Source organism: Muntiacus reevesi, chromosome 9, assembly GCF_963930625.1.
Source record: "Muntiacus reevesi chromosome 9, mMunRee1.1, whole genome shotgun sequence".
Classification (NCBI taxonomy): Eukaryota; Metazoa; Chordata; class Mammalia; order Artiodactyla; family Cervidae; genus Muntiacus; species Muntiacus reevesi.
The window spans coordinates 89,339,689-89,411,777 of record NC_089257.1 but is presented as its reverse complement, the minus strand read 5'-3'; positions in this window follow the sequence as shown (position 1 = coordinate 89,411,777).

Here is a 72,089-nt window from a genome sequence, read left to right as displayed (position 1 = left end):
GTGATTCCCAAGTGATTCACACATGATTCTCACATGATTTCCATGTGAGTCACACGTGATTCCCCCGTGATTCCTACCAGATTGACATGTGATTACCACGTGATTCCCATGAGATTCTCACGTGATTGAGACGTGATTCGCACGTGATTTCCACGTGATTCCCACATGATTGACACGTGATTCCCTTGTGATTCCCACGTGATTCACACGTGATGCCCACGTGTTTCCAACGTGATTGACACTTGATTCCCACGTGATTCCATGTGATTCCCACATGATTGACATGTGATTCCCACGTGATTCCCACGTTATTCCCACGTGATTCCCACGCGATGGACACGTGATTCCCACGTGATTCCCCCTTGATTCCCACGTAATTGACACGTGATTCCCACGTGATTCACACGTCATTCCATCGTGATTGACACTCGATTCCCACATGATTCCCACGATATTGACACATGATTCCAGCGTGATTCCCACGTGATTAGCACGTGATTCCCATGTGATTGCCACGTGGTTAACGCATGATTACCACTTGATTCCCACGTGATTCCATCATGATTGACACGTGATTCCCACATGACTCCCACGTGATTGTCACGTGATCCCCACGTGATTCCCACGTGATTCTCACGTGACTCCCACGTGATTCCCACATGATTGGCGCATGATTCCCACGTGATTCCCACGTGATTGACACGTGATTCCCACGTGATTCCCACGTGATTTACACGTGATTCCTACGTGATTGACATGTGATTCCTACGTGAATCCCACGTGATTCCTATGGGATTGACACGTGATTCCCACGTGATTCCCACGTGATTCCCACGTGATTGACACGTCATTCCCACCTGATTCCCACGTGATTCATACGTGATTCCCACGTGATTCCCACGTGATTAACACATGATTCCCAGGTGATTCCCAAATGATTGTCACGTGATTCCCACGTGATTCCCACGTGATTCCCACATGATTCCCACGTGATTGACACGTGATTCCCACGTGATTCCCACGTGATTCCTACGTGATTGACACGTGATTCCCACGTGATTCCCACGGGATTCCTATAGGATTGACACGTGATTCCCACGTTATTCCCACGTGACTCCCACGTGATTGACACGTGATTGCCACGTGATTCCCACGTAATTCCCATATGATTCCAACGTGAATGACACGTGATTCCCAAATGATTCCCACGTGATGCCAACGTGATTGACACGTCATTCCCACGTGATTCCAACTTGATTGACACGAGATTCCCATGTGATTTCCACATGATTAAATGTGATTCCCACGATATTCCCACGTGATTGATACGTGATTCCCAAGTGATTCCCACGTGATTAACACGTGATTCCCACGTGATTCCCTCGTGATTGACACGTGATTCCAACGTGATAAACGCATGATCATCACTTGATTACCAAGTGATTCCATCGTGATTGACACGTGACTCCCAAATGACTCCCACGTGATTGACACGATATACCCACGTGATTCCCACTTGATTCCCACGTGATTCCCACGTGACTCCCACATGATTCCTACGTGATTGATGCATGATTCCCACGTGATTCCCACGTGATTGACACGTGATTCCCACGTGATTCCCACGTGATTCTCAGGTAATTCCCACGTGATTGACATGTGATTACCACGTGATTATCACGTGATTCCCATGTTATTCCCAAGTGATTGACACGTGATTCCCACGTGATTGACACGTGATTCCCACGTGATTCCCACGTGATTCCCACATGACTCCCACGTGATTCCCACCTGATTCCCACGGGATTTAAACGTGTTTCCCACGTGAATGACACGTTATTCCCACGTGATTCCTACGTGATTACCACGTGATTCCCACGTTATTCCCACGTGACTCCCATGTAATTCCCACGTGATTGATGCATGATTCCCACGTGATTCCCACGTGATTCCCACGTGATTCATACGGGATTGACACGTGATTCCCACGTGATTGACACGTGATTCCCATATGATTCCCACGTGATTTCAAGGTGATTGACACGTGATCCCCACGTGATTCCCATGTGATTGACACGTGATTTCCACGTGATTCCCACTAGATTCTCACATGACTGACACGTGATTGACACGTGATTCCCACGTGATTCCCACGTGATTGATATGTCATTCCCACGTGATTACCACGTGATTCCCACCTGATTGACAAATGATTTCCATGTGATTCCCACGTGATTCCCACGTGATTCCCAAATGATTCCCACGTGATGCCCACGTGATGCCCACATGATTGACACGTGATTCCCACATGATTCCCACGTGATTGACACGTGATTCCCACGTGATTCACAAGTAATTCCATCGTAATTGACACTCGATTCCCACATGATTCCCACGATATTGACACGTGTTTCCAGCGTGATTCCCACGTGATTAGCACTTGATTCCAATGTGATTCCCACGTGACTCCCATGTGATTCCCACGTGATTGACGCATGATTACCCCTTGATTCCCATGTGTTTCCATCATGATTGACACGTGATTCCCACATGACTCCCACGTGAATGACACGTGATTCCCACGTGATTGACACGATATTCCCACTTGATTCCCACGTGATTCCCACGTGATTGACATGTGATTCCCACGTTATTCCCACGTGATTCCCATGTGATTGACACGTCATTCCCACGTGATTCCTACGTGATTCCCACGTGACTCCCACGTGAATAACACGTGATTCCCAGGTGATTCCCAAATGATTGTCTCGTAATTCGCACGTGATTCCCACGTGATTCCCACATGATTCTCAGGTGATTGACACGTGATTCCCACGTGATTCCCACGTGATTTACACGTGATTCCTACGTGATTGACACGTGATTCCCACGTGATTCCCACGTGATTCCTATGGGATTGACACGTGATTCCCACGTGATTCCCACGTGATTGACGCGTTATTCCCACGTGATTCCCACGTGATTCCCATATGATTCCAAGTGAATGACACGTGATTCCCAAATGATTCCCACGTGATGCCCACGTGATTGACACGTCATTCCCACGTGGTTCCAACTTGATTGACACGAGATTCCCATGTGATTTCCACGTGATTAAATGTGATTCCCACGTGATTCCAACGTGATTGATACGTGATTCCCAAGTGATTCCCACGTGATTGACACATGATTCCCACGTGATTCACATGTGATTGACACGTGATTCCCAAGTGATTCCCACGTGATAGACACGTGATTCCCACGGGATTCCCACGTGATTCCCATGTGATTACCACCTGATTTCCACGAGATTCCCACGTGACTGCAACGTGATTCCCACATGATTGACGCATGATTCCCACGTGATTCCCACGTGGTTGACACGTGATTCCCACGTGATTCCCACGTGATTGACACGTGATTCCCACGTATTTCTCACGTGATTCCCACGTGATTTCCACGTGATTGACACGTGATTCCCAAGTGTTTCCCACGAGATTCCCACGTGATTGACACGTGATTCCCACGTGATTGACACGTGATTCCCACGTGATTGACATGTAATTCCCACGTGATTCCCACGTGATTCCAACGTGATTGATACGTGATTCCCACGTGAATGATACTTGATTCCTATGTGATTCCCAACTGATTTCCAAGTGATTGACACGTGATTCAAACGTGATTAGCACGTGATTGACATGTGATTCCCACGTGATTCCCACGTGATTGACACGTGATTCCCACGTGATTCCCACCTAATTCCCACGTGATTCCCACCTGATTCCCACGGGATTGAAACGTGTTTCCCACGTGATTGACACCTGATTCCCACGTGATTCAAAAGTGATTCCCACGTGATTCCAACGTCATTGACACATGATTCCCAAATGATTCCCGTGTGATACCCATGTGATGTCCACGTGATTGACACGTGATTACTACGTGTTTCCCTAGTGATTGACACGTGATTCCCACATGATTCCCACGTGATTGACACGTTATTCCCACGTGATTCCTACGTGATTACCACGTGATTCCCACGTTATTCCCATGTGACTCCCATGTGATTCCCACGTGATTGACGCATGATTCCCACGTGATTCCCACGTGATTCCCACCTGATTCACACGTGATTCATACGGGATTGACACGTGATTCCCACGTGATTCCCACGTGATTGACACGTGACTCCCAAGTGATTCCCACGTGACTCTAACGTGATTCCCACGTAATTGACATGTGATTCCCACGTGATTCCCACGTGATTGACACGTGATTCCCATATGATTACCACGTGATTCTAACGTGATTGACACATGATGCCCATGTTATTCCCACGTGATTGACACGTGATTTCCACGTGATTCCCACTTGATTCTCACATGATTGACACGTGATTGACACGTGATTCCCACGTGAATCCCACGTGATTCCCACGTGATTCCCACGTGACTGACACGTGATTCCCACGTGATTCACACGTCATTCCATCGTGATTGACACTCGATTCCCACATGATTCCCACTATATTGACACGTGATTCCAGCGTGATTCCCACGTGATTAGCACGTGATTCCCATGTGATTCCCACGTGGTTAACGCATGATTACCACTTGATTCCCACGTGATTCCATCATGATTGACACGTGATTCCCACATGACTCCCACGTGATTGTCACGTGATCCCCACGTGATTACCACGTGATTCTCACGTGACTCCCACGTGATTCCCACGTGATTGGCGCATGATTCCCACGTGATTCCCACGTGATTGACACGTGATTCCCACGTGATTTACACGTGATTCCTACGTGATTGACATGTGATTCCCACGTGATTCCTATGGGATTGACACGTGATTCCCACGTGATTCCCACGTGATTCCCACGTGATTGACACGTCATTCCCACCTGATTCCCACGTTATTCATACGTGATTCCCACGTGATTCCCACGTGATTAACACATGATTCCCAGGTGATTCCCAAATGATTGTCACGTGATTCCCACGTGATTCCCACGTGATTCCCACGTGATTCCCACGTGATTCCCAAGTGATTGACACGTGATTCCCACGTGATTCCCACGTGATTTACACGTGATTCCTACGTGATTGACACGTGATTCCCACGTGATTCCCACGGGATTCCTATAGGATTGACACGTGATTCCCACGTTATTCCCACGTGATTCCCACGTGATTGACACGTGATTCCCACGTGATTCCCACGTGATTCCCATATGATTCCAACGTAAATGACACGTGATTCCCAAATGATTCCCACGTGATGCCAACGTGATTGACACGTCATTCCCACGTGATTCCAACTTGATTGACACGAGATTCCCATGTGATTTCCACGTGATTAAATGTGATTCCCACGAAATTCCCACGTGATTGATACGTGATTCCCAAGTGATTCCGACGTGATTTACACGTGATTCCCACGTGATTCCCTCGTGATTGACACTTGATTCCCACGTGATAAACACATGATCATCACTTGATTACCAAGTGATTCCATCGTGATTGACACGTGACTCCCAAATGACTCCCACGTGATTGACACGATATACCCACGTGATTCCCACTTGATTCCCACGTGACTCCCACATGATTCCCACGTGATTGACGCATGATTCCCATGTGATTCTCACGTGATTGATACGTTATTCCCACGTGATTCCCACGTGATTCTCACGTAATTCCACGTGATTGACACGTTATTCCCATGTGATTCCTACGTGATTACCACGTGATTCCCACGTTATTCCCATGTGACTCCCATGTGATTCCCACGTGATTGACGCATGATTCCCACGTGATTCCCACATGATTCCCACCTGATTCACACGTGATTCATACGGGAATGACACGTGATTCCCACGTGATTCCCACGTGATTGACACGTGACTCCCACGTGATTCCCACGTGACTCTAACGTGATTCCCACGTAATTGACATGTGATTCCCACGTGATTCCCACGTGATTGACACGTGATTCCCATATGATTATCACGTGATTCTAACGTGATTGACACATGATGTCCATGTTATTCCCACGTGATTGACACGTGATTTCCACGTGATTCCCACTTGATTCTCACATGATTGACACGTGATTGACACGTGATTCCCACGTGAATCCCACGTGATTCCCACGTGATTGACACGTGATTCCCACGTGATACACACGTCATTCCATCGTGATTGACACTCGATTCCCACATGATTTCCACGATATTGACACGTGATTCCAGCGTGATTCCCACGTGATTAGCACGTGATTCCCATGTGATTCCCACGTGGTTAACGCATGATTACCACTTGATTCCCACGTGATTCCATCATGATTGACACGTGATTCCCACATGACTCCCACGTGATTGTCACGTGATCCCCACGTGATTACCACGTGATTCTCACGTGACTCCCACGTGATTCCCACGTGATTGGCGCATGATTCCCACGTGATTCCCACGTGATTGACACGTGATTCCCACGTGATTCCCACGTGATTTACACGTGATTCCTACGTGATTGACATGTGATTCCCACGTGAATCCCACGTGATTCCTATGGGATTGACACGTGATTCCCACGTGATTCCCAAGTGATTCCCACGTGATTGACACGTCATTCCCACCTGATTCCCACGTGATTCATACGTGATTCCCACGTGATTAACACATGATTCCCAGGTGATTCCCAAATGATTGTCACGTGATTCCCACGTGATTCCCACGTGATTCCCACATGATTCCCACGTGATTGACACGTGATTCCCACGTGATTCCCACGTGATTCCTACGTGATTGACACGTGATTCCCACGTGATTCCCACGGGATTCCTATAGGATTGACACGTGATTCCCACGTTATTCCCACGTGATTCCCACGTGATTGACACGTGATTCCCACGTGATTCCCACGTAATTCCCATATGATTCCAACGTGAACGACACGTGATTCCCAAATGATTCCCACGTGATGCCAACATGATTGACACGTCATTCCCACGTGATTCCAACTTGATTGACACGAGATTCCCATGTGATTTCCACGTGATTAAATGTGATTCCCACGATATTCCCACGTGATTGATACGTGATTCCCAAGTGATTCCCACGTGATTAACACGTGATTCCCACGTGATTCCCTCGTGATTGACACGTGATTCCCACGTGATAAACGCATGATCATCACTTGATTACCAAGTGATTCCATCGTGATTGACACGTGACTCCCAAATGACTCCCACGTGATTGACACGTCATTCCCACCTGATTCCCACGTGATTCATACGTGATTCCCACGTGATTAACACATGATTCCCAGGTGATTCCCAAATGATTGTCACGTGATTCCCACGTGATTCCCACGTGATTCCCACATGATTCCCACGTGATTGACACGTGATTCCCACGTGATTCCCACGTGATTCCCACGTGATTCCCACGTGACTCCCACATGATTCCTACGTGATTGACGCATGATTCCCACGTGATTCCCACGTGATTGACACGTGATTCCCACGTGATTCCCACGTGATTCTCACGTAATTCCCACGTGATTGACACGTGATTACCACGTGATTATCACGTGATTCCCACGTTATTCCCAAGTGATTGACACGTGATTCCCACGTGATTGACACGTGATTCCCACGTGATTCCCACGTGATTCCCACATGACTCCCACGTGATTCCCACCTGATTCCCACGGGATTGAAACGTGTTTCCCACGTGATTGACACGTTATTCCCACGTGATTCCTACGTGATTACCACGTGATTCCAACGTTATTCCCACGTGACTCCCATGTGATTCCCACGTGATTGATGCATGATTCCCACGTGATTCCCACGTGATTCCCACGTGATTCATACGGGATTGACACGTGATTCCCACGTGATTGACACGTGATTCCCATATGATTCCCACGTGATTTCAAAGTGATTGACACGTGATGCCCACGTGATTCCCATGTGATTGACACGTGATTTCCACGTGATTCCCACTTGATTCTCACATGACTGACACGTGATTGACACGTGATTCCCACGTGATTCCCACGTGATTGATATGTCATTCCCACGTGATTACCACGTGATTCCCACGTGATTGACAAGTGATTTCCATGTGATTACCACGTGATTCCCACGTGATTCCCAAATGATTCCCACGTGATGCCCACGTGATGCCCACATGATTGACACGTGATTCCCACATGATTCCCACGTGATTGACACATGATTCCCACGTGATTCACAAGTAATTCCATCGTAATTGACACTCGATTCCCACATGATTCCCACGATATTGACACGTGATTCCAGCGTGATTCCCACGTGATTAGCACGTGATTCCCATGTGATTCCCACGTGACTCCCATGTGATTCCCACGTGATTGACGCATGATTACCCCTTGATTTCCATGTGTTTCCATCATGATTGACACGTGATTCCCACATGACTCCCACGTGAATGACACGTGATTCCCACGTGATTGACACGATATTCCCACTTGATTCCCACGTGATTCCCACGTGATTGACACGTGATTCCCACGTTACTCCCACGTGATTCCCACGTGATTGACACGTCATTCCCACGTGATTCCTACGTGATTCCCACGTGATTCCCACGTGAATAACACGTGATTCCCAGGTGATTCCCAAATGATTGTCTCGTAATTCGCACGTGATTCCCACGTGATTCCCACATGATTCTCACGTGATTGACACGTGATTCCCACGTGATTCCCACGTGATTTACACGTGATTCCTACGTGATTGACACGTGATTCCCACGTGATTCCCACGTGATTCCTATGGGATTGACACGTGATTCCCACGTGATTCCCACGTGATTGACACGTTATTCCCACGTGATTCCCACGTGATTCCCATATGATTCCAACGTGATTGACACATGATTCCCAAATGATTCCCACGTGATGCCCACGTGATTGACACGTCATTCCCACGTGGTTCCAACTTGATTGACACGAGATTCCCATGTGATTTCCACGTGATTATATGTGATTCCCACGTGATTCCCACGTGATTGACACGTGATTCCCAAGTGATGCCCACGTGATTGACACGTGATTCCCACGTGATTCACATGTGATTGACACGTGATTCCCACGTGATTCCCACGTGATTGACACGTGATTCCCACGTGATTCCCAAGTGATTGACACGTGATTCCCACGTGATTCCCACGTGATTGATACGTGGTTCCCAAGTGATTCCCACGTGATTGACACGTGATTCCCACGTGATTCACATGTGATTGACACGTGATTCCCACGTGATTCCCTCGTGATTGACCCGTGATACCCACGTGATTCCCAAGTGATTTCAACGTGATTGACACGTGATTCCCACGTCATTCCCACGTGATTCCCATGTGTTTCCACGTGATTGACCCGTGATACCCACGTGATTCCCAAGTGATTTCAACGTGATTGACACGTGAATCTCACGTCAATGACACGAGATTCTCACGTGATTCCCACGTGATTCCCCCGTGATTGACACGTGATTCCCACGTGATTCCCACGTGATTGACACGTGATTCCCACGTATTTCTCACATGATTCCCACATGATTTCCACGTGATTGACACGTGATTCCCAAGTGTTTCCCACGTGATTCCCACATGATTGACACGTGATTCCAACGTGATTGACACGTCATTCCCACGTGATTGACAGGTAATTCCCACGTGATTCCAACGTGATTGATACGTGATTCCCACGTGATTCCCACGTGAATGATACTTGATTCCTACGAGATTCCCAACTGATTCCCAACTGATTGACACGTGATTCAAATGTGATTAGCACGTGATTCCCTCGTGATTGACACGTGATTCCCACATGATTCCCACGTGATTGACAAGTGATTCCCACGTGACTCCCACGTGATTCCCACATGATTGACGCATGATTCACACGTGATTCTCACGTGATTGACACGTCATTCCCACGTGATTATCACGTGATTCCCATGTGATTCCCAAGTGATTGACACGTGATTCCCACGTGATTGACACGTGATTCCCACGTGATTGACAAGTGATTCCCAAATGATTCCCGTGTGATACCCATGTGATGCCCACGTGATTGACACATGATTCCTTCGTGATTCCCTCGAGATTGACACGTTATTCCCACGTGATTCCTACGTGATTACCACGTGATTCCCAACTTATTCCCACGTGACTCCCATGTGATTCCCACGTGATTGACGCATGATTCCCACGTGATTCCCCCGGGATTGACACGTGATTCCCACGTGATTCCAACGTGATTGACGCATGATTCCCACGTGACGCCCACGTTATTGACGCATGATTCCCACGTGATTGCCAAGTGATTCCCACGTGATTCCCATGAGATTCCCACGTGATTGAGACGTGATTCGCACGTGATTCCCACGTGATTCCCACATGATTGACACGTGATTCCCTTGTGATTCCCACGTGATTCACACGAGATGCCCACATGTTTCCAACGTGATTGACACTTGATTCCCACGTGATTCCATGTGATTCCCACGTGACTGACATGTGATTCCCACGTGATTCCCACGTTATTCCCATGTGATTCCCACGTGATGGACACGTGATTCCCAAGTGATTACCACGTGATTCCCACGTGATTCCCACATGATTGACAGGTGATTCCCACGTGATTCCCACTTGATTCCCACGTGATTGACACGTGATTCCCACTTGATTCCCACATGATTCCCACGTGAATCCCACGTGAATCCCACGTGATTGACACGTGATTCCCACGTGATTGACACGTGATTACCACGTGATTGACACGATATTGCCACATTATTCCCAAATTATTGTCACGTGATTCCCACGGGAATCCCACGTGATTGCCACTTGATTAACATGTGATTCCCACGTGACTCCCACCTGATTCCCACGTGATTGACACATGATTACCACGTGATTCCCACGTGATTGACACGTGATTCCACGTGATTCCCATCTGATTCCCACGTGATTGACACGTGATTCCCACGGGATTCCCAAGTGAATCCCACGTGATTGACACGTGATTCCCACGGGATTCCCAAGTGAATCCCACGTGATTGACACGTGACTCCCAGATGATTCCCACGTGATTTCAAGTGATTCCCACGTGATTCCCACGTAATTCCTACGTGATTGACAGGTGATTCCCAAGTGATTCCCACCTGATACCCACGTGATTCCCACGTGATTCCTAAATGATACCCACGTGATGCCCACATGATGCCCACGTGATTGACACGTGATTCCATGTGATTCCCAAGTGATTCCCACGTGAATCCCACGTGATTGACACGTGATTTCCACGTGATTTCCAAATGATTCCCACGTGATGCCCACGTGATTCCCACATGATTTACACGTGATTCCGACGTGATTACCACCTGATTCCTATGTGATTCCCACGTGACTCCCACGTGATTCCCACGTGATTGACGAATGATTCCCACGTGATTGACACGTGATTCCCACGTGACTGACACGTGATTCCCAAGTGATTCACACATGATTCTCACATGATTTCCATGTGAGTCACACGTGATTCCCCCGTGATTCCTACCAGATTGACATGTGATTACCACGTGATTCCCATGAGATTCTCACGTGATTGAGACGTGATTCGCACGTGATTTCCACGTGATTCCCACATGATTGACACGTGATTCCCTTGTGATTCCCACGTGATTCACACGTGATGCCCACGTGTTTCCAACGTGATTGACACTTGATTCCCACGTGATTCCATGTGATTCCCACATGATTGACATGTGATTCCCACGTGATTCCCACGTTATTCCCACGTGATTCCCACGCGATGGACACGTGATTCCCACGTGATTCCCCCTTGATTCCCACGTAATTGACACGTGATTCCCACGTGATTCCCTCGTGATTCCACGTGATTCCCAAATGATTCCCACGTGATTCCCCCGTGAATGACACGTGATTCCCACGTGATTCCCACGTGATTCCCACGTGATTCCACAGGAGATTTCCTCGTGATTGACACAGGATTCACCCTTGATTCCCACGTGATTGACATGTGATTCCCATGTGATTCCCTCGTGAATGACACGTGATTCCCACGTGATTCCCACATGATTACCACCTGATTGACCCGTGATTCCCACGTGATTCCCACGTGATACCCACGTGATTCCCACGTGATTGACACGTGATTCCCACGTGATTCCCACGTGATACCCAAGTGATTCCCACGTGATTCCCAAATGAAACCCACGTGATGCCCACGGGATGCCCACGTGATTGACACGTGATTCCACGTGATTTCCAAATGATTCCCACGTGATGCCCACGTGATTTCCACGTGATTTACACGTGATTCCGACCTGATTTCCACATGATTCCCACGTGATTGTCTCGTGATTCCCGCGTGATTCCCATGTGATTGACACGTGATTCCCACGTGACTCCCACGTGATTCCCTCGTGATTGACACGCGATTACATGATTCCTACGTGATTGAATCGTGATTCCCACGTGATTCCCACATGATTACCACGTGATTCCAATGTGATTCCCACATGACTCCCAAGTGATTCCCACGTGATTGACGAATGATTCCCACGTGATTGACACGTGAATTCCACGTGATTTCCAAATGATTCCCACGTGATTCCCAAGTGATTCCCACGTGAATTCCACGTGATAGACACGTGATTCCTACGTGATTCCCACGTGATTCCCACGTGATTGACACATGATTACCACGTGATTCACACGTGATTCCCACGTGATTACCACGTGATTGACACATGATTCCCACGTGATTCCCTCGTGATTACCACGTAATTCCACGTGATTCCCACGTGATTGCCACGTGATTAACACGTGATTGACAAATGAATCCCTCGTAATTCCCAAGTGATTGACACGTGACTCCCACGTGATTTCCACGTGATTTCCACGTGATACCCACGTGACTGACACGTGATTCCCACGTGATTCTCACATGATTCCCACGTGATTCGCAAGTGATTGACAGGTGATTACAATGTGATTCCAAGGTGATTCCCAGATGATGCCCACGTGATTGACAAGTGATTTCCACGTGATTCCAACGTGATTCCCACGTGATTGACACGTGATTCCCACGTGATACCTAGGTGACTGACTGGTGATTCACATGTGATTCTCACGTGATTCCCACCTAATTTCCACATGATTTACACGTGATTCCCACGTGATTCCCACGTGGTTGACACGTGGTTCCCACATGATTCCCATGTGATTGACACGTGGTTCCCACATGATTCCCACGTGATTGACACGTGATTCCCACGTGATTCCCACGTGATTGACAGGTGGTTCCCACATGATTCCCACGTGATTGACAAGTGATTACCACGTGATTCCCACGTGATTACCACGTCAATCCCATGTGATTGACACGTGGTTCCCACATGATTCCCACGTGACTGACACGTGATTCCCAAGTGATTCCCACGTGTTTCCCACGTGATTCCCACGTGAATGACACCTGATTCCCACGTGATTCACACGTAGTTGACAAGTGATTCGCACGTGATTCCCCCGTGATTCCCACGTGATTGACATGTGATTCCGACGTGATTCCCACTTGATTCCCTCCTGATTGACACGTGATGCCCACGTGATTCCCACATTATTGACAAGTGATTCCCACGTGATTCCCAAGTGATTGACACGTGATTGACACGTGATTACCAAGGGACTTCCACGTGATTCCCTCGTGATTGACACGCGATTCCAACATGATTCCCACGTGATTGAATCGTGATTCCCACGTGATTCCCACATGATTACCAAGTGATTCTCACGTGATTCCCATCTGATTCCCACGTGATTGACACGTGATTGACATGTGATTCCCATGTGACTCCCACCTGATTCCCACGTGATTGACACGTGATTCCACGTGATTCCATTCTGATTCCCACGTGATTGACACGTGATTCCCACGGGATTCCCAAGTGAATCCCACATGATTGACACGTGATTCCCACGTGATTCCCACGTGATTGACGCGTGATTCCACGTGATTCCCATCTGATTCCCACGTGATTGACACGTGATTCCCACGGGATTCCCATCTTATTCCTACGTGATTGACACGTGATTCCCACGGGATTCCCAAGTGAATCCCATGTGATTGACACGTGATTCCCACGTGATTCCCAAGTGACTCGCACGTGTTTCCCACGTGATTGACACGTGACTACCAGATGATTCCCACGTGATTTCAAGTGATTCCCACGTGATTCCCATGTGACTGACACGTGATTCTCACATGATTCCTACGTGATTCCCACGTGATTGACATGTGATTCCAATGTGATTCCCAGGTGATTCCCACGTGATGCCCACGTGATTGACACGTTATTCCCACGTGGTTCCAACTTGATTGACACGAGATTCCCATGTGATTTCCACGTGATTAAATGTGATTCCCACGTGATTCCCAAGTGTTTGATATGTGATTCCCAAGTGATTCCCAAGTGATTGACACGTGATTCCCACGTGTTTCCACGTGATTGACCCATGATACCCACGTGATTCCCAACTGATTTCAACGTGATTGACACGTGAATCTCACGTGAATGACACGAGATTCTCACGTGATTCCCACGTGATTCCCATGTGATTACCACCTGATTTCCACGAGATTCCCACGTGACTGCAACGTGATTCCCACATGATTGACGCATGATTCCCACGTGATTCCCACGTGGTTGACACGTGATTCCCACGTGTTTCCCACATGATTTCCACGTGATTGACACGTGATTCCCAAGTGTTTCCCACGTGATTCCCACGTGATTGACACGTGATTCCCACGTGATTGACATGTAATTCCCACGTGATTCCCACGTGAATGATATTTGATTCCTACGTGATTCCCAACTGATTCCCAAGTGATTGACACGTGATTCAAACGTGATTATCACGTGATTCCCTCGTGATTGACACGTGATTCCCACATGATTCCCACATGATTGACACGTGATTCCCACTTGATTCCCACGTGATTACCACGTTATTCCCACGTGACTCCCATGTGATTCACACGTGATTGATGCATGATTCCCACGTGATTCCCACGTGATTCCCACGTGATTGACACGTGATTCCCACGTGATTCCCACGTGACTCCCACGGGACTGACACGTGATTCCCACGTGATTCCCACATGATTCCCACGTGATTCCCATGTGATTCCCAGGTGATTCCCACGTGAATGACTCGTGATTCCCACATGATTCCCATGTGATTCCCACGTGACTCCCACGTACTGACACGTGATTCCCACGTGATTCCCACGTGATTCCCTCGTGATTGGCACGTGATTCCCATGTGATTCCCACGTAATTGACACGTGATTCCCTCGTGATTGGCACGTGATTCCCACGTGATTCCCAGGTGATTCCCACGTGATTCCCTCGTGATTGACACGTTATTCCCACGTGATTCCCACGTGATTCCCACGTGACTCCCATGTGATGCCCACGTGAACGACACTTCATTCCCACGTGATTCCCACATGATTCCCACCTGATTGACACGTGATTCCCACGTGATTCCCACGTGATTCCCTCGTGATTGACACCTGATTCCCACGTGATTTGCATGTGATTGACACGTGATTTCCACGTGATTCCCACGTGATTCCCATGTGATTGACACGTGATTCCTACGTGATTCCCACGTGATTGACACGAGATTCCCAGGTGATTCTCACGTGATTGACACGTCATTCGCACGTGATTGACTCGTGATTCCCACCTGATTCCCATGTGATTCCCACGTGATTGACTCGTGATTCCCATGTGATGCCCACGTGAATGACACTTGATTCCCACGTGATTCCCACATGATTCCCACCTGATTGACACGTGATTCCCACCTGATTCCCAGGTGATTCCCACGTGATTCCCAGGTGATTCCCACGTATTCCCACGTGATTGACACGTGATTCCCACGTGATTCCCACATGATTGACACGTGATTGACGCGTGATTCCCACGTGATTCTCACGTGATTCAACGTGATTGACACGTGATTCCCACCTGATTCCCACGTGATTCCGACGTTATGCCCACGTGATGCACACGTGATTGACACTTGATTGACACGTGATTTCCACGTGGTTCTCACGAGATTCCCACGTGATTCCCACGTGATAGACACGTGATTCCCACCTGATTCCCATGTGATTCCCTCGTGATTGACACATGATTTTCATGTGATTCCCAAGTGATTGACACGTGATTCCCACGTGATTGACACGTGATTCCCACGTGATTCCCAGGTGAATGACACGTGATTCCCACGTGTTTCCCATGTGATGCCCACCTGATGCCCACGTGATTGACACATGATTCCCTCGTGATTCCCACGTGATTCCCTCGTGATTGCCACGTGATTCCCACGTAATTCCCACGTGATTGCCACGTGATTCCCACGTGATTCACACGTGATTCCCACGTGATTGACACGTGATTTCCAAGTGATTCCCACGTGATTCCGATGTGATTCCCACGTGATTCCAACGAGATGCCCACGTGATGCACACGAGATTGACACGTTATTCCCACGTAATTCCCACGTGATTGACATGTGATTCCCACGTGATTCCCACGTGATTCTCTCGTGATTGACACGTGATTCCCACGTGATTCCCACGTGATTCCCTCGTGATTGATACGTGATTTCCATGTGATTTCCACGTGATTGACACAAGATTACCAGGTGATTGCCACGTGATTCCCACGTGATTCCCACGTGAATGACATGTGATTCCCACGTGATTCCCACATGATTCCCTCGTGATTGCCACATGATTCCCAAGTGATTCCCACGTGATTGACACGTGATTCCCACGTGATTCCCACGTGAATGACACGTTTTTGCCACGTGTTTCCCACGTGATGCCCACCTGATGCCCACGTGATTGACACATGATTCCCTCGTGATTCCCACGTGATTCCCTCGTGATTGCCGCATGATTCCCAAGTGATTCCCACGTGATTGACACGTGATTCCCACGTGATTGACAGGTGATTCCCACGTGAATCCAACGTGATAGACACGAGATTTACACGTGATTTCCACGTGATTCTCACGTGATTCACGCGTGATTCCTAAGTGGTTGACACGTGATTCCAACCTGATTCACTCGTGATTCCCTCGTGATTGACACGTGATTCCCACGTGATTCAAATGTCATTCCCACGTGATTGACACGTGATTCTCACGTGATTGACACGTGATTCCCACGTGATTCAAACGTGATACCCACGTGATTGACACGTGATTCCCACGTGATTCAAACGTGTTTCCCACGTGATTGACCCGTGATTCTCACGTCATTGACACGTGATTCCCAAGTGATTCAAACGTGATGGCCACGTGATTCCCACCTGATTCACACATGATTCCCACGTGATTGACACGTGATTCCCACGTGATTCAAACGTGATTCCCACGTGATTCCCTCGTGATTTACAAGTGATTTCCACGTGATTCCCACGTGATTCCCACGTGATGGCTACATGATGCCCACGTGATTGACACGTGATTCCCACGTGATTCCCACGTGACTCCCAAGTGATTCCCACGTGATTCCCACCTGATGGCTAAGTGATGCCCACGTGATGGACACGTGATTACCACGTCATTCCCACATGATTCCCACGTGATTGAGAAGTGATTCCCATGTGATTCCCACATGATTCCCACGTGATTCCCACGAGATTTCCTCGTGATTCCCACGTGACTCCCACGTGATTTACACGTGATTCTCACGTGATTGACACGTGATTCCCACGTGATTCCCATGTGATTCCCACGTGATTCCAACGTGAATGGTACGTGATTCCCATGTGATTCCCAAGTGACTCCCACGTGATTCCCATGAGATTCCCTCATGATTGACAGGTGATTCCCACGTGATTCCCACTTGTTTGACACATGATTCCCAGGTGATTTCCACGTGATTCCCTCGTGATTGACACGTTATTCCCACGTGATTCCCACGTGACTCCCACGTGATGCCCACGTGAACGACACTTCATTCCCACGTGATTCCCACATGATTCCCACCTGATTGACACGTGATTCCCACGTGATTCCCACGTGATTCCCTCGTGATTGACACCTGATTCCCACGTGATTTGCACGTGATTGACACGTGATTTCCACGTGATTCCCACATGATTCCCATGTGATTGACACATGATTCCTACGTGATTCCCACGTGATTGACACGAGATTCCCAGGTGATTCTCACGTGATTGACACATCATTCGCACGTGATTGACTCGTGATTCCCACCTGATTCCCATGTGATTCCCACGTGATTGACTCGTGATTCCCATGTGATGCCCACGTGAATGACACTTGATTCCCACGTGATTCCCACATGATTCCCACCTGATTGACACGTGATTCCCACGTGATTCCCACGTGATTCCCACGTGATTCCCACGTGATTCCCAGGTGATTCCCACGTATTCCCACGTGATTGACACGTGATTCCCACGTGATTCCCACGTGATTCCCACATGATTGACACGTGATTGACGCGTGATTCCCACGTGATTCTCACATGATTCCACGTGATTGACACGTGATTCCCACCTGATTCCCACGTGATTCCCATTTTATGCCCACGTGATGCACACGTGATTGACACGTGATTTCCACGTGGTTCTCACGAGATTCCCACGTGATTCCCACGTGATAGACACGTGATTCCCACCTGATTCCCATGTGATTCCCTCGTGATTGACACATGATTTTCATGTGATTCCCAAGTGATTGACACGTGATTCCCACGTGATTGACACGTGATTCCCACGTGATTCCCAGGTGAATGACACGTGATTCCCACGTGTTTCCCATGTGATGCCCACCTGATGCCCACGTGATTGACACATGATTCCCTCGTGATTCCCACGTGATTCCCTCGTGATTGCCACGTGATTCCCACGTGATTCCCACGTGATTGCCACGTGATTCCCACGTGATTCACACCTGATTCCCATGTGATTGACACCTGATTTCCAAGTGATTCCCACGTGATTCCCATGATATTCCCACGTGATTCCAACGAGATGCCCAAGTGATGCACACGAGATTGACACGTTATTCCCACGTGATTCCCACGTGATTGACATGTGTTTCCCACGTGATTCCCACGTGATTCTCTCGTGATTGACACGTGATTCCCACATGATTCCCACGTGATTCCCTCGTGATTGATACGTGATTTCCATGTGATTCCCACGTGATTGACACAAGATTACCAGGTGATTGCCACGTGATTCCCACGTGATTCCCACGTGAATGACATGTGATTCCCACGTGATTCCCACATGATTCCCTCGTGATTGCCACATGATTCCCAAGTGATTCCCACGTGATTGACACGTGATTCCCACGTGATTCCCACGTGAATGACAAGTGATTGCCACGTGTTTCCCACGTGATGCCCACCTGATGCCCACGTGATTGACACATGATTCCCTCGTGATTCCCACGTGATTCCCTCGTGATTGCCACATGATTCCCAAGTGATTCCCACGTGATTGACACGTGATTCCCACGTGATTGACAGGTGATTCCCACGTGAATCCAACGTGATAGACACGAGATTTACACGTGATTTCCACGTGATTCTCACGTGATTCACGCGTGATTCCTAAGTGGTTGACACGTGATTCCAACCTGATTCACTCGTTATTCCCTCGTGATTGACACGTGTTTCCCACGTGATTCAAATGTCATTCCCACGTGATTGACACGTGATTCTCACGTGATTGACACGTGATTCCCACGTGATTCAAACGTGATACCCACGTGATTGACACGTGATTCCCCCGTGATTCAAACGTGTTTCCCACGTGATTGACCCGTGATTCTCACGTCATTGACACGTGATTCCCAAGTGATTCAAACGTGATTGCCACGTGATTCCCACCTGATTCACACATGATTCCCACGTGATTGACACGTTATTCCCACGTGATTCAAACGTGATTCCCACGTGATTGACACGTGACTCTCACGTGATTCCCTCGTGATTGACACATGATAACCACATGATTCCCACGTGATTCCCACGTGATTGAGATGTGATTCCCACTGATTCCCATGTGATTCCCACGTGATTCCCACGTGATTCCCACGTGAATGACACGTTATTCCCACATAATTCCCAAGTGATTCCCACGTGATTCCCACTTGATTCCCATGTGATTCCCACGTGATTGACACGTGATTCCCAAATGATTCCCACGTGATTTACACGTGATTCCCACTTGATTCCCACGTGATTCCCACATGATTCCCACGTGACTCCCACGTGAGTGACACGTGAATCCCACGTGATTCCCACGTGATTCCCATGTGATTGACACGTGATTCCCACGTTGTGGACATGTGATTACCACGTGATTACCCCGTGATTGACATGAGATTCCCAGGTGATTCCCACGTGATTGACACGTGATTTCCACGTGATTCCCACATGATTCCCACGTGATTGACAAGTGATTCCCACCTGATTCCCACGTGATTCCCTCGTGATTGACACTTGATTCCCACGTGATTGACACGTGATTCCCACGTCATTCCCATGTGAATGAAATGTGATTCTCACGTGATTCCCACGTGATGCCCACGCGATTGACACGTGATTCCCACGTGATTACCACGTGACTCCCAAGTGATTCCCACGTGATTCCCACCTGATGGCTACGTGATGCCCACGTGATTGACACGTGATTCCCACGTGATTCCCACATTATTCCCACGTGATTCCCATGTGATTCCCAGGTGATTCCCACGTGAATGACACGTGATTCCCACATGATTCCCATGTGATTCCCACATGACTCCCACGGGACTGACACGTGATTCCCACGTGATTCCCACGTGATTCCCTCGTGATTGGCACGTGATTCCCATGTGATTCCCACGTAATTGACACGTGATTCCCTCGTGATTGGCACGTGATTCCCACGTGATTCCCAGGTGATTCCCACGTTATTCCCTCGTGATTGACACGTTATTCCCACGTGATTCCCACGTGATTCCCACGTGACTCCCATGTGATGCCCACGTGAACGACACTTCATTCCCACGTGATTCCCACATGATTCCCACCTGATTGACACGTGATTCCCACGTGATTCCCACGTGATTCCCTCGTGATTGACACCTGATTCCCACGTGATTTGCACGTGATTGACACGTGATTTCCACGTGATTCCCACGTGATTCCCATGTGATTGACACGTGATTCCTATGTGATTCCCACGTGATTGACACGAGATTCCCAGGTGATTCTCACGTGATTGACACGTCATTCGCACGTGATTGACTCGTGATTCCCACCTGATTCCCATGTGATTCCAACGTGATTGACTCGTGATTCCCATGTGATGCCCACGTGAATGACACTTGATTCCCACGTGATTCCCACATGATTCCCACCTGATTGACACGTGATTCCCACGTGATTCCCACGTGATTCCCACGTTATGCCCACGTGATGCACACGTGATAGACACGTGATTCCCACCTGATTCCCATGTGATTCCCTCGTGATTGACACATGATTTTCATGTGATTCCCAAGTGATTGACACGTGATTCCCACGTGATTGACACGTGATTCCCACGTGATTCCCAGGTGAATGACACGTGATTCCCACGTGTTTCCCATGTGATGCCCACCTGATGCCCACGTGATTGACACATGATTCCCTCGTGATTCCCACGTGATTCCCTCGTGATTGCCACGTGATTCCCACGTGATTGCCACGTGATTCCCACGTGATTCACACGTGATTCCCACGTGATTGACACGTGATTTCCAAGTGATTCCCACGTGATTCCCATGTGATTCCCACGTGATTCAAACGAGATGCCCACGTGATGCACACGAGATTGACACGTTATTCCCACGTGATTCCCACGTGATTGACATGTGATTCCCACGTGATTCCCACGTGATTCTCTCGTGATTGACACGTGATTCCCACGTGATTCCCACGTGATTCCCTCGTGATTGACACGTGATTTCCACGTGATTCCCACGTGATTGACACAAGATTACCAGGTGATTGCCACGTGATTCCCACGTGATTCCCACGTGAATGACATGTGATTCCCACGTGATTCCCACATGATTCCCTCGTGATTGCCACATGATTCCCAAGTGATTCCCACGTGATTGACACGTGATTCCCACGTGATTCCCACGTGATGCCCACCTGATGCCCACGTGATTGACACGTGATTCCCACGTGATTCCCACGTGATTGACACGAGATTCCCAGGTGATTCCCACGTGATTCCCACGTGTTTCCCACGTGATTGACACGTCTTTCCCACGTGATTCCCACGTGATTGACTCGTGATACCCACCTGATTCCCATGTGATTCCTACGTCATTGACACGTGATTCCCATGTGATTCCCACGTGAATGACATGTGATTCCCACTTGATTCCCACATGATTCCCTCGTGATTGCCACATGATTCCCAAGTGATTGACAGGTGATTCCCACGTGATTCCCACGTGAATCCAACGTGATTGACACGTGATTGACACGTGATTTCCACGTGTTTCCCACATGATGCCCACCTGATGCCCACGTGATTGACACATGATTCCCTCGTGATTGCCACATGATTCCCAAGTGATTCCCATGTGATTGACACGTGATTGCCACGTGATTGACAGGTGATTCCCACGTGATTCCCACGTGAATCCAACGTGATTGACACCTGATTGACACGTGATTTCCACGTGATCCTCACGTTATTCCCACGTGATTTCCACGTGATTGACACGTGATTCCCATGTGATTCCCACATGAATGACATGTGATTCCCACTTGATTCCCACATGATTCCCTCGTGATTGCGACATGATTCCCAAGTGATTGACAGGTGATTCCCACGTGATTCCCACGTGAATCCAAAGTGATTGACACGTGAATGACACGTGATCCTCACGTGATTCCCACGTGATTCCTAAGTGATTGACACGTGATTCCAACCTGATTCACACGTGATTCCCTCGTGATTGACACGTGATTCCCACGTGATTCAAACGTGATTCCCACTTGATTGACATGTGATTCTCACGTAATTGACACGGGATTCCCACATGATTCAAACGTGATTCCCACGTGATTGACACGTGATTTCCACGTGATTCCCACGTGATTGACACAAGATAACCAGGTGATTGCCACGTGATTCCCACGTGATTCCCACGTGAATGACATGTGATTCCCACGTGATTCCCACATGATTCCCTCGTGATTGCCACATGATTCCCAAGTGATTCCCACTTGATTGACACGTGATTCCCACGTGATTCCCACGTGAATGACACGTGATTGCCACGTGTTTCCCACGTGATGCCCACCTGATGCCCACGTGATTGACACATGATTCCCTCGTGATTCCCACGTGATTCCCTCGTGATTGCCACATGATTCCCAAGTGTTTCCCACGTGATTGACACGTGATTCCCACGTTATTGACAGGTGATTCCCACGTGAATCCAACGTGATTGACACGTGATTTACTCGTGATTTCCACGTGATTCTCACGTGATTCACGCGTGATTCCTAAGTGATTGACACGTGATTCCAACCTGATTCACTCGTGATTTCCTCGTGATTGACGCGTGATTCCCACGTGATTCAAACGTGATTCCCACGTGATTGACACGTGATTCTCACATGATTGACACGTGATTCCCACGTGATTCAAACGTGATACCCACGTTATTGACACGTGATTCCCACGTGATTCAAACGTGTTTCCCACGTGATTGACCCGTGATTCTCACGTCATTGACACGTGATTCCCAAGTGATTCAAACGTGATTGCCACGTGATTCCCACCTGATTCACACATGATTCCCACGTGATTGACACCTGATTCCCACGTGATTCAAATGTGATTCCCACGTGATTGACACGTGATTCTCACGTGATTCCCTCGTGATTGACACATGATACCCACATGATTCCCACGTGATTCCCACGTGATTGAGATGTGATTCCCACTGCTTCCCATGTGATTCCCACGTGATTCCCATGTGATTCCCACGTGAATGACACGTTATTCCCACATTATTCCCAAGTGATTCCCACGTGATTCCCACTTGATTCCCATGTGATTCCCACGTGATTGACACGTGATTCCCACATGATTCCCACGTGATTTACACTTGATTCCCACGTGATTCCCACATGATTCCCACGTGACTCCCACGTGAGTGACACGTGATTCCCACGTGATTCCCACGTGATTCCCATGTGATTGACACGTGATTCCCACGTTGTGGACATGTGATTCCCACGTGATTCCCAAGTGATTCCCACGTGATTGACAGGTGATTCCCACGTGATTGACAGGTGATTCCCACGTGAATCCAACGTGATTGACACGTGATTTACACGTGATTTCCACGTGATCCTCACGTGATTCACGCGTGATTCCTAAGTGATTGACACGTGATTTCAACCTGATTCACTTGTGATTCCCTCGTGATTGACACGTGATTCCCACGTGATTCAAACCTGATACCCACGTAATTGACACGTGATTCTCACGTGATTGACACGTGATTCCCACGTGATTCAAACGTGATACCCACGTGATTGACACGTGATTCCCACGTGATTCAAACATGTTTCCCACGTGATTGACCCGTGATTCTCACGTCATTGACACGTGATTCCCAAGTGATTCAAACGTGATTGCCACGTGATTCCCACCTGATTCACACATGATTCCCACGTGATTGACACGTGATTCCCACGTGATTCAAACGTGATTCCCACGTGACTGACACGTGATTCTCACGTGATTCCCTCATGATTGACACATGATACCCACATGATTCCCACGTGATTCCCACGTGATTGAGATGTGATTCCCACTGATTCCCATGTGATTCCCACGTGATTCCCACGTGATTCCCACGTGAATGGCACGTTATTCCCACATAATTCCCAAGCGATTCCCACGTGATTCCCACTTGATTCCCATGTGATTCCCACGTGATTGACACGTGATTCCCAAATGATTCCCACGTGATTTACACGTGATTCCCACTTGATTCCCACGTGATTCCCACATGATTCCCACGTGACTCCCACGTGAGTGACACGTGATTCCCACGTGATTCCCACGTGATTCCCATGTGATTGACACGTGATTCCCACGTTATGGACATGTGATTCCCACGTGACTCCCCCGTGATTGACATGAGATTCCCAGGTGATTCCCACGTGATTGACACGTGATTTCCACGTGATTCCCACATGATTCCCACCTGATTGACACGTGATTCCCACGTGATTCCCACGTGATTGAAACGAGATTCCCAGGTGATTCCCACGTGATTCCCACGTGATTCCCACGTGATTGACACGTTATTCCCACGTGATTCCCACGTGATTGACTCGTGATTCCCACCTGATTCCCATGTGATTCCCACGTGATTGACACGTGATTTACACGTGATTCCCACATGATTCCCACTTGATTGACACGTGATTCCCACGTGATTCCCACGTGATTGACACGAGATTCCCAGGTGATTCCCACGTGATTCCCACGTGATTCCCACGTGATTGACACGTCATTCCCACGTGATTCCCACGTGATTGACTCGTGATTCCCACCTGATTCCCATGTGATTCCCACGTGATTGACACGTGATTCCCACGTGATTCCCACGTGATTGACACGAGATTTCCAGGTGATTCCCACGTGATTCCCACGTGATTCCCACGTGATTGACACGTCATTCCCACGTGATTCCCACGTGATTGACTCGTGATTCCCACGTGATTCCCACGTGATTCCCAGGTGATTCCCACGTGATTCCCACGTGATTGACACGTGATTCCCACGAGATTCCCATCTGATTCCCACGTGATTGACACGTGATTCCCACGGGATTCCCAAGTGAATCCCACGTGATTGACACGTGATTCCCACGTGATTCCCAAGTGACTCGCACGTGTTTCCCACGTGATTGACACGTGACTACCAGATGATTCCCACGTGATTTCAAGTGATTCCCACGTAATTCCCACGTGATTGACACGTGATTCCCACGTGATTACCACGTCATTGACATGTGATTCCCACGTGATTACCACGTGACTGACACGTGATTCTCACATGATTCCTACGTGATTCCCACGTGATTGACATGTGATTCCAATGTGATTCCCAGGTGATTCCCACGTGATGCTCACATGATTGACATGTGATTCCCACGTGATTCCCACGTGATTGACACGTTATTCCCACGTGATTCCCACGTGATTCCCATATGATTCCAACGTGATTGACACGTGATTCCCAAATGATTCCCACGTGATGCCCACGTGATTGACACGTTATTCCCACGTGGTTCCAACTTGATTGACACGAGATTCCCATGTGATTTCCACGTGATTAAATGTGATTCCCACGTGATTCCCACGTGATTGATATGTGATTCCCAAGTGATTCCCACGTGATTGACACGTGATTCCCACATGATTCCCATGTGATTGACACGTGATTCCCACGTGATTCCCACGTGTTTCCACGTGATTGACCCATGATACCCACGTGATTCCCAAGTGATTTCAACGTGATTGACACGTGAATCTCACGTGAATGACACGAGATTCTCACGTGATTCCCACGTGATTCCCCCGTGACTGACACGTGATTCCCACGTGATTCCCACGTGATTGACGCATGATTCCCACGTGATTCCCAAGTGATTGACACGTCATTCCCAAGTGATTATCACGTGATTCCCATGTGATTCCCAAGTGATTGACACGTGATTCCCACGTGATTGACACGTGATTCCCACGTGATTGACACGTGATTCACAAGTGATTGACACGTAATTCCCCCGTGATTCAAAAGTGATTCCCACATGATTCCAACGTGATTGACAAGTGATTCCCAAATGATTCCCGTGTGATACACATGTGATGCCCACGTGATTGACACGTGATTCCTTCGTGATTCCCTCGTGATTCCCAAGTTATTCCCACGTGAATCCCATGTGATTCCCACGTGATTGACGCATGATTCCCACGTGATTCCTACGGGATTGACACGTGATTCCCACGTGATTCCCAAGTGATTGACACGTGATTCCCACGTGATTCCCACGTGATTCTCACGTGATTCACACGTGATTGACACGTGATTCCCATGTGATTATCACGTGATTCCCATTTGATTCCCAAGTGATTGTCACGTGATTCCCACGTGCTTCCCACGTGATTCCCACGTGATTCCCAAGTGATTGACACATGATTCCAACGTGATTCCCAAGTGATTCCCACATGATTGACACGTGATTCCCACGTTATTGAAACGTAATTCCCACGTGATTGACACGTGATTCCCACGTGATTCCCACGTGATTGACAGGTCATTCCCACGTGATTCCCATGTGATTCCCACGTGATTAACACGTGATTCCCAGGTGATTCCCAAACGATTTTCACGTGATTCCCACGTGATTCACACGTAATTCCATCGTGATTGACACGTGATTCCCACATGATTCCCACGTTATTGACACGTGATTCCAACCTGATTCCCACGTGATTACCACGTGATTCACATGTGATTCCCACGTGACTCCCACGTGATTCCCACGTGATTGACGCATGATTACCACTTGATTCCCACGTGATTCCATCGTGATTGACACGTGATTCCCACGAGATTCCCACGTGATTCCCAGGTGATTGACACGCGATTCCCACGTGATACCCAAGTGATTCCCACATGATTGACACGTGATTCCCACGTGATTGACACGTGATTCCCACGTGATTCACACGTGATTCCCACGTGATTCCCACGTGATTCCCACCTGATTCCCACGGGATTGAAACGTTTTTCCAACGTGATTGACACCTGATTCCCACGTGATTCAAAAGTGATTCCCAAGTGATTTCAACGTGATTGACACGTGATTCCCAAATAATTCCCGTGTGATTCCCACATGATTCCCACGTGATTGACACGTTATTCCCACGTGATTCCTACGTGATTACCACGTGATTCCCACGTTATTCCCATGTGACTCCCATGTGATTCCCACGTGATTGACGCATGATTCCCACGTGATTCCCACGTGATTCAAACCTGATTCACACGTGATTCATACGGGATTGACACGTGATTCCCACGTGATTCCCACGTGATTGACACGTGACTCCCAAGTGATTCCCACGTGACTCCAACGTGATTCCCACGTAATTGACATGTGATTCCCACCTGATTCCCACGTGATTGACACGTGATTCCCATGTTATTCCCACGTGATTGACACGTGATTTCCACGTGTTTCCCACTTGATTCTCACATGATTGACACGTGATTGACACGTGATTCCCAAGTGAATCCCACGTGATTCCCACGTGATTCCCACGTGATTGACACGTGATTCCCACGTGATTCACACGTCATTCTATCGTGATTGACACTCGATTCCCACATGATTCCCACGATATTGACACGTGATTCCAGCATGATTCCCACGTGATTAGCACGTGATTCCCATGTGATTCCCACGTGGTTAACGCATGATTACCACTTGATTCCCACGTGATTCCATCATGATTGACACGTGATTCCCACATGACTCCCACGCGATTGTCACGTGACCCCACGTGATTACCACGTGATTCTCACGTGACTCCCACGTGATTCCCACGTGATTGGCGCATTATTCCCACGTGATTCCCACGTGATTGACACGTGATTCCCACGTGATTCCCACGTGATTTACACGTGATTCCTATGTGATTGACATGTGATTCCCACGTGATTCCTATGGGATTGACACGTGATTCCCACGTGATTCCCACGTGATTGACACGTCATTCCCACCTGATTCCCACGTGATTCATAAGTGACTCCCACGTGATTCCCACGTGATTAGCACATGATTCCCAGGTGATTCCCAAATGATTGTCACGTGATTCCCACGTGATTCCCACGTGATTCCCACATGATTACCACGTGATTGACACGTGATTCCCACGTGATTCCCACGTGATTTACACGTGATTCCTACGTGATTCCCCCGGGATTCCCACGGGATTCCTATAGGATTGACACGTGATTCCCACGTTATTCCCACGTGATTCCCACGTGATTGACACATGATTCCCATGTGATTCCCACATGATTCCCATATGATTCCAACGTGAATGACACGTGATTCCCAAATGATTCCCACGTGATGCCAACGTGATTGACACGTCATTCCCACGTGATTCCAACTTGATTGACACGAGATTCCCATGTGATTTCCACGTGATTAAATGTGATTCCCACGAAATTCCCATGTGATTGATACGTGATTCCCAAGTGATTCCCACGTGATTAACACGTGATTCCCACGTGATTCCCTCGTGATTGACACTTGATTCCCACGTGATAAACGCATGATCATCACTTGATTACCAAGTGATTCCATCGTGATTGACACGTGACTCCCAAATGACTCCCACATGATTGACACGATATACCCACGTGATTCCCACTTGATTCCCACGTGATTCCCACGTGACTCCCACATGATTCCCACGTGATTGATGCATGATTCCCATGTGATTCCCACGTGATTGACACGTGATTCCCACATGATTCCCACGTGATTCTCACGTAATTCCACGTGATTGACACGTTATTCCCACGTGATTCCTATGTGATTACCATGTGATTCCCACGTTATTCCCATGTGACTCCCATGTGATTCCCACGTGATTGACGCATGATTCCCACGTGATTCCCACGTGATTCCCACCTGATTCACACGTGATTCATACGGGATTGGCACGTGATTCCCACGTGATTGACACGTGACTCCCACGTGATTCCCATGTGACTCTAACGTGATTCCCATGTAATTGACATGTGATTCCCACGTGATTCCCACGTGATTGACACGTGATTCCCATATGATTACCACTTGATTCTAACGTGATTGACACATGATGCCCATGTTATTCCCACGTGATTGACACGTGATTTCCACGTGATTCCCACTTGATTCTCACATGATTGACACGTGATTGACACGTGATTCCCACGTGAATCCCACGTGAATCCCACGTGATTCCCACGTGATTGACACGTGATTCCCACGTGATTCACACGTCATTCCATCGTGATTAACACTCGATTCCCACATGATTCCCACGATATTGACACGTGATTCCAGCGTGATTCCCACGTGATTAGCACGTGATTCCCATGTGATTCCCACGTGGTTAACGCATGATTACCACTTGATTCCCACGTGATTCCATCATGATTGACACGTGATTCCCACATGACTCCCACGTGATTGTCACGTGATCCCCACGTGATTACCATGTGATTCTCACGTGACTCCCACGTGGTTCCCACGTGATTGGCGCATGATTCCCACGTGATTCCCACGTGATTGACACGTGATTCCCACGTGATTCCCACGTGATTTACACGTGATTCCTACGTGATTGACATGTGATTCCCATGTGAATCCCACGTGATTCCTATGGCATTGACACGTGATTCCCACGTGATTGCCACGTGATTCCCACGTGATTGACACGTCATTCCCACCTGATTCCCACATGATTCATACGTGATTCCCACGTGATTCCCACGTGATTAACACATGATTCCCAGGTGATTCCCAAATGATTGTCACGTGATTCCCACGTGATTCCCACGTGATTCCCACATGATTCCCACGTGATTGACACGTGATTCCCACGTAATTCCCATATGATTCCAACGTGAATGACACGTGATTCCCAAATGATTCCCACGTGATGCCAACGTGATTGACACGTCATTCCCACGTGATTCCAACTTGATTGACACGAGATTCCCATGTGATTTCCACGTGATTAAATGTGATTCCCACGATATTCCCACGTGATTGATACGTGATTCCCTAGTGATTCCCACGTGATTAACACGTGATTCCCACGTGATTCCCTCGTGATTGACACGTGATTCCCACGTGATAAACGCATGATCATCACTTGATTACCAAGTGATTCCATCGTGATTGACACGTGACTCCCAAATGACTCCCACGTGATTGACACGATATACCCACGTGATGCCCACTTGATTCCCACGTGATTCCCACGTGACTCCCACATGATTCCCACGTGATTGACGCATGATTCCCACGTGATTCCCACGTGATTGACACGTGATTCCCACGTGATTCCCACGTGATTCTCACGTAATTCCCACGTGATTGACACGTGATTACCACGTGATTATCACGTGATTCCCACGTTATTCCCAAGTGATTGACACGTGATTCCCACGTGATTGACACGTGATTCCCACGTGATTCCCACGTGATTCCCACATGACTCCCACGTGATTCCCACCTGATTTCCACGGGATTGAAACGTGTTTCCCACGTGATTGACACGTTATTCCCACGTGATTCCTACGTAATTACCACGTGATTCCCACGTTATTCTCACGTGACTCCCATGTGATTCCCACGTGATTGATGCATGATTCCCACGTGATTCCCACGTGATTCCCACGTGATTCATACGGGATTGACACGTGATTCCCACGTGATTGACACGTGATTCCCATATGATTCCCACGTGATTTCAACGTGATTGACACGTGATGCCCACGTGATTCCCATGTGATTGACACGTGATTTCCACGTGATTCCCACTTGATTCTCACATGACTGACACGTGATTGACACGTGATTCCCACGTGATTCCCACGTGATTGATATGTTATTCCCACGTGATTACCACGTGATTCCCACGTGATTGTCAAGTGATTTCCATGTGATTCCCACATGATTCCCACGTGATTCCCAAATGATTCCCACGTGATTGATATGTCATTCCCACGTGATTACCACGTGATTCCCACGTGATTGACAAGTGATTTCCATGTGATTCCCACGTCATTCCCACGTGATTCCAACTTGATTGACATGAGATTCCCATGTGATTTCCACGTGATTAAATGTGATTCCCACGAAATTCCCATGTGATTGATACGTGATTCCCAAATGATTCCCACGTGATTAACACGTGATTCCCACGTGATTCCCTCGTGATTGACACTTGATTCCCACGTGATAAACGCATGATCATCACTTGATTACCAAGTGATTCCATCGTGATTGACACGTGACTCCCAAATGACTCCCACGTGATTGACACGATATACCCACGTGATTCCCACTTGATTCCCACGTGATTCCCACGTGACTCCCACATGATTCCCACGTGATTGATGCATGATTCCCATGTGATTCCCACGTGATTGACACGTGATTCCCACATGATTCCCACGTGATTCTCACGTAATTCCACGTGATTGACACGTTATTCCCACGTGATTCCTATGTGATTACCACGTGATTCCCACGTTATTCCCATGTGACTCCCATGTGATTCCCACGTGATTGACGCATGATTCCCACGTGATTCCCACGTGATTCCCACCTGATTCACACGTGATTCATACGGGATTGGCACGTGATTCCCACGTGATTCCCACGTGATTGACACGTGACTCCCACGTGATTCCCATGTGACTCTAACGTGATTCCCATGTAATTGACATGTGATTCCCACGTGATTCCCACGTGATTGACACGTGATTCCCATATGATTACCACTTGATTCTAACGTGATTGACACATGATGCCCATGTTATTCCCACGTGATTGACACGTGATTTCCACGTGATTCCCACTTGATTCTCACATGATTGACACGTGATTGACACGTGATTCCCACGTGAATCCCACGTGAATCCCACGTGATTCCCACGTGATTGACACGTGATTCCCACGTGATTCACACGTCATTCCATCGTGATTGACACTCGATTCCCACATGATTCCCACGATATTGACACGTGATTCCAGCGTGATTCCCACGTGATTAGCACGTGATTCCCATGTGATTCCCACGTGGTTAACGCATGATTACCACTTGATTCCCACGTGATTCCATCATGATTGACACGTGATTCCCACATGACTCCCACGTGATTGTCACGTGATCCCCACGTGATTACCATGTGATTCTCACGTGACTCCCACGTGGTTCCCACGTGATTGGCGCATGATTCCCACGTGATTCCCACGTGATTGACACGTGATTCCCACATGATTCCCACGTGATTTACACGTGATTCCTACGTGATTGACATGTGATTCCCATGTGAATCCCACGTGATTCCTATGGCATTGACACGTGATTCCCACGTGATTGCCACGTGATTCCCACGTGATTGACACGTCATTCCCACCTGATTCCCACATGATTCATACGTGATTCCCACGTGATTCCCACGTGATTAACACATGATTCCCAGGTGATTCCCAAATGATTGTCACGTGATTCCCACGTGATTCCCACGTGATTCCCACATGATTCCCACGTGATTGACACGTGATTCCCACGTGATTCCCACGTGATTCCCACGTGATTCCTACGTGATTGACACGTGATTCCCACGGGATTCCTATAGGATAGACACGAGATTCCCACGTTATTCCCACGTGATTCCCACGTGATTGACACGTGATTCCCACGTGATTCCCACGTAATTCCCATATGATTCCAGCGTGAATGACACGTGATTCCCAAATGATTCCCACGTGATGCCAACGTGATTGACACGTCATTCCCACGTGATTCCAACTTGATTGACACGAGATTCCCATGTGATTTCCACGTGATTAAATGTGATTCCCACGATATTCCCACGTGATTGATACGTGATTCCCTAGTGATTCCCACGTGATTAACACGTGATTCCCACGTGATTCCCTCGTGATTGACACGTGATTCCCACGTGATAAACGCATGATCATCACTTGATTACCAAGTGATTCCATCGTGATTGACACGTGACTCCCAAATGACTCCCACGTGATTGACACGATATACCCACGTGATGCCCACTTGATTCCCACGTGATTCCCACGTGACTCCCACATGATTCCCACGTGATTGACGCATGATTCCCACGTGATTCCCACGTTTTTGACACGTGATTCCCACGTGATTCCCACGTGATTCTCACGTAATTCCCACGTGATTGACACGTGATTACCACGTGATTATCACGTGATTCCCACGTTATTCCCAAGTGATTGACACGTGATTCCCACGTGATTGACACGTGATTCCCACGTGATTCCCACGTGATTCCCACATGACTCCCACGTGATTCCCACCTGATTTCCACGGGATTGAAACGTGTTTCCCACGTGATTGACACGTTATTCCCACGTGATTCCTACGTGATTACCACGTGATTCCCACGTTATTCTCACGTGACTCCCATGTGATTCCCACGTGATTGATGCATGATTCCCACGTGATTCCCACGTGACTCCCACGTGATTCCCTCGTGATTGACACGCGATTACATGATTCCTACGTGATTGAATCGTGATTCCCACGTGATTCCCACATGATTACCACGTGATTCCAATGTGATTCCCACATGACTCCCAAGTGATTCCCACGTGATTGACGAATGATTCCCACGTGATTGACACGTGAATTCCACGTGATTTCCAAATGATTCCCACGTGATTCCCAAGTGATTCCCACGTGAATTCCACGTGATAGACACGTGATTCCTACGTGATTCCCACGTGATTCCCACGTGATTGACACATGATTACCACGTGATTCACACGTGATTCCCACGTGATTACCACGTGATTGACACATGATTCCCACGTGATTCCCTCGTGATTACCACGTAATTCCACGTGATTCCCACGTGATTGCCACGTGATTAACACGTGATTGACAAATGAATCCCTCGTAATTCCCAAGTGATTGACACGTGACTCCCACGTGATTTCCACGTGATTTCCACGTGATACCCACGTGACTGACACGTGATTCCCACGTGATTCTCACATGATTCCCACGTGATTCGCAAGTGATTGACAGGTGATTACAATGTGATTCCAAGGTGATTCCCAGATGATGCCCACGTGATTGACAAGTGATTTCCACGTGATTCCAACGTGATTCCCACGTGATTGACACGTGATTCCCACGTGATACCTAGGTGACTGACTGGTGATTCACATGTGATTCTCACGTGATTCCCACCTAATTTCCACATGATTTACACGTGATTCCCACGTGATTCCCACGTGGTTGACACGTGGTTCCCACATGATTCCCATGTGATTGACACGTGGTTCCCACATGATTCCCACGTGATTGACACGTGATTCCCACGTGATTCCCACGTGATTGACAGGTGGTTCCCACATGATTCCCACGTGATTGACAAGTGATTACCACGTGATTCCCACGTGATTACCACGTCAATCCCATGTGATTGACACGTGGTTCCCACATGATTCCCACGTGACTGACACGTGATTCCCAAGTGATTCCCACGTGTTTCCCACGTGATTCCCACGTGAATGACACCTGATTCCCACGTGATTCACACGTAGTTGACAAGTGATTCGCACGTGATTCCCCCGTGATTCCCACGTGATTGACATGTGATTCCGACGTGATTCCCACTTGATTCCCTCCTGATTGACACGTGATGCCCACGTGATTCCCACGTTATTGACAAGTGATTCCCACGTGATTCCCAATTGATTGACACGTGATTGACACGTGATTACCAAGGGACTTCCACGTGATTCCCTCGTGATTGACACGCGATTCCAACATGATTCCCACGTGATTGAATCGTGATTCCCACATGATTCCCACATGATTACCAAGTGATTCTCACGTGATTCCCATCTGATTCCCACGTGATTGACACGTGATTGACATGTGATTCCCATGTGACTCCCACCTGATTCCCACGTGATTGACACGTGATTCCACGTGATTCCATTCTGATTCCCACGTGATTGACACGTGATTCCCACGGGATTCCCAAGTGAATCCCACATGATTGACACGTGATTCCCACGTGATTCCACGTGATTCCCATCTGATTCCCACGTGATTGACACGTGATTCCCACGGGATTCCCATCTTATTCCTACGTGATTGACACGTGATTCCCACGGGATTCCCAAGTGAATCCCATGTGATTGACACGTGATTCCCACGTGATTCCCAAGTGACTCGCACGTGTTTCCCACGTGATTGACACGTGACTACCAGATGATTCCCACGTGATTTCAAGTGATTCCCACGTGATTCCCATGTGACTGACACGTGATTCTCACATGATTCCTTCGTGATTCCCACGTGATTGACATGTGATTCCAATGTGATTCCCAGGTGATTCCCACGTGATGCCCACGTGATTGACACGTTATTCCCACGTGGTTCCAACTTGATTGACACGAGATTCCCATGTGATTTCCACGTGATTAAATGTGATTCCCTCGTGATTCCCAAGTGTTTGATATGTGATTCCCAAGTGATTCCCAAGTGATTGACACGTGATTCCCACGTGTTTCCACGTGATTGACCCATGATACCCACGTGATTCCCAACTGATTTCAACGTGATTGACACGTGAATCTCACGTGAATGACACGAGATTCTCACGTGATTCCCACGTGATTCCCATGTGATTACCACCTGATTTCCACGAGATTCCCACGTGACTGCAACGTGATTCCCACATGATTGACGCATGATTCCCACGTGATTCCCACGTGGTTGACACGTGATTCCCACGTGTTTCCCACATGATTTCCACGTGATTGACACGTGATTCCCAAGTGTTTCCCACGTGATTCCCACGTGATTGACACGTGATTCCCACGTGATTGACATGTAATTCCCACGTGATTCCCACGTGAATGATATTTGATTCCTACGTGATTCCCAACTGATTCCCAAGTGATTGACACGTGATTCAAACGTGATTATCACGTGATTCCCTCGTGATTGACACGTGATTCCCACATGATTCCCACATGATTGACACGTGATTCCCACTTGATTCCCACGTGATTACCACGTTATTCCCACGTGACTCCCATGTGATTCACACGTGATTGATGCATGATTCCCACGTGATTCCCACGTGATTCCCACGTGATTGACACGTGATTCCCACGTGATTCCCACGTGACTCCCACGGGACTGACACGTGATTCCCACGTGATTCCCACATGATTCCCACGTGATTCCCATGTGATTCCCAGGTGATTCCCACGTGAATGACTCGTGATTCCCACATGATTCCCATGTGATTCCCACGTGACTCCCACGTACTGACACGTGATTCCCACGTGATTCCCACGTGATTCCCTCGTGATTGGCACGTGATTCCCATGTGATTCCCACGTAATTGACACGTGATTCCCTCGTGATTGGCACGTGATTCCCACGTGATTCCCAGGTGATTCCCACGTGATTCCCTCGTGATTGACACGTTATTCCCACGTGATTCCCACATGATTCCCACCTGATTGACACGTGATTCCCACGTGATTCCCACGTGATTCCCTCGTGATTGACACCTGATTCCCACGTGATTTGCATGTGATTGACACGTGATTTCCACGTGATTCCCACGTGATTCCCATGTGATTGACACGTGATTCCTACGTGATTCCCACGTGATTGACACGAGATTCCCAGGTGATTCTCACGTGATTGACACGTCATTCGCACGTTATTGACTCGTGATTCCCACCTGATTCCCATGTGATTCCCACGTGATTGACTCGTGATTCCCATGTGATGCCCACGTGAATGACACTTGATTCCCACGTGATTCCCACATGATTCCCACCTGATTGACACGTGATTCCCACCTGATTCCCAGGTGATTCCCACGTGATTCCCAGGTGATTCCCACGTATTCCCACGTGATTGACACGTGATTCCCACGTGATTCCCACATGATTGACACGTGATTGACGCGTGATTCCCACGTGATTCTCACGTGATTCAACGTGATTGACACGTGATTCCCACCTGATTCCCACGTGATTCCGACGTTATGCCCACGTGATGCACACGTGATTGACACTTGATTGACACGTGATTTCCACGTGGTTCTCACGAGATTCCCACGTGATTCCCACGTGATAGACACGTGATTCCCACCTGATTCCCATGTGATTCCCTCGTGATTGACACATGATTTTCATGTGATTCCCAAGTGATTGACACGTGATTCCCACGTGATTGACACGTGATTCCCACGTGATTCCCAGGTGAATGACACGTGATTCCCACGTGTTTCCCATGTGATGCCCACCTGATGCCCACGTGATTGACACATGATTCCCTCGTGATTCCCACGTGATTCCCTCGTGATTGCCACGTGATTCCCACGTAATTCCCACGTGATTGCCACGTGATTCCCACGTGATTCACACGTGATTCCCACGTGATTGACACGTGATTTCCAAGTGATTCCCACGTGATTCCGATGTGATTCCCACGTGATTCCAACGAGATGCCCACGTGATGCACACGAGATTGACACGTTATTCCCACGTGATTCCCACGTGATTGACATGTGATTCCCACGTGATTCCCACGTGATTCTCTCGTGATTGACACGTGATTCCCACGTGATTCCCACGTGATTCCCTCGTGATTGATACGTGATTTCCATGTGATTTCCACGTGATTGACACAAGATTACCAGGTGATTGCCACGTGATTCCCACGTGATTCCCACGTGAATGACATGTGATTCCCACGTGATTCCCACATGATTCCCTCGTGATTGCCACATGATTCCCAAGTGATTCCCACGTGATTGACACGTGATTCCCACGTGATTCCCACGTGAATGACACGTTTTTGCCACGTGTTTCCCACGTGATGCCCACCTGATGCCCACGTGATTGACACATGATTCCCTCGTGATTCCCACGTGATTCCCTCGTGATTGCCGCATGATTCCCAAGTGATTCCCACGTGATTGACACGTGATTCCCACGTGATTGACAGGTGATTCCCACGTGAATCCAACGTGATAGACACGAGATTTACACGTGATTTCCACGTGATTCTCACGTGATTCACGCGTGATTCCTAAGTGGTTGACACGTGATTCCAACCTGATTCACTCGTGATTCCCTCGTGATTGACACGTGATTCCCACGTGATTCAAATGTCATTCCCACGTGATTGACACGTGATTCTCACGTGATTGACACGTGATTCCCACGTGATTCAAACGTGATACCCACGTGATTGACACGTGATTCCCACGTGATTCAAACGTGTTTCCCACGTGATTGACCCGTGATTCTCACGTCATTGACACGTGATTCCCAAGTGATTCAAACGTGATTGCCACGTGATTCCCACCTGATTCACACATGATTCCCACGTGATTGACACGTGATTCCCACGTGATTCAAACGTGATTCCCACGTGATTCCCTCGTGATTTACAAGTGATTTCCACGTGATTCCCACGTGATTCCCACGTGATGGCTACATGATGCCCACGTGATTGACACGTGATTCCCACGTGATTCCCACGTGACTCCCAAGTGATTCCCACGTGATTCCCACCTGATGGCTAAGTGATGCCCACGTGATGGACACGTGATTACCACGTCATTCCCACATGATTCCCACGTGATTGAGAAGTGATTCCCATGTGATTCCCACATGATTCCCACGTGATTCCCACGAGATTTCCTCGTGATTCCCACGTGATTCCCACGTGATTTACACGTGATTCTCACGTGATTGACACGTGATTCCCACGTGATTCCCATGTGATTCCCACGTGATTCCAACGTGAATGGTACGTGATTCCCATGTGATTCCCAAGTGACTCCCACGTGATTCCCATGAGATTCCCTCATGATTGACAGGTGATTCCCACGTGATTCCCACTTGTTTGACACATGATTCCCAGGTGATTTCCACGTGATTCCCTCGTGATTGACACGTTATTCCCACGTGATTCCCACGTGACTCCCACGTGATGCCCACGTGAACGACACTTCATTCCCACGTGATTCCCACATGATTCCCACCTGATTGACACGTGATTCCCACGTGATTCCCACGTGATTCCCTCGTGATTGACACCTGATTCCCACGTGATTTGCACGTGATTGACACGTGATTTCCACGTGATTCCCACATGATTCCCATGTGATTGACACATGATTCCTACGTGATTCCCACGTGATTGACACGAGATTCCCAGGTGATTCTCACGTGATTGACACATCATTCGCACGTGATTGACTCGTGATTCCCACCTGATTCCCATGTGATTCCCACGTGATTGACTCGTGATTCCCATGTGATGCCCACGTGAATGACACTTGATTCCCACGTGATTCCCACATGATTCCCACCTGATTGACACGTGATTCCCACGTGATTGACACGTGATTCCCACGTGATTCCCACGTGATTCCCACATGATTGACACGTGATTGACGCGTGATTCCCACGTGATTCTCACATGATTCCACGTGATTGACACGTGATTCCCACCTGATTCCCACGTGATTCCCATTTTATGCCCACGTGATGCACACGTGATTGACACGTGATTTCCACGTGGTTCTCACGAGATTCCCACGTGATTCCCACGTGATAGACACGTGATTCCCACCTGATTCCCATGTGATTCCCTCGTGATTGACACATGATTTTCATGTGATTCCCAAGTGATTGACACGTGATTCCCACGTGATTGACACGTGATTCCCACGTGATTCCCAGGTGAATGACACGTGATTCCCACGTGTTTCCCATGTGATGCCCACCTGATGCCCACGTGATTGACACATGATTCCCTCGTGATTCCCACGTGATTCCCTCGTGATTGCCACGTGATTCCCACGTGATTCCCACGTGATTGCCACGTGATTCCCACGTGATTCACACCTGATTCCCATGTGATTGACACCTGATTTCCAAGTGATTCCCACGTGATTCCCATGATATTCCCACGTGATTCCAACGAGATGCCCAAGTGATGCACACGAGATTGACACGTTATTCCCACGTGATTCCCACGTGATTGACATGTGTTTCCCACGTGATTCCCACGTGATTCTCTCGTGATTGACACGTGATTCCCACATGATTCCCACGTGATTCCCTCGTGATTGATACGTGATTTCCATGTGATTCCCACGTGATTGACACAAGATTACCAGGTGATTGCCACGTGATTCCCACGTGATTCCCACGTGAATGACATGTGATTCCCACGTGATTCCCACATGATTCCCTCGTGATTGCCACATGATTCCCAAGTGATTCCCACGTGATTGACACGTGATTCCCACGTGATTCCCACGTGAATGACAAGTGATTGCCACGTGTTTCCCACGTGATGCCCACCTGATGCCCACGTGATTGACACATGATTCCCTCGTGATTCCCACGTGATTCCCTCGTGATTGCCACATGATTCCCAAGTGATTCCCACGTGATTGACACGTGATTCCCACGTGATTGACAGGTGATTCCCACGTGAATCCAACGTGATAGACACGAGATTTACACGTGATTTCCACGTGATTCTCACGTGATTCACGCGTGATTCCTAAGTGGTTGACACGTGATTCCAACCTGATTCACTCGTTATTCCCTCGTGATTGACACGTGTTTCCCACGTGATTCAAATGTCATTCCCACGTGATTGACACGTGATTCTCACGTGATTGACACGTGATTCCCATGTGATTCAAACGTGATACCCACGTGATTGACACGTGATTCCCCCGTGATTCAAACGTGTTTCCCACGTGATTGACCCGTGATTCTCACGTCATTGACACGTGATTCCCAAGTGATTCAAACGTGATTGCCACGTGATTCCCACCTGATTCACACATGATTCCCACGTGATTGACACGTTATTCCCACGTGATTCAAACGTGATTCCCACGTGATTGACACGTGACTCTCACGTGATTCCCTCGTGATTGACACATGATAACCACATGATTCCCACGTGATTCCCACGTGATTGAGATGTGATTCCCACTGATTCCCATGTGATTCCCACGTGATTCCCACGTGATTCCCACGTGAATGACACGTTATTCCCACATAATTCCCAAGTGATTCCCACGTGATTCCCACTTGATTCCCATGTGATTCCCACGTGATTGACACGTGATTCCCAAATGATTCCCACGTGATTTACACGTGATTCCCACTTGATTCCCACGTGATTCCCACATGATTCCCACGTGACTCCCACGTGAGTGACACGTGAATCCCACGTGATTCCCACGTGATTCCCATGTGATTGACACGTGATTCCCACGTTGTGGACATGTGATTACCACGTGATTACCCCGTGATTGACATGAGATTCCCAGGTGATTCCCACGTGATTGACACGTGATTTCCACGTGATTCCCACATGATTCCCACGTGATTGACAAGTGATTCCCACCTGATTCCCACGTGATTCCCTCGTGATTGACACTTGATTCCCACTGATTGACACGTGATTCCCACGTCATTCCCATGTGAATGAAATGTGATTCTCACGTGATTCCCACGTGATGCCCACGCGATTGACACGTGATTCCCACGTGATTACCACGTGACTCCCAAGTGATTCCCACGTGATTCCCACCTGATGGCTACGTGATGCCCACGTGATTGACACGTGATTCCCACGTGATTCCCACATTATTCCCACGTGATTCCCATGTGATTCCCAGGTGATTCCCACGTGAATGACACGTGATTCCCACATGATTCCCATGTGATTCCCACATGACTCCCACGGGACTGACACGTGATTCCCACGTGATTCCCACGTGATTCCCTCGTGATTGGCACGTGATTACCATGTGATTCCCACGTAATTGACACGTGATTCCCTCGTGATTGGCACGTGATTCCCACGTGATTCCCAGGTGATTCCCACGTTATTCCCTCGTGATTGACACGTTATTCCCACGTGATTCCCACGTGATTCCCACGTGACTCCCATGTGATGCCCACGTGAACGACACTTCATTCCCACGTGATTCCCACATGATTCCCACCTGATTGACACGTGATTCCCACGTGATTCCCACGTGATTCCCTCGTGATTGACACCTGATTCCCACGTGATTTGCACGTGATTGACACGTGATTTCCACGTGATTCCCACGTGATTCCCATGTGATTGACACGTGATTCCTATGTGATTCCCACGTGATTGACACGAGATTCCCAGGTGATTCTCACGTGATTGACACGTCATTCGCACGTGATTGACTCGTGATTCCCACCTGATTCCCATGTGATTCCAACGTGATTGACTCGTGATTCCCATGTGATGCCCACGTGAATGACACTTGATTCCCACGTGATTCCCACATGATTCCCACCTGATTTACACGTGATTCCCACGTGATTCCCACGTGATTCCCACGTTATGCCCACGTGATGCACACGTGATAGACACGTGATTCCCACCTGATTCCCATGTGATTCCCTCGTGATTGACACATGATTTTCATGTGATTCCCAAGTGATTGACACGTGATTCCCACGTGATTGACACGTGATTCCCACGTGATTCCCAGGTGAATGACACGTGATTCCCACGTGTTTCCCATGTGATGCCCACCTGATGCCCACGTGATTGACACATGATTCCCTCGTGATTCCCACGTGATTCCCTCGTGATTGCCACGTGATTCCCACGTGATTGCCACGTGATTCCCACGTGATTCACACGTGATTCCCACGTGATTGACACGTGATTTCCAAGTGATTCCCACGTGATTCCCATGTGATTCCCACGTGATTCAAACGAGATGCCCACGTGATGCACACGAGATTGACACGTTATTCCCACGTGATTCCCACGTGATTGACATGTGATACCCACCTGATTCCCATGTGATTCCTACGTCATTGACACGTGATTCCCATGTGATTCCCACGTGATTCCCACGTTATGCCCACGTGATGCACACGTGATTGACACGTGATTTCCACGTGGTTCTCACGAGATTCCCACGTGATTCCCACGTGATAGACACGTGATTCCCACCTGATTCCCATGTGATTCCCTCGTGATTGACACATGATTTTCATGTGATTCCCAAGTGATTGACACGTGATTCCCACGTGATTGACACGTGATTCCCACGTGATTCCCAGGTGAATGACACGTGATTAACACGTGTTTCCCATGTGATGCCCACCTGATGCCCACGTGATTGACACATGATTCCCTCGTGATTCCCACGTGATTCCCTCGTGATTGCCACGTGATTCCCACGTGATTGCCACGTGATTCCCACGTGATTCACACGTGATTCCCACGTGATTGACACGTGATTTCCAAGTGATTCCCACGTGATTCCCATGTGATTCCCACGTGATTCAAACGAGATGCCCACGTGATGCACACGAGATTGACACGTTATTCCCACGTGATTCCCACGTGATTGACATGTGATTCCCACGTGATTCCCACGTGATTCTCTCGTGATTGACACGTGATTCCCACGTGATTCCCACGTGATTCCCTCGTGATTGACACGTGATTTCCACGTGATTCCCACGTGATTGACACAAGATTACCAGGTGATTGCCACGTGATTCCCACGTGATTCCCACGTGAATGACATGTGATTCCCACGTGATTCCCACATGATTCCCTCGTGATTGCCACATGATTCCCAAGTGATTCCCACGTGATTGACACGTGATTCCCACGTGATTCCCACGTGATGCCCACCTGATGCCCACGTGATTGACACGTGATTCCCACGTGATTCCCACGTGATTGACACGAGATTCCCAGGTGATTCCCACGTGATTCCCACGTGTTTCCCACGTGATTGACACGTCTTTCCCACGTGATTCCCACGTGATTGACTCGTGATACCCACCTGATTCCCATGTGATTCCTACGTCATTGACACGTGATTCCCATGTGATTCCCACGTGAATGACATGTGATTCCCACTTGATTCCCACATGATTCCCTCGTGATTGCCACATGATTCCCAAGTGATTGACAGGTGATTCCCACGTGATTCCCACGTGAATCCAACGTGATTGACACGTGATTGACACGTGATTTCCACGTGTTTCCCACATGATGCCCACCTGATGCCCACGTGATTGACACATGATTCCCTCGTGATTGCCACATGATTCCCAAGTGATTCCCATGTGATTGACACGTGATTGCCACGTGATTGACAGGTGATTCCCACGTGATTCCCACGTGAATCCAACGTGATTGACACCTGATTGACACGTGATTTCCACGTGATCCTCACGTTATTCCCACGTGATTTCCACGTGATTGACACGTGATTCCCATGTGATTCCCACATGAATGACATGTGATTCCCACTTGATTCCCACATGATTCCCTCGTGATTGCGACATGATTCCCAAGTGATTGACAGGTGATTCCCACGTGATTCCCACGTGAATCCAAAGTGATTGACACGTGAATGACACGTGATCCTCACGTGATTCCCACGTGATTCCTAAGTGATTGACACGTGATTCCAACCTGATTCACACGTGATTCCCTCGTGATTGACACGTGATTCCCACGTGATTCAAACGTGATTCCCACTTGATTGACATGTGATTCTCACGTAATTGACACGGGATTCCCACATGATTCAAACGTGATTCCCACGTGATTGACACGTGATTTCCACGTGATTCCCACGTGATTGACACAAGATAACCAGGTGATTGCCACGTGATTCCCACGTGATTCCCACGTGAATGACATGTGATTCCCACGTGATTCCCACATGATTCCCTCGTGATTGCCACATGATTCCCAAGTGATTCCCACTTGATTGACACGTGATTCCCACGTGATTCCCACGTGAATGACACGTGATTGCCACGTGTTTCCCACGTGATGCCCACCTGATGCCCACGTGATTGACACATGATTCCCTCGTGATTCCCACGTGATTCCCTCGTGATTGCCACATGATTCCCAAGTGTTTCCCACGTGATTGACACGTGATTCCCACGTTATTGACAGGTGATTCCCACGTGAATCCAACGTGATTGACACGTGATTTACTCGTGATTTCCACGTGATTCTCACGTGATTCACGCGTGATTCCTAAGTGATTGACACGTGATTCCAACCTGATTCACTCGTGATTTCCTCGTGATTGACGCGTGATTCCCACGTGATTCAAACGTGATTCCCACGTGATTGACACGTGATTCTCACATGATTGACACGTGATTCCCACGTGATTCAAACGTGATACCCACGTTATTGACACGTGATTCCCACGTGATTCAAACGTGTTTCCCACGTGATTGACCCGTGATTCTCACGTCATTGACACGTGATTCCCAAGTGATTCAAACGTGATTGCCACGTGATTCCCACCTGATTCACACATGATTCCCACGTGATTGACACCTGATTCCCACGTGATTCAAATGTGATTCCCACGTGATTGACACGTGATTCTCACGTGATTCCCTCGTGATTGACACATGATAACCACATGATTCCCACGTGATTCCCACGTGATTGAGATGTGATTCCCACTGCTTCCCATGTGATTCCCACGTGATTCCCATGTGATTCCCACGTGAATGACACGTTATTCCCACATTATTCCCAAGTGATTCCCACGTGATTCCCACTTGATTCCCATGTGATTCCCACGTGATTGACACGTGATTCCCACATGATTCCCACGTGATTTACACTTGATTCCCACGTGATTCCCACATGATTCCCACGTGACTCCCACGTGAGTGACACGTGATTCCCACGTGATTCCCACGTGATTCCCATGTGATTGACACGTGATTCCCACGTTGTGGACATGTGATTCCCACGTGATTCCCAAGTGATTCCCACGTGATTGACAGGTGATTCCCACGTGATTGACAGGTGATTCCCACGTGAATCCAACGTGATTGACACGTGATTTACACGTGATTTCCACGTGATCCTCACGTGATTCACGCGTGATTCCTAAGTGATTGACACGTGATTTCAACCTGATTCACTCGTGATTCCCTCGTGATTGACACGTGATTCCCACGTGATTCAAACCTGATACCCACGTAATTGACACGTGATTCTCACGTGATTGACACGTGATTCCCACGTGATTCAAACGTGATACCCACGTGATTGACACGTGATTCCCACGTGATTCAAACATGTTTCCCACGTGATTGACCCGTGATTCTCACGTCATTGACACGTGATTCCCAAGTGATTCAAACGTGATTGCCACGTGATTCCCACCTGATTCACACATGATTCCCACGTGATTGACACGTGATTCCCACGTGATTCAAACGTGATTCCCACGTGACTGACACGTGATTCTCACGTGATTCCCTCATGATTGACACATGATACCCACATGATTCCCACGTGATTCCCACGTGATTGAGATGTGATTCCCACTGATTCCCATGTGATTCCCACGTGATTCCCACGTGATTCCCACGTGAATGGCACGTTATTCCCACATAATTTCCAAGCGATTCCCACGTGATTCCCACTTGATTCCCATGTGATTACCACGTGATTGACACGTGATTCCCAAATGATTCCCACGTGATTTACACGTGATTCCCACTTGATTCCCACGTGATTCCCACATGATTCCCACGTGACTCCCACGTGAGTGACACGTGATTCCCACGTGATTCCCACGTGATTCCCATGTGATTGACACGTGATTCCCACGTTATGGACATGTGATTCCCACGTGACTCCCCCGTGATTGACATGAGATTCCCAGGTGATTCCCACGTGATTGACACGTGATTTCCACGTGATTCCCACATGATTCCCACCTGATTGACACGTGATTCCCACGTGATTCCCACGTGATTGAAACGAGATTCCCAGGTGATTCCCACGTGATTCCCACGTGATTCCCACGTGATTGACACGTTATTCCCACGTGATTCCCACGTGATTGACTCGTGATTCCCACCTGATTCCCATGTGATTCCCACGTGATTGACACGTGATTTACACGTGATTCCCACATGATTCCCACTTGATTGACACGTGATTCCCACGTGATTCCCACGTGATTGACACGAGATTCCCAGGTGATTCCCACGTGATTCCCACGTGATTCCCACATGATTGACACGTCATTCCCACGTGATTCCCACGTGATTGACTCGTGATTCCCACCTGATTCCCATGTGATTCCCACGTGATTGACACGTGATTCCCACGTGATTCCCACGTGATTGATATGTTATTCCCACGTGATTACCACGTGATTCCCACGTGATTGTCAAGTGATTTCCATGTGATTCCCACATGATTCCCACGTGATTCCCAAATGATTCCCACGTGATTGATATGTCATTCCCACGTGATTACCACGTGATTCCCACGTGATTGACAAGTGATTTCCATGTGATTCCCACGTCATTCCCACGTGATTCCAACTTGATTGACATGAGATTCCCATGTGATTTCCACGTGATTAAATGTGATTCCCACGAAATTCCCATGTGATTGATACGTGATTCCCAAATGATTCCCACGTGATTAACACGTGATTCCCACGTGATTCCCTCGTGATTGACACTTGATTCCCACGTGATAAACGCATGATCATCACTTGATTACCAAGTGATTCCATCGTGATTGACACGTGACTCCCAAATGACTCCCACGTGATTGACACGATATACCCACGTGATTCCCACTTGATTCCCACGTGATTCCCACGTGACTCCCACATGATTCCCACGTGATTGATGCATGATTCCCATGTGATTCCCACGTGATTGACACGTGATTCCCACATGATTCCCACGTGATTCTCACGTAATTCCACGTGATTGACACGTTATTCCCACGTGATTCCTATGTGATTACCACGTGATTCCCACGTTATTCCCATGTGACTCCCATGTGATTCCCACGTGATTGACGCATGATTCCCACGTGATTCCCACGTGATTCCCACCTGATTCACACGTGATTCATACGGGATTGGCACGTGATTCCCACGTGATTCCCACGTGATTGACACGTGACTCCCACGTGATTCCCATGTGACTCTAACGTGATTCCCATGTAATTGACATGTGATTCCCACGTGATTCCCACGTGATTGACACGTGATTCCCATATGATTACCACTTGATTCTAACGTGATTGACACATGATGCCCATGTTATTCCCACGTGATTGACACGTGATTTCCACGTGATTCCCACTTGATTCTCACATGATTGACACGTGATTGACACGTGATTCCCACGTGAATCCCACGTGAATCCCACGTGATTCCCACGTGATTGACACGTGATTCCCACGTGATTCACACGTCATTCCATCGTGATTGACACTCGATTCCCACATGATTCCCACGATATTGACACGTGATTCCAGCGTGATTCCCACGTGATTAGCACGTGATTCCCATGTGATTCCCACGTGGTTAACGCATGATTACCACTTGATTCCCACGTGATTCCATCATGATTGACACGTGATTCCCACATGACTCCCACGTGATTGTCACGTGATCCCCACGTGATTACCATGTGATTCTCACGTGACTCCCACGTGGTTCCCACGTGATTGGCGCATGATTCCCACGTGATTCCCACGTGATTGACACGTGATTCCCACGTGATTCCCACGTGATTTACACGTGATTCCTACGTGATTGACATGTGATTCCCATGTGAATCCCACGTGATTCCTATGGCATTGACACGTGATTCCCACGTGATTGCCACGTGATTCCCACGTGATTGACACGTCATTCCCACCTGATTCCCACATGATTCATACGTGATTCCCACGTGATTCCCACGTGATTAACACATGATTCCCAGGTAATTCCCAAATGATTGTCACGTGATTCCCACGTGATTCCCACGTGATTCCCACATGATTCCCACGTGATTGACACGTGATTCCCACGTGATTCCCACGTGATTCCCACGTGATTCCTACGTGATTGACACGTGATTCCCACGGGATTCCTATAGGATAGACACGAGATTCCCACGTTATTCCCACGTGATTCCCACGTGATTGACACGTGATTCCCACGTGATTCCCACGTAATTCCCATATGATTCCAACGTGAATGACACGTGATTCCCAAATGATTCCCACGTGATGCCAACGTGATTGACACGTCATTCCCACGTGATTCCAACTTGATTGACACGAGATTCCCATGTGATTTCCACGTGATTAAATGTGATTCCCACGATATTCCCACGTGATTGATACGTGATTCCCTAGTGATTCCCACGTGATTAACACGTGATTCCCACGTGATTCCCTCGTGATTGACACGTGATTCCCACGTGATAAACGCATGATCATCACTTGATTACCAAGTGATTCCATCGTGATTGACACGTGACTCCCAAATGACTCCCACGTGATTGACACGATATACCCACGTGATGCCCACTTGATTCCCACGTGATTCCCACGTGACTCCCACATGATTCCCACGTGATTGACGCATGATTCCCACGTGATTCCCACGTTTTTGACACGTGATTCCCACGTGATTCCCACGTGATTCTCACGTAATTCCCACGTGATTGACACGTGATTACCACGTGATTATCACGTGATTCCCACGTTATTCCCAAGTGATTGACACGTGATTCCCACGTGATTGACACGTGATTCCCACGTGATTCCCACGTGATTCCCACATGACTCCCACGTGATTCCCACCTGATTTCCACGGGATTGAAACGTGTTTCCCACGTGATTGACACGTTATTCCCACGTGATTCCTACGTGATTACCACGTGAATCCCACGTTATTCTCACGTGACTCCCATGTGATTCCCACGTGATTGATGCATGATTCCCACGTGATTCCCACGTGATTCCCACGTGATTCATACGGGATTGACACGTGATTCCCACGTGATTGACACGTGATTCCCATATGATTCCCACGTGATTTCAACGTGATTGACACGTGATGCCCACGTGATTCCCATGTGATTGACACGTGATTTCCACGTGATTTCCACTTGATTCTAACATGACTGACACGTGATTGACACGTGATTCCCACGTGATTCCCACGTGATTGATATGTTATTCCCACGTGATTACCACGTGATTCCCACGTGATTGTCAAGTGATTTCCATGTGATTCCCACATGATTCCCACGTGATTCCCAAATGATTCCCACGTGATTGATATGTCATTCCCACGTGATTACCACGTGATTCCCACGTGATTGACAAGTGATTTCCATGTGATTCCCACGTCATTTCCACGTGATTCCAACTTGATTGACATGAGATTCCCATGTGATTTCCACGTGATTAAATGTGATTCCCACGAAATTCCCACGTGACTCCCACATGATTCCCACGTGATTGACGCATGATTCCCATGTGATTCCCACGTGATTGACACGTGATTTCCACGTGATTCCCACGTGATTCTCACGTAATTACACGTGATTGACACGTTATTCCCACGTGATTCCTACGTGATTACCACGTGATTCCCACGTTATTCCCATGTGACTCCCATGTGATTCCCACGTGATTGACGCATGATTCCCACATGATTCCCACGTGATTCCCACCTGATTCACACGTGATTCATACGGGATTGACACGTGATTCCCACGTGATTCCCACGTGATTGACACGTGACTCCCACGTGATTCCCACGTGACTCTAACGTGATTCCCACGTAATTGACATGTGATTCCCACGTGATTCCCACGTGATTGACACGTGATTCCCATATGATTACCACGTGATTCTAACGTGATTGACACATGATGCCCATGTTATTCCCACGTGATTGACACGTGATTTCCACGTGATTCCCACTTGATTCTCACATGATTGACACGTGATTGACACGTGAATCCCACGTGAATCCCACGTGATTCCCACGTGATTGACACGTGATTCCCACGTGATTCACACGTCATTCCATCGTGATTGACCCTCGATTCCCACATGATTCCCACGATATTGATACGTGATTCCAGCGTGATTCCCACGTGATTAGCATGTGATTCCCATGTGATTCCCACGTGGTTAACGCATGATTACCACTTGATTCCCACGTGATTCCATCATGATTGACACGTGATTCCCACATGACTCCCACGTGATTACCACGTGATTCTCACGTGACTCCCACGTGATTCCCACGTGATTGGCGCATGATTCCCACGTGATTCCCTCGTGATTGACACGTGATTCCCACGTGATTCCAACGTGATTTACACGTGATTCCTACGTGATTGACATGTGATTCCCACGTGAATCCCACGTGATTCCTATGGGATTGACACGTGATTCCCACGTGATTCCCACGTGATTCCCACGTGATTGACACGTCATTCCCACCTGATTCCCACGTGATTCATACGTGATTCCCACGTGATTCCCACGTGATTCCCACGTGATTGACACGTGATTCCCACGTGATTCCCACGTGATTCCTACGTGATTGACACGTGATTCCCACGTGATTCCCACGGGATTAATATAGGATTGACACGTGATTCCAACGTTATTCCCACGTGATTCCCACGTGATTGACACGTGATTCCCACATGATTCCCACGTGATTGACACGTGATTCCCACGTGATTCCCACGTGATTCCTACGTGATTGACACGTGATTCCCACGTGATTCCCACGGGATTAATATAGGATTGACTCGTGATTCCAACGTTATTCCCACGTGATTCCCACGTGATTGACACGTGATTCCCATATGATTCCCACGTGATTTCAACGTGATTGACACGTGATGCCCACGTGATTCCCATGTGATTGACACGTGATTTCCACGTGATTCCCACTTGATTCTCACATGACTGACACGTGATTGACACGTGATTCCCACGTGATTCCCACGTGATTGATATGTGATTCCCACGTGATTACCACGTGATTCCCACGTGATTGTCAAGTGATTTCCATGTGATTCCCACATGATTCCCACGTGATTCCCAAATGATTCCCACGTGATTGATATGTCATTCCCACGTGATTACCACGTGATTCCCACGTGATTGACAAGTGATTTCCATGTGATTCCCACGTCATTCCCACGTGATTCCAACTTGATTGACATGAGATTCCCATGTGATTTCCACGTGATTAAATGTGATTCCCACGAAATTCCCATGTGATTGATACGTGATTCCCAAATGATTCCCACGTGATTAACACGTGATTCCCACGTGATTCCCTCGTGATTGACACTTGATTCCCACGTGATAAACGCATGATCATCACTTGATTACCAAGTGATTCCATCGTGATTGACACGTGACTCCCAAATGACTCCCACGTGATTGACACGATATACCCACGTGATGCCCACTTGATTCCCACGTGATTCCCACGTGACTCCCACATGATTCCCACGTGATTGACGCATGATTCCCACGTGATTCCCACGTGATTCCCACGTGACTCCCACATGATTCCCACGTGATTGATGCATGATTCCCATGTGATTCCCACGTGATTGACACGTGATTCCCACATGATTCCCACGTGATTCTCACGTAATTCCACGTGATTGACACGTTATTCCCACGTGATTCCTATGTGATTACCACGTGATTCCCACGTTATTCCCATGTGACTCCCATGTGATTCCCACGTGATTGACGCATGATTCCCACGTGATTCCCACGTGATTCCCACCTGATTCACACGTGATTCATACGGGATTGGCACGTGATTCCCACGTGATTCCCACGTGATTGACACGTGACTCCCACGTGATTCCCATGTGACTCTAACGTGATTCCCATGTAATTGACATGTGATTCCCACGTGATTCCCACGTGATTGACACGTGATTCCCATATGATTACCACTTGATTCTAACGTGATTGACACATGATGCCCATGTTATTCCCACGTGATTGACACGTGATTTCCACGTGATTCCCACTTGATTCTCACATGATTGACACGTGATTGACACGTGATTCCCACGTGAATCCCACGTGAATCCCACGTGATTCCCACGTGATTGACACGTGATTCCCACGTGATTCACACGTCATTCCATCGTGATTGACACTCGATTCCCACATGATTCCCACGATATTGACACGTGATTCCAGCGTGATTCCCACGTGATTAGCACGTGATTCCCATGTGATTCCCACGTGGTTAACGCATGATTACCACTTGATTCCCACGTGATTCCATCATGATTGACACGTGATTCCCACATGACTCCCACGTGATTGTCACGTGATCCCCACGTGATTACCATGTGATTCTCACGTGACTCCCACGTGGTTCCCACGTGATTGGCGCATGATTCCCACGTGATTCCCACGTGATTGACACGTGATTCCCACGTGATTCCCACGTGATTTACACGTGATTCCTACGTGATTGACATGTGATTCCCATGTGAATCCCACGTGATTCCTATGGCATTGACACGTGATTCCCACGTGATTGCCACGTGATTCCCACGTGATTGACACGTCATTCCCACCTGATTCCCACATGATTCATACGTGATTCCCACGTGATTCCCACGTGATTAACACATGATTCCCAGGTGATTCCCAAATGATTGTCACGTGATTCCCACGTGATTCCCACGTGATTCCCACATGATTCCCACGTGATTGACACGTGATTCCCACGTGATTCCCACGTGATTCCCACGTGATTCCTACGTGATTGACACGTGATTCCCACGGGATTCCTATAGGATAGACACGAGATTCCCACGTTATTCCCACGTGATTCCCACGTGATTGACACGTGATTCCCACGTGATTCCCACGTAATTCCCATATGATTCCAACGTGAATGACACGTGATTCCCAAATGATTCCCACGTGATGCCAACGTGATTGACACGTCATTCCCACGTGATTCCAACTTGATTGACACGAGATTCCCATGTGATTTCCACGTGATTAAATGTGATTCCCACGATATTCCCACGTGATTGATACGTGATTCCCTAGTGATTCCCACGTGATTAACACGTGATTCCCACGTGATTCCCTCGTGATTGACACGTGATTCCCACGTGATAAACGCATGATCATCACTTGATTACCAAGTGATTCCATCGTGATTGACACGTGACTCCCAAATGACTCCCACGTGATTGACACGATATACCCACGTGATGCCCACTTGATTCCCACGTGATTCCCACGTGACTCCCACATGATTCCCACGTGATTGACGCATGATTCCCACGTGATTCCCACGTTTTTGACACGTGATTCCCACGTGATTCCCACGTGATTCTCACGTAATTCCCACGTGATTGACACGTGATTACCACGTGATTATCACGTGATTCCCACGTTATTCCCAAGTGATTGACACGTGATTCCCACGTGATTGACACGTGATTCCCACGTGATTCCCACGTGATTCCCACATGACTCCCACGTGATTCCCACCTGATTTCCACGGGATTGAAACGTGTTTCCCACGTGATTGACACGTTATTCCCACGTGATTCCTACGTGATTACCACGTGAATCCCACGTTATTCTCACGTGACTCCCATGTGATTCCCACGTGATTGATGCATGATTCCCACGTGATTCCCACGTGATTCCCACGTGATTCATACGGGATTGACACGTTATTCCCACGTGATTGACACGTGATTCCCATATGATTCCCACGTGATTTCAACGTGATTGACACGTGATGCCCACGTGATTCCCATGTGATTGACACGTGATTTCCACGTGATTCCCACTTGATTCTAACATGACTGACACGTGATTGACACGTGATTCCCACGTGATTCCCACGTGATTGATATGTTATTCCCACGTGATTACCACGTGATTCCCACGTGATTGTCAAGTGATTTCCATGTGATTCCCACATGATTCCCACGTGATTCCCAAATGATTCCCACGTGATTGATATGTCATTCCCACGTGATTACCACGTGATTCCCACGTGATTGACAAGTGATTTCCATGTGATTCCCACGTCATTTCCACGTGATTCCAACTTGATTGACATGAGATTCCCATGTGATTTCCACGTGATTAAATGTGATTCCCACGAAATTCCCACGTGACTCCCACATGATTCCCACGTGATTGACGCATGATTCCCATGTGATTCCCACGTGATTGACACGTGATTTCCACGTGATTCCCACGTGATTCTCACGTAATTACACGTGATTGACACGTTATTCCCACGTGATTCCTACGTGATTACCACGTGATTCCCACGTTATTCCCATGTGACTCCCATGTGATTCCCACGTGATTGACGCATGATTCCCACATGATTCCCACGTGATTCCCACCTGATTCACACGTGATTCATACGGGATTGACACGTGATTCCCACGTGATTCCCACGTGATTGACACGTGACTCCCACGTGATTCCCACGTGACTCTAACGTGATTCCCACGTAATTGACATGTGATTCCCACGTGATTCCCACGTGATTGACACGTGATTCCCATATGATTACCACGTGATTCTAACGTGATTGACACATGATGCCCATGTTATTCCCACGTGATTGACACGTGATTTCCACGTGATTCCCACTTGATTCTCACATGATTGACACGTGATTGACACGTGAATCCCACGTGAATCCCACGTGAATCCCACGTGATTCCCACGTGATTGACACGTGATTCGCACGTGATTCACACGTCATTCCATCGTGATTGACCCTCGATTCCCACATGATTCCCACGATATTGATACGTGATTCCAGCGTGATTCCCACGTGATTAGCATGTGATTCCCATGTGATTCCCACGTGGTTAACGCATGATTACCACTTGATTCCCACGTGATTCCATCATGATTGACACGTGATTCCCACATGACTCCCACGTGATTACCACGTGATTCTCACGTGACTCCCACGTGATTCCCACGTGATTGGCGCATGATTCCCACGTGATTCCCTCGTGATTGACACGTGATTCCCACGTGATTCCAACGTGATTTACACGTGATTCCTACGTGATTGACATGTGATTCCCACGTGAATCCCACGTGATTCCTATGGGATTGACACGTGATTCCCACGTGATTCCCACGTGATTCCCACGTGATTGACACGTCATTCCCACCTGATTCCCACGTGATTCATACGTGATTCCCACGTGATTCCCACGTGATTCCCACGTGATTGACACGTGATTCCCACGTGATTCCCACGTGATTCCTACGTGATTGACACGTGATTCCCACGTGATTCCCACGGGATTAATATAGGATTGACACGTGATTCCAACGTTATTCCCACGTGATTCCCACGTGATTGACACGTGATTCCCACATGATTCCCACGTGATTGACACGTGATTCCCACGTGATTCCCACGTGATTCCTACGTGATTGACACGTGATTCCCACGTGATTCCCACGGGATTAATATAGGATTGACACGTGATTCCAACGTTATTCCCACGTGATTCCCACGTGATTGACACGTGATTCCCACGTGATTCCCAAGTGATTCCCATATGATTCCAACGTGAATGACACGTGATTCCCAAATGATTCCCACGTGATGCCAACGTGATTGACACGTCATTCCCACGTGATTCCAACTTGATTGACACGAGATTCCCATGTGATTTCCACGTGATTAAATGTGATTCCCACGATATTCCCACGTGATTGATACGTGATTCCCAAGTGATTCCCACGTGATTAACACGTGATTCCCACGTGATTCCCTCGTGATTGACACGTGATTCCCACGTGATAAACGCATGATCATCACTTGATTACTAAGTGATTCCATCGTGATTGACACGTGATTCCCAAATGACTCCCACGTGATTGACACGATATACCCACGTGATTCCCACTTGATTCCCACGTGATTCCCACGTGACTCCCACATGATTCCCACGTGATTGACGCATGATTCCCACGTGATTCCCACGTGATTGACACGTGATTCCCACGTGATTCCCACGTGATTCTCTCGTAATACCCACGTGATTGACACGTGATTACCACGTGATTTTCACGTGATTCCCACGCTATTCCCAAGTGATTGACACGTGATTCCCACGTGATTGACACGTGATTCCCACGTGATTCCCCCGTGATTCCCACATGACTCCCACGTGATTCCCACCTGATTCCCACGGGATTGAAACGTGTTTCCCACGTGATTGACACGTTATTCCCACGTGATTCCTACGTGATTACCACGTGATTCCCACGTTATTCCCACGTGACTCCCATGTGATTCCCACGTGATTGATGCATGATTCCCACGTGATTCCCACATGATTGATGCATGATTCCCACGTGATTCCCACGTGATTCCCACGTGATTCATACGGGATTGACACGTGATTCCCACGTGATTGACACGTGATTCCCATATGATTCCCATGTGATTTCAACGTGATTGACACGTGATGCCCACGTGATTCCCATGTGATTGACACGTGATTTCCACGTGATTCCCACTTGATTCTCACATGACTGACACGTGATTGACACGTGATTCCCACGTGATTCCCACGTGATTGATATGTCATTCCCACGTGATTACCACGTGATTCCCACGTGATTGACAAGTGATTTCCATGTGATTCCCACGTGATTCCCACGTGATTCCCAAATGATTCCCACGTGATGCCCATGTGATGCCCACATGATTGACACGTGATTTCCACATGATTCCCACGTGATTGACACGTGATTCCAACGTGATTCACAAGTAATTCCATCGTAATTGACACTCGATTCCCACATGATTCCCACGATATTGACACGTGATTCCAGCGTGATTCCCACGTAATTAGCACGTGATTCCCCTGTGATTCCCACGTGACTCCCATGTGATTCCCACGTGATTGACGCATGATTACACCTGATTCCCATGTGTTTCCATCATGATTGACACGTGATTCCCACATGACTCCCACGTGAATGACACGTGATTACCACGTGATTGACACGTGATTCCCACGTTATTCCCACGTGATTCCCACGTGATTCCCACGTGAATAACACGTGATTCCCACGTGATTCCCACGTGAATAACACGTGATTCCCACGTTATTCCCACTTGATTCCCACGTGATTCCCACGTGATTGACACGTGATTCCCACGTTATTCCCACGTGATTCCCACGTGATTGACACGTCATTCCCACGTGATTCCTACGTGATTCCCACGTGATTCCCACGTGAATAACACGTGATTCCCAGGTGATTCCCAAATGATTGTCTCGTAATTCGCACGTGATTCCCACGTGATTCCCACATGATTCTCACGTGATTGACACGTGATTCCCACGTGATTCCCACGTGATTTACACGTGATTCCTAAGTGATTGACACGTGATTCCCACGTGATTCCCACGTGATTCCTATGGGATTGACACGTGATTCCCACGTGATTCCCACGTGATTGACACGTTATTCCCACGTGATTCCCACGTGATTGCCATATGATTCCAACGTGATTGATACGTGATTCCCAAATGATTCCCACGTGATGCCCACGTGATTGACACGTCATTCCCACGTGGTTCCAACTTGATTGACACGAGATTCCCATGTGATTTCCACGTGATTAAATGTGATTCCCACGTGATTCCCACGTGATTGATACGTGATTCCCAAGTGATTCCCACGTGATTCCCACGTGATTCACATGTGATTGACACGTGATTCCCAAGTGATTCCCACGTGATTGACACGTGATTCCCACGTGATTCCCACGTGATTCCCACGTGTTTCCACGTGATTGACCCGTGACACCCACGTGATTCCCAAGTGATTTCAACGTGATTGACACGTGAATCTCACGTGAATGACACGAGATTCTCACGTGATTCCCACGTGATTCCCCCGTGATTGATACGTGATTCCCAAGTGATTTCCACGTGATTGACACGTGATTCCCACGTGATTCCCACGTGATTCCCACGTGTTTCCACGTGATTGACCCGTGATACCCACGTGATTCCCAAGTGATTTCAACGTGATTGACACGTGAATCTCACGTCAATGACACGAGATTCTCACCTGATTCCCACGTGATTCCCCCGTGATTGACACGTGATTCCCACGTGATTCCCATGTGATTACCACCTGATTTCCAAGAGATTCCCACGTGACTGCAACGTGATTCCCACATGATTGCCACATGATTCCCACGTGATTCCCACGTGGTTGACACGTGATTCCCACGTGATTCCCACGTGATTGACACGTGATTCCCACGTATTTCTCACGTGATTCCGACATGATTTTCACGTGATTGACACGTGATTCCCAAGTGTTTCCCACGTGATTCCCACGTGATTGACACGTGATTCCCACGTGATTGACAAGTGATTTCCATGTGATTCCCACGTCATTACCACGTGATTCCAACTTGATTGACATGAGATTCCCATGTGATTTCCACGTGATTAAATGTGATTCCCACGAAATTCCCACGTGATTGATACGTGATTCCCAAGTGATTCCCACGTGATTAACACGTGATTCCCACGTGATTCCCTCGTGATTGACACGTAATTCCCACGTGATAAACGCATGATCATCACTTGATTACCAAGTGATTCCATCGTGATTGACACGTGACTCCCAAATGACTCCCACGTAATTGACACGATATACCCACGTGATTCCCACTTGATTCCCACATGATTCCCACGTGACTCCCACATGATTCCCACGTGATTGACGCATGATTCCCATGTGATTCCCACGTGATTGACACGTGATTTCCACGTGATTCCCACGTGATTCTCACGTAATTCCACGTGATTGACACGTTATTCCCACGTGATTCCTACGTGATTACCACGTGATTCCCACGTTATTCCCATGTGACTCCCATGTGATTCCCACGTGATTGACGCATGATTCCCACATGATTCCCACGTGATTCCCACCTGATTCACACGTGATTCATACGGGATTGACACGTGATTCCCACGTGATTGACACGTGACTCCCACGTGATTCCCACGTGACTCTAACGTGATTCCCACGTAATTGACATGTGATTCCCATGTGATTCCCACGTGATTGACACGTGATTCCCATATGATTACCACGTGATTCTAACGTGATTGACACATGATGCCCATGTTATTCCCACGTGATTGACACGTGATTTCCACGTGATTCCCACTTGATTCTCACATGATTGACACGTGATTGACACGTGATTCCCACGTGAATCCCACGTGAATCCCACGTGATTCCCACGTGATTGACACGTGATTCCCACGTGATTCACACGTCATTCCATCGTGATTGACACTCGATTCCCACATGATTCCCACGATATTGACACGTGATTCCAGCGTGATTCCCACGTGATTAGCACGTGATTCCCATGTGATTCCCACGTTGTTAACGCATGATTACCACTTGATTCCCACGTGATTCCATCATGATTGACACGTGATTCCCACATGACTCCCACGTGATTGTCACGTGATCCCCACGTGATTACCACGTGATTCTCACGTGACTCCCACGTGATTCCCACGTGAATGACATGTGATTCCCACGTGATTCCCACATGATTCCCTCGTGATTGCCACATGATTCCCAAGTGATTCCCACGTGATTGACACGTGATTCCCACGTGAATGAAAAGTGATTGCCACGTGTTTCCCACGTGATGCCCACCTGATGCCCACGTGATTGACACATGATTCCCTCGTGATTCCCACGTGATTCCCTCGTGATTGCCACATGATTCCCAAGTGATTCCCACGTGATTGACACTTGATTCCCACGTGATTGACAGGTGATTCCCACGTGAATCCAACGTGATAGACACGAGATTTACACGTGATTTCCACGTGATTCTCACGTGATTCACGCGTGATTCCTAAGTGGTTGACACGTGATTCCAACCTGATTCACTCGTTATTCCCTCGTGATTGACACGTGTTTCCCACGTGATTCAAATGTCATTCCCACGTGATTGACACGTGATTCTCACGTGATTGACACGTGATTCCCACGTGATTCAAACGTGATACCCACGTGATTGACACGTGATTCCCCCGTGATTCAAACGTGTTTCCCACGTGATTGACCCGTGATTCTCACGTCATTGACACGTGATTCCCAAGTGATTCAAACGTGATTGCCACGTGATTCCCACCTGATTCACACATGATTCCCACGTGATTGACACGTTATTCCCACGTGATTCAAACGTGATTCCCACGTGATTGACACGTGACTCTCACGTGATTCCCTCGTGATTGACACATGATAACCACATGATTCCCACGTGATTCCCACGTGATTGAGATGTGATTCCCACTGATTCCCATGTGATTCCCACGTGATTCCCACGTGATTCCCACGTGAATGACACGTTATTCCCACATAATTCCCAAGTGATTCCCACGTGATTCCCACTTGATTCCCATGTGATTCCCACGTGATTGACACGTGATTCCCAAATGATTCCCACGTGATTTACACGTGATTCCCACTTGATTCCCACGTGATTCCCACATGATTCCCACGTGACTCCCACGTGAGTGACACGTGAATCCCACGTGATTCCCACGTGATTCCCATGTGATTGACACGTGATTCCCACGTTGTGGACATGTGATTACCACGTGATTACCCCGTGATTGACATGAGATTCCCAGGTGATTCCCACGTGATTGACACGTGATTTCCACGTGATTCCCACATGATTCCCACGTGATTGACAAGTGATTCCCACCTGATTCCCACGTGATTCCCTCGTGATTGACACTTGATTCCCACGTGATTGACACGTGATTCCCACGTCATTCCCATGTGAATGAAATGTGATTCTCACGTGATTCCCACGTGATGCCCACGCGATTGACACGTGATTCCCACGTGATTACCACGTGACTCCCAAGTGATTCCCACGTGATTCCCACCTGATGGCTACGTGATGCCCACGTGATTGACACGTGATTCCCACGTGATTCCCACATTATTCCCACGTGATTCCCATGTGATTCCCAGGTGATTCCCACGTGAATGACACGTGATTCCCACATGATTCCCATGTGATTCCCACATGACTCCCACGGGACTGACACGTGATTCCCACGTGATTCCCACGTGATTCCCTCGTGATTGGCACGTGATTCCCATGTGATTCCCACGTAATTGACACGTGATTCCCTCGTGATTGGCACGTGATTCCCACGTGATTCCCAGGTGATTCCCACGTTATTCCCTCGTGATTGACACGTTATTCCCACGTGATTCCCACGTGATTCCCACGTGACTCCCATGTGATGCCCACGTGAACGACACTTCATTCCCACGTGATTCCCACATGATTCCCACCTGATTGACACGTGATTCCCACGTGATTCCCACGTGATTCCCTCGTGATTGACACCTGATTCCCACGTGATTTGCACGTGATTGACACGTGATTTCCACGTGATTCCCACGTGATTCCCATGTGATTGACACGTGATTCCTATGTGATTCCCACGTGATTGACACGAGATTCCCAGGTGATTCTCACGTGATTGACACGTCATTCGCATGTGATTGACTCGTGATTCCCACCTGATTCCCATGTGATTCCAACGTGATTGACTCCTGATTCCCATGTGATGCCCACGTGAATGACACTTGATTCCCACGTGATTCCCACATGATTCCCACCTGATTGACACGTGATTCCCACGTGATTCCCACGTGATTCCCACGTTATGCCCACGTGATGCACACGTGATAGACACGTGATTCCCACCTGATTCCCATGTGATTCCCTCGTGATTGACACATGATTTTCATGTGATTCCCAAGTGATTGACACGTGATTCCCTCGTGATTGACACGTGATTCCCACGTGATTCCCAGGTGAATGACACGTGATTCCCACGTGTTTCCCATGTGATGCCCACCTGATGCCCACGTGATTGACACATGATTCCCTCGTGATTCCCACGTGATTCCCTCGTGATTGCCACGTGATTCCCACGTGATTGCCACGTGATTCCCACGTGATTCACACGTGATTCCCACGTGATTGACACGTGATTTCCAAGTGATTCCCACGTGATTCCCATGTGATTCCCACGTGATTCAAACGAGATGCCCACGTGATGCACACGAGATTGACACGTTATTCCCACGTGATTCCCACGTGATTGACATGTGATTCCCACGTGATTCCCACGTGATTCTCTCGTGATTGACACGTGATTCCCACGTGATTCCCACGTGATTCCCTCGTGATTGACACGTGATTTCCACGTGATTCCCACGTGATTGACACAAGATTACCAGGTGATTGCCACGTGATTCCCACGTGATTCCCACGTGAATGACATGTGATTCCCACGTGATTCCCACATGATTCCCTCGTGATTGCCACATGATTCCCAAGTGATTCCCACGTGATTGACACGTGATTCCCACGTGATTCCCACGTGATGCCCACCTGATGCCCACGTGATTGACACGTGATTCCCACGTGATTCCCACGTGATTGACACGAGATTCCCAGGTGATTCCCACGTGATTCCCACGTGTTTCCCACGTGATTGACACGTCTTTCCCACGTGATTCCCACGTGATTGACTCGTGATACCCACCTGATTCCCATGTGATTCCTACGTCATTGACACGTGATTCCCATGTGATTCCCACGTGATTCCCACGTTATGCCCACGTGATGCACACGTGATTGACACGTCTTTCCCACGTGATTCCCACGTGATTGACTCGTGATACCCACCTGATTCCCATGTGATTCCTACGTCATTGACACGTGATTCCCACGTGATTCCCACGTGAATCCAACGTGATTGACACGTGATTGACACGTGATTTCCACGTGATCCTCACGTTATTCCCACGTGATTTCCAAGTGATTGACACGTGATTCCCATGTGATTCCCACATGAATGACATGTGATTGCCACTTGATTCCCACATGATTCCCTCGTGATTGCGACATGATTCCCAAGTGATTGACAGGTGATTCCCACGTGATTCCCACGTGAATCCAAAGTGATTGACACGTGAATGACACGTGATCCTCACATGATTCCCACGTGATTCCTAAGTGATTGACACGTGATTCCAACCTGATTCACACGTGATTCCCTCGTGATTGACACGTGATTACCACGTGATTCAAACGTGATTCCCACTTGATTGACACGTGATTCTCACGTAATTGACACGGGATTCCCACGTGATTCAAACATGATTCCCACGTGATTGACACGTGATTTCCACGTGATTCCCAGGTGATTGACACAAGATTACCAGGTGATTGCCACGTGATTCCCACGTGATTCCCACGTGAATGACATGTGATTCCCACGTGATTCCCACATGATTCCCTCGTGATTGCCACATGATTCCCAAGTGATTCCCACGTGATTGACACGTGATTCCCACGTTATTGACAGGTGATTCCCACGTGAATCCAACGTGATTGCCACATGATTCCCAAGTGTTTCCCACGTGATTGACACGTGATTCCCACGTTATTGACAGGTGATTCCCACGTGAATCCAACGTGATTGCCACATGATTCCCAAGTGTTTCCCACGTGATTCCCTCGTGATTGCCACATGATTCCCAAGTGTTTCCCACGTGATTTCCACGTGATTCTCACGTGATTCACGCGTGATTCCTAAGTGATTGACACGTGATTCCAACCTGATTCCCTCGTGATTCCCTCGTGATTGACACGTGATTCCCACGTGATTCAAACGTGATTCCCACGTGATTGACACGTGATTCTCACATGATTGACACGTGATTCCCACGTGATTCAAACGTGATACCCACGTTATTGACACGTGATTCCCACGTGATTCAAACGTGTTTCCCACGTGATTGACCCGTGATTCTCACATCATTGACACGTGATTCCCAAGTGATTCAAACGTGATTGCCACGTGATTCCCACCTGATTCACACATGATTCCCACGTGATTGACACGTGATTCCCACGTGATTCAAACGTGATTCCAACGTGATTGACACGTGATTCTCACGTGATTCCCTCGTGATTGACACATGATACCCACATGATTCCCACGTGATTCCCACGTGATTGAGATGTGATTCCCACTGCTTCCCATGTGATTCCCACGTGATTCCCACGTGATTCCCACGTGAATGACACGTTATTCCCACATAATTCCCAAGTGATTCCCACGTGATTCCCACTTGATTCCCATGTGATTCCCACGTGATTGACACGTGATTCCCAAATGATTCCCACGTGATTTACACTTGATTCCCACGTGATTCCCACATGATTCCCACGTGACTCCCACGTGAGTGACACGTGATTCCCACGTGATTCCCACGTGATTCCCATGTGATTGACACGTGATTCCCACGTTGTGGACATGTGATTCCCACATGATTCCCCCGTGATTGACATGAGATTCCCAGGTGATTCCCACGTGATTGACACGTGATTTCCACGTGATTCCCACATGATTCCCACGTGATTGACACGTGATTCCCACGTGATTCCCACGTGATTGAAACGAGATTCCCAGGTGATTCCCACGTGATTCCCACGTGAATGACACGTTATTCCCACCTGATTCCCATGTGATTCCCACGTGATTGACACGTGATTTACACGTGATTCCCACATGATTCCCACGTGATTGACTCGTGATTCCCACCTGATTCCCATGTGATTCCCACGTGATTGACACGTGATTTACACATGATTCCCACATGATTCCCACTTGATTGACACGTGATTCCCACGTGATTCCGACGTGATTGACACGAGATTCCCAGGTGATTCCCACGTGATTCCCACGTGATTCCCACGTGATTGACACGTCATTCCCACGTGATTCCCACGTGATTGACTCGTGATTCCCACCTGATTCCCATGTGATTCCCACGTGATTGACACGTGATTTCCATGTGATTCGCACGTGAATGACACGTGATTCCCACGTGATTCCCACATGATTCCCACCTGATTGACACGTGATTCCCACGTGATTCCCACGTGATTCCCAGGTGATTCCCAGGTGATTCCCACGTGATTCCCACGTGATTCCCACGTGATTGATATGTGATTCCCACGTGATTCCCACGTGGTTCCCTCGTGATTGACACGTGATTCCCACGTGATTCCCACGTGATTCCCTCGTGATTGACACGTGATTCCCACGTGATTGACACGAGATTCCCAGGTGATTCCCACGTGATTCTCACGTGTTTCCCACGTGATAGACACGTCTTTCCCACGTGATTCCCGCGTGATTGACTCGTGATTCCCACCTGATTCCCATGTGATTCCTACGTCATTGACACGTGATTCCCATGTGATTCCCACGTGAATGACATGTGATTCCCACTTGATTCCCACTTGATTGCCACATGTTTCTCAAGTGATTGACAGGTGATTCCCACGTGATTCCCACGTGAATCCAACGTGATTGACACGTGATTGACACGTGATTTCCACGTGTTTCCCACATGATGCCCACCTGATGCCCACGTAATTGACACATGGTTCCCTCGTGATTGCCACATGATTCCCAAGAGATTCCCATGTGATTGACACGTGATTCCCACGTGATTGACAGGTGATTCCCACGTGATTCCCACGTGAATCCAACGTGATTGACACGTGATTGACACGTGATTTCCACGTGATCCTCACGTTATTCCCACGTGATTTCCACGTGATTGACACGTGATTCCCATGTGATTCCCACATGAATGACATGTGATTCCCACTTGATTCCCACATGATTCCCTCGTGATTGCCACATGATTCCCAAGTGATTGACAGGTGATTCCCACGTGATTCCCACGTGAATCCAAAGTGATTGACACGTGATTGACACGTGATCCTCACGTGATTCCCACGTGATTCCTAAGTGATTGACACGTGATTCCAACCTGATTCACACGTGATTCCCTCGTGATTGACACGTGATTCCCACGTGATTCAAACGTGATTCCCACTTGATTGACACGTGATTCTCACGTAATTGACACGGGATTCCCACGTGATTCAAACGTGATTCCCACGTGATTGACACGTGATTTCCACGTGATTCCCACGTCATTGACACAATATTACCAGGTGATTGCCACGTGATTCCCAAGTGATTCCCACGTGAATGACATGTGATTCCCACGTAATTCCCACATGATTCCCTCGTGATTGCCACATGATTCCCAACTGATTCCCACGTGATTGACACGTGATTCCCACGTGAATGACACGTGATTGCCACGTGTTTCCCACGTGATGCCCACCTGATGCCCACGTGATTGACACATGATTCCCTCGTGATTCCCACGTGATTCCCTCGTGATTGCCACATGATTCCCAAGTGATTCCCACGTGATTGACACGTGATTCCCACGTGATTGACAGGTGATTCCCACGTAAATCCAACGTGATTGACACGTGATTTACACGTGATTTCCACGTGATTCTCACGTGATTCACGCGTGATTCCTAAGTGATTGACACGTGATATCAACCTGATTCACTCGTGATTCCCTCGTGATTGACACGTGATTCCCACGTGATTCAAACGTGATTCCCACGTGATTGACACGTGATTCTCACGTGATTGACACGTGATTCCCACGTGATTCAAACGTGATACCCACGTGATTGACACGTGATTCCCACGTGATTCAAACGTGTTTCCCACGTGATTGACCCGTGATTCTCACGTCATTGACATGTGATTCCCACGTGATTCAAACGTGATTCCCACGTGACTGACACGTGATTCTCACGTGATTCCCTCATGATTGACACATGATACCCACATGATTCCCACGTGATTCCCACGTGATTGAGATGTGATTCCCACTGATTCCCATGTGATTCCCACGTGATTCCCACGTGATTCCCACGTGAATGACACGTTATTCCCACATAATTCCCAAGTGATTCCCACGTGATTCCCACTAGATTCCCATGTGATTCCCACGTGATTGACACGTGATTCCCAAATGATTCCCACGTGATTTACACGTGATTCCCACTTGATTCCCACGTGATTCCCACATGATTCCCACGTGACTCCCACGTGAGTGACACGTGATTCCCACGTGATTCCCACGTGATTCCCATGTGATTGACACGTGATTCCCACGTTATGGACATGTGATTCCCACGTGACTCCCCCGTGATTGACATGAGATTCCCAGGTGATTCCCACGTGATTGACACGTGATTTCCACGTGATTCCCACATGATTCCCACGTGATTGACACGTGATTCCCACGTGATTCCCACGTGATTGAAACGAGATTCCCAGGTGATTCCCACGTGATTCCCACGTGATTCCCACGTGATTGACACGTTATTCCCACGTGATTCCCACGTGATTGACTCGTGATTCCCACCTGATTCCCATGTGAATCCCACGTGATTGACACGTGATTTACACGTGATTCCCACATGATTCCCACTTGATTGACACGTGATTTCCACGTGATTCCCACGTGATTGACACGAGATTCCCAGGTGATTCCCACGTGATTCCCACGTGATTCCCACGTGATTGACACGTCATTCCCACGTGATTCCCACGTGATTGACTCGTGATTCCCACCTGATTCCCATGTGATTCCCACGTTATTGACACGTGATTTCCATGTGATTCGCACGTGAATGACACGTGATTCCCACGTGATTCCCACATGATTCCCACCTGATTGACACGTGATTCCCACGTGATTCCCACGTGATTCCCACGTGATTCCCACGTGATTCCCACGTGATTCCCAGGTGATTCCCACGTGATTCCCTCGTGATTCCCACGTGATTCCCAGGTGATTCCCACGTGATTCCCACGTGATTGACACGTGATTCCCACGGGATTCCCATCTGATTCCCACGTGATTGACACGTGATTCCCACGGGATTTCCAAGTGAATCCCACGTGATTGACACGTGATTCCCACGTGATTCCCAAGTGACTCGCACGTGTTTCCCACGTGATTGACACGTGACTACCAGATGATTCTCACGTGATTTCAAGTGATTCCCACGTAATTCCCACGTGATTGACACGTGATTCCCACGTGATTACCACGTCATTGACATGTGATTCCCACGTGATTACCACGTGACTGACACGTGATTCTCACATGATTCCTACGTGATTCCCACGTGATTGACATGTGATTCCAATGTGATTCCCAGGTGATTCCCACGTGATGCTCACATGATTGACATGTGATTCCCACGTGATTCCCACGTGATTGACACGTTATTCCCACGTGATTCCCACGTGATTCCCATATGATTCCAACGTGATTGACACGTGATTCCCAAATGATTCCCACGTGATGCCCACGTAATTGACACGTTATTCCCACGTGGTTCCAACTTGATTGACACGAGATTCCCATGTGATTTCCACGTGATTAAATGTGATTCCCACGTGATTCCCACGTGATTGATATGTGATTCCCAAGTGATTCCCACGTGATTGACACGTGATTCCCACATGATTCCCATGTGATTGACACGTGATTCCCACGTGATTCCCACGTGTTTCCACGTGATTGACCCATGATACCCACGTGATTCCCAAGTGATTTCAACGTGATTGACACGTGAATCTCACGTGAATGACACGAGATTCTCACGTGATTCCCACGTGATTCCCCCGTGACTGACACGTGATTCCCACGTGATTCCCATGTGATTATCCCCTGATTTCCACGAGATTCCCACGTGACTGCAACGTGATTCCCACATGATTGACGCATGATTCCCACGTGGTTGACACGTGATTCCCTCGTGTTTCCCACATGATTTCCACGTGATTGACACGTGATTCCCAAGTGTTTCCCACGTGATTCCCACGTGATTGACACGTGATTCCCACGTGATTGACATGTAATTCCCACGTGATTCCCACGTGAATGATATTTGATTCCTACGTGATTCCCAACTGATTCCCAAGTGATTGACACGTGATTCAAACGTGATTATCACATGATTCCCTCGTGATTGACACGTGATTCCCACATGATTCCCACATGATTGACACGTGATTCCCACTTGATTCCCACGTGATTACCACGTTATTCCCACGTGACTCCCATGTGATTCACACGTGACTGATGCATGATTCCCACGTGATTCCCACGTGATTCCCACGTGATTGACACGTGATTCCCACGTGATTCCCTCGTGATTGACACGTGATTCCCACGTGATTGACGCATGATCACCACTTGATTCCCACGTGATTCCATCGTGATTGACACGTGACTCCCACATGACTCCCACGTGATTGACACGTGATACCCACGTGATACCACTTGATTCCCACGTGATTCCCACGTGGCTCCCACGTGATTCCCACGTGATTGACGCATGATTCCCACGTGATTCCCACGTGATTGACACGTAATTCCCCCGTGATTCAAAAGTGATTCCCACGTGATTCCAACGTGATTGACAAGTGATTCCCAAATGATTCCCGTGTGATACACATGTGATGCCCACGTGATTGACACGTGATTCCTTCGTGATTCCCTCGTGATTCCCAAGTTATTCCCACGTGAATCCCATGTGATTCCCACGTGATTGACGCATGATTCCCACGTGATTCCTACGGGATTGACACGTGATTCCCACGTGATTCCCAAGTGATTGACACGTGATTCCCACGTGATTCCCACGTGATTCTCACGTGATTCACACGTGATTGACACGTGATTCCCATGTGATTATCACGTGATTCCCATGTGATTCCCAAGTGATTGACACATGATTCCAACGTGATTCCCAAGTGATTCCCACATGATTGACACGTGATTCCCACGTGATTGAAACGTAATTCCCACGTGATTGACACGTGATTCCCACGTGATTCCCACGTGATTCCCACGTGATTGACAGGTCATTCCCACGTGATTCCCATGTGATTCCCACGTGATTAACACGTGATTCCCAGGTGATTCCCAAACGATTTTCACGTGATTCCCACGTGATTCACACG